This window comes from Meles meles, chromosome 8, assembly GCF_922984935.1.
Source record: "Meles meles chromosome 8, mMelMel3.1 paternal haplotype, whole genome shotgun sequence".
Lineage (NCBI taxonomy): Eukaryota > Metazoa > Chordata > Mammalia > Carnivora > Mustelidae > Meles > Meles meles.
Genome location: NC_060073.1, coordinates 105,011,566 through 105,077,869, shown reverse-complemented (window position 1 = coordinate 105,077,869; position 66,304 = coordinate 105,011,566). Strand labels below are relative to the sequence as shown.

The 66,304-nt window shown below is 51.0% G+C and overlaps 6 protein-coding genes across 9 annotated transcripts; 4 read left to right on the top strand and 2 right to left on the bottom strand.

Moving 5' to 3' along the window:
* Positions 1-20,848: 20,848 nt before the first annotated feature.
* On the top strand, positions 20,849-22,844 carry UPK2 (uroplakin 2). Its single transcript, XM_046017241.1, has 5 exons — positions 20,849-20,959; positions 21,432-21,563; positions 21,729-21,867; positions 22,113-22,183; positions 22,554-22,844. The coding sequence occupies exons 1-5, from the start codon at positions 20,884-20,886 to the stop codon at positions 22,688-22,690; spliced, it is 555 nt and encodes a 184-aa protein (XP_045873197.1). The 5' UTR covers positions 20,849-20,883; the 3' UTR covers positions 22,691-22,844.
* A 6,484-nt stretch (positions 22,845-29,328) lies between these two features.
* FOXR1 (forkhead box R1) lies at positions 29,329-39,960 on the top strand. Its single transcript, XM_046017844.1, has 6 exons — positions 29,329-29,404; positions 37,065-37,139; positions 37,224-37,492; positions 37,744-37,970; positions 39,243-39,481; positions 39,932-39,960. Exons 1-6 carry the CDS (start codon positions 29,344-29,346, stop codon positions 39,958-39,960), a joined length of 900 nt encoding a protein of 299 aa, XP_045873800.1. The 5' UTR covers positions 29,329-29,343.
* Positions 39,961-46,395: 6,435 nt separating this feature from the next.
* On the top strand, positions 46,396-53,686 carry CENATAC (centrosomal AT-AC splicing factor). Of its 2 annotated transcripts, XM_046014615.1 has the most exons (11): positions 46,396-46,557; positions 46,700-46,863; positions 47,435-47,533; positions 49,919-49,985; positions 50,057-50,119; positions 50,446-50,510; positions 50,658-50,763; positions 51,963-51,993; positions 53,089-53,178; positions 53,262-53,394; positions 53,477-53,686. In XM_046014615.1, exons 1-11 carry the CDS (start codon positions 46,438-46,440, stop codon positions 53,574-53,576), a joined length of 1,038 nt encoding a protein of 345 aa, XP_045870571.1. In that variant the 5' UTR covers positions 46,396-46,437; the 3' UTR covers positions 53,577-53,686. The 2 variants fall into 2 exon arrangements, with proteins under 2 accessions (XP_045870571.1, XP_045870570.1); XM_046014614.1 differs by having other exon boundaries at positions 49,919-49,973; positions 53,262-53,686.
* RPS25 (ribosomal protein S25) lies at positions 53,610-55,635 on the bottom strand. The gene is made up of 5 exons (XM_046014618.1): positions 55,499-55,635; positions 55,190-55,285; positions 54,464-54,647; positions 53,753-53,852; positions 53,610-53,655 (listed from the first exon to the last, which is right to left on the bottom strand). The coding sequence occupies exons 1-4, from the start codon at positions 55,499-55,501 to the stop codon at positions 53,758-53,760; spliced, it is 378 nt and encodes a 125-aa protein (XP_045870574.1). The 5' UTR covers positions 55,502-55,635; the 3' UTR covers positions 53,610-53,655; positions 53,753-53,757.
* Positions 55,636-55,681: 46 nt separating this feature from the next.
* On the top strand, positions 55,682-58,834 carry TRAPPC4 (trafficking protein particle complex subunit 4). The gene is made up of 5 exons (XM_046014616.1): positions 55,682-56,159; positions 56,332-56,506; positions 57,115-57,218; positions 57,841-57,967; positions 58,232-58,834. The coding sequence occupies exons 1-5, from the start codon at positions 55,985-55,987 to the stop codon at positions 58,308-58,310; spliced, it is 660 nt and encodes a 219-aa protein (XP_045870572.1). The 5' UTR covers positions 55,682-55,984; the 3' UTR covers positions 58,311-58,834.
* A 943-nt stretch (positions 58,835-59,777) lies between these two features.
* SLC37A4 (solute carrier family 37 member 4) lies at positions 59,778-66,083 on the bottom strand. 3 transcript variants are annotated; one of them, XM_046014612.1, is made up of 9 exons: positions 65,403-66,083; positions 64,579-64,921; positions 63,533-63,765; positions 62,980-63,223; positions 62,309-62,467; positions 61,992-62,077; positions 61,368-61,481; positions 60,621-60,759; positions 59,778-60,489 (listed from the first exon to the last, which is right to left on the bottom strand). In XM_046014612.1, the coding sequence occupies exons 2-9, from the start codon at positions 64,724-64,726 to the stop codon at positions 60,323-60,325; spliced, it is 1,290 nt and encodes a 429-aa protein (XP_045870568.1). In that variant the 5' UTR covers positions 64,727-64,921; positions 65,403-66,083; the 3' UTR covers positions 59,778-60,322. The 3 variants fall into 3 exon arrangements, with proteins under 3 accessions (XP_045870568.1, XP_045870567.1, XP_045870569.1); XM_046014611.1 differs by having other exon boundaries at positions 64,579-66,083; XM_046014613.1 differs by lacking the exon at positions 62,309-62,467 and having other exon boundaries at positions 64,579-66,083.
* Positions 66,084-66,304: the final 221 nt, after the last annotated feature.

Genomic DNA, 66,304 nt, shown 5'->3' with positions numbered 1-66,304 from the left:
CAAGACCCTGTAAGAGGGCAGATGCAACGAAAAAGAAATTGTAAAGCACTTTTTAAAAGCATTTCACAAATGTTATTTCGGTGTTTACCACTGACCTTTGAGAAAGAGGTTATGGCCCCATTACACTGATGGGGAAACTGAGCCTTACAGTAGTTAAGGACCTCCTCAGGGTTATACAGCTAGAAAGTGGTAAGCCCAGGAGAAGAATTTGGGACTCCTTATCCCAGGATGCTTTCCCTATATCCTATTGCTCCCACCCAAAATTAATACCAACCAGTAACAAGACTGCTTCAGAAATGAAGAAAACAAACAAGCCTCTTTGCTCCTGGTATTCAGTTCCACTGCCCTTTCCCCTGCCCCTCCTGGGTTCCCAGAGAGCCCTAACCCTTATAGACCACCCCCCCCTTCTGACTACCTATTACATCTATGCCACCCAACAGAGAACCTATTTATATGTTTTGTTATAAATATATATGTGTGTGTGTGTGTGTATTTGATTGCCCCCAAAGATCCTTTAGGGCCCAAACTCTGCTTCCTATGCCTCTGTATTCCCCACAGCACTCAAGCACTGGTTCATAGTAGTGGTTCCATTCACTTGCTGGGGAGGGGGCTCACTTGATGGGTTGAGAGTGCCAGCAGCTGGGCACTGGGCAAAGTCTGAAGAGGCACAGGTAGAGATGGGGGGCAAACCCTAAAAAAAGATCACAGTACTCCCTCCGCCCCATGTATCTAACATCAGTTTACAAAGCATCTTCATACACATTATCTCTAGATCATGTTTTGATCTGTTCAACGAAACTTCCTCAAATGCCTCCTAACTGCTGTACCAAACACCAAGATGGGTTAGGGATTGAATCATCACAATCTCATGAGTTAGGTATTCCCACGGAAAACTGAAGCCCAGAAAAGCTAAGCTATGGTATGAACGATCCTAGAGCCTAGAATAGTTCCTGACCCATGGAAGAAGGGTTTAATTTCTTCTCCTCTTTCCAGGGTCCAGTGGATATAATATAACCCACAAGGGAAAGGGGCCATTTCTCAAACAGAATGCTTGTTAGGAGGAAGGGTCCACCCCATTTATGTGGATCAGTTTCCCATTACATACATGACAAACCACACAGGCATGTTATGATCTGTTTGGCACAATGCCCGGTTCACAGGAGGTCCAGAAAACAATGTTTGCAGGAGTGAGTGATGGCTGTGTTTCAAAAGGTCTGTAAAATGCGGTACACTGTAAGTTCAAGTGTATGCGGCCTGTCCAGTGGAGCAGCCGTGTAGCGCGCTCCCCTGGGTGGGGCTGTGACTCATTCCCCCAGCGCAGGGTCCAGGTTGGGATGCGGAGCTGAGCTCCGGGCAGCCACGAGTTCTGGGTGGAACCCTGGAGTGAGCGAGGAGCGGAGAAGAGGGGCTGGCGGCCCACTGCTGGAATCGAGCGGCTCCCTCTACTGGCCAACTCGAGGAATCACGGGTGTTTCCATGCATCTGTGTGTCTCTGTGTCACGAAGAGTGTCACAGGTGTGCCAGCGACTGACGGTGGAAATGCCGGCGTGGGTATAGGTGTGTGAGGGTGCCTGTTCGTGGCGCAGTGTGGGTGTGCCAGTGCCAAGCGGGCCTGGCTCTGGAATCCCAGAGTGTACACACACAACCACATCCTGTAACACAATTAACTTTGGGACTGGAGGCGGGGGTAGGGGATGGGGGCGCGGCGATAGGGCTGCTGATTATCTGAGATTACTTCGTGAGGGGATTAGGATGCAAGGATCCTCCAGCTGCGACTCCTCACCTAACCTTTCGCAGGTGGGAGGGATTCAGGACTGGAGGAACAGTTCTTGGGAAGGGACTCTAATCCCCTAAAACAACTAAGGACCCAAGAAAGGGTTAACTTTGAGCCCTACAGTGACTTCAATCATTGGCTCAGAGCACTGTCAGTCAGAGTTCTGGGGCGGGGTTTTCGGGGCAGCCTTCAGACTGCCCAGGGCCCCTCACTTGCCCCTCGACCCCCACATCGTTTCACTTCTGGGCTGCGCCCACACCCCCATCTTGGTGGAGACACCTTCCCGGGCCTGGAGGAGGAGCGGATCCGGGCATCCTGGCTTCCCCACTCACTCCAGCTGCCTGGCTTCCTGATAGATGGTGATTATTATGTAATAGACCTGCTGGACAGAACCGTGCCAACGCTCGGAACACTCTGCCCCCTCCTCGAAGCGTGCCCCAAGGCCTGGCACCAGCAACCCAGAGTCCGCTGTCCAGCTCTGCCGGCGCCCCAGCACCACCTCCGTCCCGGGGCGGGAGACCCCTGGACCACCTTCCCCGGTGGACCTGGGCGCCAGCTGGCAGTCGGGCGGGCGCCCAGCAGGTCTCAGTGTTGGCCTGCGGAGTTTGGCTCTACCAGCGCCTCGCCAGGAATATGGGACCCACCTGGCCCCTCCAACCTGAACTTGGAACTTGGGAGCCAATAGAGGTGGGGATAGGGGGCGCAGGGGCCAGGATCGGAAAGGGAAAGAAGTTTGGGAAAGGTGCGGGGGCAGGAAAAAGGAGGCTGGGAGAGGGGGCCGGCAAGGGCAGTGGGGGAGGGACTCTTATCCTGACAGGGCTCCCGCCTTCCCCGACTGGAGGGTTTGGAAAAACTGAGCAGGCAGCCAAGGCTTGGCTGGAAATCCAGCAGCCCACCCTCCTGGGGACACAAAGCTGGAGGGCGGAGGCTGGGCGGGGGAAGAGAGCGCGACCCCGGGGAGGGCAGGGCCTCTTTTGGGGCTGGGGGCCCAGGGGCCAGGTCCCTGGGGAGGGGGTTCCTGGCGCTGTCTCCCTGCAGTCTGCTTCCCCCTTCTTCTCTCTCCCCCCTCCTCTCCCCCTCCTCCCCCTCCTCGGCTCCAGTCTTGCAGATTGCGGGCAGACTTAACTCCTTGTGTGCCAGCCTGGTGGACTCCGAGGTGGTGACGCTGGGAGGGACGGAAGGAGGGAGGGACTCCGGACCCCACTCCCACCACTGTTTAACACCTCGTGGCCCGGAATGTAGTCTCGGGATTTGGGCTGATCAGAGCCCTGGAAGGCTGGCTGCCCGATACTCGAGGGGATACGCACAAAACCGGGCACCTGAGAGCGGCGTGATCTGGCCCATTCTGCTGCCAAATCTTAATTGTCCTTACTCCCCCAACCCCAGTCCTCTGTGTGTCTCCCTCCAGTCTCTGACCACCCTCCCCCCAACACTAGTCATTACAAAGGTCCCTGACAGACGGAAGGCGGCGGAGAACCCGGAAGTCTGGCTCCTGCGGCTGCCCCAGCATTCTCTGCATCCCCTGTGAGGCCCAGCGCAGGTGACCACAACCCTTGCCTCTTTTGCCTTCGCCTTTCTGCGGAGATCGCTCCCCAACGGAGGCAGGGGATGCTAGCCTCCGCCAGCTCCGGCTAGGACGAGCGCCTGAGCAACTGGAAACGCTGATAACGCCTTCACCCCTGCCCCTTTCTCGGGCAGCACCCCCTACACCATCAGATTTGCCTTCCAGTACTCTGAATGACTCCGCCTGAGGGAAGTAACCCAGGCTGGGCAGGAAGGGGTTAACGGGGCTACCCGACTCCGTGTGAGAGCCAGGTGAGGCACCGCCTATCCTGGCCTTTAGGTGTAGGGGAGTGGGTTGGGGGAGTGGAGGGACACTGACCTAAGGGCTGCCTGTTTGGGGCCCCCTGGTGGCTAGAACTGGCTTAGCAGTTAAGGGCTCCAGCTCCGTTCAGGTGGGAATGGGTGAAGGACTTGGGAGACAGCTGGAGTACTCCTCCCGAAGGAATAGCGCTTCCGGAGGTAAAGAGAATCCTCTGGGAAGACTGGTGGAAGGAGGGAGCTCTCACAACGCCTGCTCTGCCACCCCCACTCAGTGGGCTGCCTCAGCTACTTCCAGATCTTTGCCTGAGGGGACTCTTACTTGCGGGTCCTGGTGCCCAGGATTCTGGATGGGGGGTGGGGGTAACAGAAGACATGGCCGTGTCCTCCCAGGGTCTCAACCTAACAGAGAGGGTCAGTTTAAGGAAGCTGCTCCTCACCTGTTTCTTTCTGTGCCCCCAGCCTTCCCAGAACGCCTGTTCCCTCCAGACCCCAGCATCAAATTCAAACCTACATTCAAAGCTCCCTCCAGCTAGCCTGCTGCACTCCAGCTTCCCTCTCCTCCAGCCCAGCTGCCCTCTGGGTTTCTCCTCATAAAAGTACCCCTCTTGAGGGATTTTAGGTGCTGGCAATCACTTCCCTTTCTCCCCCTCAGAGCTGAGACCCTTCCTCCCCTCCCCCTAGAAGCCCTCCCAGGTTACTGAAGGCCATGCCCTTGCAGACCTCCTTCCTTCCTTCTTTGTTTTTCCTTCCAGTTGCCTTACTTCCCACCCTCTCCCCATTTCCCTTTATCTAAGACTTCCTTCTTCTGTGGCCAGTTCACCCAAACAGGGACAATTCTGTCCTCCTTTCAGGCTGTGACACCTGCCTCAATATTTGCCTTTTCCTCCTGGACTCCTTCTCTGACCAACCCCATCTACTTATTCATTCAAAAACTATTTTTGAAGACTTACTATGCGCCGGACACCGGACCAGACGGTAGGTATATGTCGGTGAACAAGACAGATGTGGTCCTTGACCTCAGAGCCTGCAGTCTAGGTGTGGACAGACAAGCGAACAAGTGATCTCAGTTCAGTGTCATGAAGCCTTGGGGAGCACTTGAGAGAGACCCTTATCCTGGAGTTGGGAGTCTGGAAAGTTTCCTACAAACTCAGGGAGTAACATCTGAGCTGAGACTTATGGCCCCCTAAGGTGAGCCTAAGGTTCTGTCTGGGCAGACAGTACATCTCCCTGGAGGCCTAAAGACAGACCAGGATCCCAGCAAGAAATCTCACCAGATGTTACGAGGGAGGAGGGAGGGATCTCTAAGGCTGTCTTCCCAAACAATCCATTTCTTTTCTTTTTCTTTTTTAAAGATTTTTTAAAGTAATCTGTACACCCAACATGGGCTCAAACCCACAACCCCGAAATCAAGAGTCACATGTTCTGCTGACTGAGCCAGTCAGGTACCTCCCTCACCCCACCCAAAGCAATAATCCATTGCTAAGAAATTCCCAGAGACCTAAAGAAAGGCAGACCTGAGAGTCAAGAGTATGTGACCTTGGCCTAGTCACGTGTGACCCTGGCCTAGTCACACCCTGTCTCCTGGCCTTATTTTTTTCAAATGTAAACCAAAAGGATTAGCCGAGTTTATCTTCTGGGCTCTTTATCGGGAAGATAACAATTAAACCAGCAGGCTTGGTTAGTGGGTTGAGAAACACACACTCCGGGGCTCTGGTGGGCATGGGGATGGGGAGAGGAGGGTGGCTTTTAGAAGTCCTGGAGAGGCTACCAGAAGCTGGGGCCCAGAGAGAGCCACATGTCACCTACCCTTCACCGTGCACTTTGCCTGGCCGTTATGGGTCCTGGGGACATTTTAATTTCTGCCGTCAACTGAGGGGCAAGGGCCTTTCTGAGATTGTGCCGGGAGGGGCGAGCTTAAGCACTCAACCCGATATGTTCAGTGACTGCCTTGATTTGCTCTTATATGTTGCATTAGAGAGCTTTTTAAGAGAATATTCACAGGTGGGAGCACCTGGGTGACTCAGTCGGCTAAGCCTCCCCCTCTTGGTTTCGGGCTCAGGGCATGATCTCAGATTCCTGAGATGGAGCCCCGGGTCAGCTCCCTGTTCAGTGCGGTCTGCTGAAGATGCTCTCTTCCTCTCCCTCTGCCCCAGCCCCCCAATAAAATAATTCATTAATTAAAAAAATAGACGTAACAGGTGAGGAAACTGAGGCCCAGTGGTGATAGGATGGTGGCTGGTGGGTGATGGCTAGCGGTGGTGCACAGGCCTCCTGGTTCCCAGTCCAGACCCTTCCCACCACCCGACTGCAGTGCTTGCTTCCAACTTTCCGTTGGACTTCTTCCTGTGTCTGGCTCATTTTCCTGCGAGGCCATGGGATCTGGGAAGGCAGGCTTGGCCTCCTTATCTGGGCTCTGAACACACGGAGGGGGGCTCAGCTGCCCCAGGCTCCTGGGGCTCCCCCTTTTCTCTCTCATCAAGACTCTCTTCATAGGCAGGTGGCTCTCTGGCCCAGTTGAAGAATGCCATCCCTGGGTTGTGGACAAATCCCTGGGCCCAGCGTAGTCCCTGTCCCAGCCAGACCTCAGACCTGCTCTGTGGCTCCGAGCAAGCCGATGGACTTGCCTGGGGCTCATGTTCTCTGTCCAGACCCGTAACCGCTTCTAACTGCAGGCCATTTGGCACTTCTTGAAGCCCCAGATTAGGAGATGGTTTTCCAAGACAAACCTCCGAGGTAAGAAAAGAAGCCTAACATTCCAGTCTTGGCAGAATCTCATGGCCTCAGGACCACGTCCACTCCATCTGCTGGGACTGGGGTCCTGCATCATGGGGGTGCCCACGCCCTGGCACTCTGCTGGAACCCGGGAAAGAGGCAGAATATGAAACCCGAATATAGTCTGGGATCCCGCCACCCAAATAATTTGCCACCACCAAAAATCATTTCAAAAAGGAATCCCAAAGTTTACTCATATGTCCTGATGATCCAATTCGTAACCTATGGCTCCACTTGTTAAAATTCCCTTTCCCTCTTCTGTCTGCTACAGCTTGCGGCAGCTGACTCACTCTCCACCAGGTTCTGTCCTCTGTAGTCCATACGGACTGGCTTAGCCTGTCCGGCTTCATTATTTTCCTTTTCTTTCACCCATTACCCAGATTCTCCCTAACCCACAAGAAAGCTGCCTGGCTCCGGCCTCCTGTACCTCTCTCACCTGCTAGTCTCCCAGTTCTGCATCACAAAAGCTCTGGAACTGAGCAGGCCGAGACAAGATTTTCCCACAACAGGTGAGGGATAAAATTATCTTGGGGGTGCAGGGAGGGGAGATGAGGGAGGCTGAGAACAGTCAGTGATGAGTAAGTTTTGATCGACCAGGAGAACATTTGTGTGTTTTAGGGTTTTGTCTTCATCTCCGTCCTGTTAAATATTTTTATTATTATCTTATATGAAAATACAGTATCATGCTTCACTGCCCTCAAGGAGCTCATAAGGTAGTGACAGTTAAATACAGTGAAAGATGCTAAACAATGAAAAGATGTGGACTCGATGTAATCAGTGCAGGTGGCATCCTCGGAGCCCTGCGGAGGAAGAGGAGACTGACCTCAGGTCCAGGGGAGCACGAAGGTTTGGTGAGGGTACCAAAAGGACAAAAGCAGGAGGAATCACAGATCTTGGTGGGAAGGGGCCTCAAAAAAGACCAACTACCTGGTTCAGGTTCTTTTTGCTGCAACCCCACCATCCCCATCCAGGCCCTACCTACTGTCAACGCCCCTGATAAGCAGTGTGTCCCCATGATGTGAGTCTAATTCTTCCTCCCCTTCACAATTTGAGCTTTAATGAGTCCTGACTCCTCCCCTCCAGCCTAAACGTTCCCAGCTCACTAAACAGCCACTGACACCTTGCCAACTCAGAGTAAAGCAGGACTATCAATCCTCTCCTTTATTCCAAATACTATATCTCTATTAATATGGCCTAAAATTGAATTTACCTTTGGCAACCATATTATGCTGATGACTTAGAGTGAACTTACTAAATCCCTCGATTCTGTGATTCTGTTTCACCTGAATTGCTGTTGCTTTTTTTTTTTTTCCCCCACTGAACTGCTTTTTTTTTTTTTCCTCCACCTGAACTGCTTCTGAACCATGTCTGGTCCATTATACATTGCTGAGGTCTTACACAGACCTCTGATCATCTCCTCTTGTTAAGTTGGCCTGACATTCTATGGGTGGAGATGACTTGGGGATCCTTTTCTTGTTCAAAGTGTTTACTATCTCTCTAGGCTTATATGTGTGAAACATGATACTGTATTTTCATATAAGATAATAATAAAAATATTTAACAAGGCAGAGATGAAGGCAAAACCCTAAAACACACAAATGTTCTCCTGGTCGATACACATTGAGAGCCAAGAAGACACCTGGTTTTGTAGGTGGGGTAGTGTCATATCATCATGAGCCTCAAAAGCCTAAAGGAAGAATAAGAAAATTCAAAAGGTTTTTGAGTATAAGAGCCTTCTAGAAGCAGGCTGATATAGCAAAAAAAAAAAATAAAACAAAACACTGACTTTGGAACTCTACAGATCCAATTTTGAGTCCTAGCTCCGTCGCCTTCTAATTACAGAACTTTGAGCAAATTACTTTAACCAGGGGTGCCTGGGTGGCTCAGTGGGTTAAAGCCTCTGCCTTTGGCTCAGGTCATGATCCCAGGGTCCTGGGATTGAGTCCCACATCAGGCTCTCTGCTCCTCGGGGAGCCTACTTCCTCCTCTCTCTCTGCCTGCCTCTCTGCCTGCTTGTGATCTCTGTCTGTCAAATAAATAAATAAAATCTTTTTAAAAAAAATTACTTTAGCCACTTAGGATATCAGTTTCTTCTCCTGTAGAACAGGATAATACCTACTCTATAGATTATTGTGGCAATTAAATGAGATGATATATATGAAAAACCTCATATCTAATAGGCTTTCAATAAATTAAGAAGAAACAGCAGGAGAAGGAAGGAGAAGAGAAGAAAGTCATGTTTAGGATAGGTTTGGTTTCTGAGGGGAGACTACATTTATGAGAGACCTGAGTAAAAAGCCCAAGTGTGAAGTGAGCCTCTACTGAGGCCCAGATTGACTTGCTGGATGCTTGGTCCAGGGCAACATCTACAAAATGGTAGAGGGCTAGAAGCTGAGGTGAAGGATATTTCAGAAGGAGAAATTGATTCATCTTGGATGATGTGGAGAATGACAGAGAGAAGAGACAGCAACAGGGAAATACCCAGAGAGGTGATGGATTAGGGCAGAAGGCTCATGCTTAGAGTGGTAGAAGTAGGCAGGACAGTAGGACATCCCAGCAGATCTGACCGGTGAGCAGGTGGACAGATCTGAGTAGAACTGTGGGGAGCCCAAGTCTGAGAGATAGTTAGGTGTTTGGGAAGCACCCCGGTAGGGGTAGGTGTATAGGCCTTGGGTCTGGTCTCTGAGGATGAGGTGGGAAGCCAACTAATCATAGTACCCTCCAGGGCACCCTAGAGCCACCCTGATTTTGACTTAGGACTGGAAGAGAAAGTGCCCAAGAGGGCTTTCCCTCCCTACCACTCCAGGCCGCTTGGTCAGAGCAGAACAGATGAACATGAACTTACGTTCACCTTGACATCACAGGCCTCAGCCCCGCGCCCACTGGGACCCAAACCCTGTCCCTCCAGGACTCTCTGTTCCTGGGCCCTGATAACAGAAGGATGCAAGTGCCTGTCTAGCCAAGGGACTCTGGCTCATTGCTACAATCAGGGGCTTGAAAAGGGAGAAATGGGAGGGGAGGTGTAGAGAGATCTGGACAGAAGCGGGTGGGGACAATGGAGAGCCAGAGAAGAACAGAGAAGTGGGGGGCTGCCTTAAAGAGCAAAGTGACCTCCATGAGTATGTAGAAATGCAGGCTGATGGAGGAGAAAAAGAGAGACCGAAGGAGGGGGCAGAAAAAAAAGATTTGCCGAGAAACTGATGAAGTGCAACTGAGAAAACTGTTGCCATGGTGACGGGTCCAGAGGAGGGAGTAGGAATAGAAATCGGATTATGAGTTGGGGGAGTGGGGAGGGGGGTCGTTCAAGACCCAGAGGCAGTGTCCCCACACCGGGCCCCCCCCCAGCCCTCCCCTTGTCTTGAGGACCGCCTTTCCCAGAGGGCTCCCCAAGGCCAGTCCAAGGAGTGCGGAGAGAACAGAAGCCTGGGAGGGGCTGGGGCTCTGGCACTTTCTCAGCTCCTCTCCACCCTGGGCTGACACAGAACAGATCTGTACCCCACCCCCAGCGTGCCTTACTGGCTCCCAGACAGCTCTCTCCGTCCAGCCTAGTTTCTGTCCTCCAGCCTCTTCCTCAGAGCCCCCCTCCCCAACCCCAGTGAAGAGAGGGGAGGGGACTTGAGGTAAGAACCTACTGTGTGTCAGGCACAGTGCTGGGCACCTCAGGCCTGGACCCTTACAGCCTCACCACAGCCCCGGAGGCAGGATACCGCCTCCACCGGCAGCCAGGAAACTGAGGTCAGGGTCCCAACCCAAGCTGGAAAGTAGCAGCCCAAGCTGGCCTTCAAAGCCGTCTACTGCCCTCCTTGTCCCTGGCCTGCTACCTTCCACGGCCCCACTTCCCACGCCTAGCAGCCCAGAGGTCCTGCACTCTTGGGACAGGGTGGGCAGGATGGGAGGGCCTGGGAGACCCGTTCAAGGCTCCCGCTCTGCTCTTGGAGCTAAAGCACTGGGGACTCTGGAGGCAAATGCACCACAGCCCAACCGCCTGCAGAGCTCTAGGCGAAGTGGGAGGCGCAGGGGAGCGCTGAGCTCAGGGCTAGGGGAGTGGGGAGGAAGGGCTGAGGGGGAGAGGCTGGTCGGGGTGAGGGGAAGCTCTGAGGCAGGCGTTTCCGGCTGAGCTGAGGAGAAACTTCCAGCAAGGCCGAGTGGGGAGCGCTTGGGCTTGCAGCCTCTGAGCTGGTGAGCTAGTGTGACTGGGGGCAGGTCCCTGCAAGTGGGAGTGGCTGTGGGGGGGGACGCGGTCTCCCTCCCCCTCCCTCGGGCTTCTGTACAAATAACAGTTTTGTAAAGGGCACGGGATCTGATGTGCATATCAAACAGGGCCTAAGGAGATGGGAGAAGGCAGAGTTCAGGTCGAGGCTGCGACCTCGGTAGCTGTGCCAAGACCACCCCTCCCTGCCAGAGGGTGGGGTGGGATTCCGAAGGATTGGAGGGGGGGACCCTTCCCCTGTGCCCTGCTTTTCCTCCTAGCAACCACCTTGAGACACCTTCCTGTTCTCTCTGGAGACTGGCTCGAGCTCCAGCCACAGACCTTCAAAAGTGGAGAGGGGTCAGCAATGGCTGGATCCCAAGAGGGCCTGCAGGGCAGGATTCTGTTGGATCCCCTGTTTGCTGGGCTTGAGCTCCGGTCCCTGCCCCACACCCCTGTTGAGGGTGAGGAGGGGATAGAGCTCCTTCCTCCTTAGGCCTGAAGGGAAGGCTGCCCCAGACCAGCTCACTTCTGCTTCCGTTCACCCCTTCTCCACACTCCACCAATATCCCAGGACGCCCCTCCTGCCCTCCTTCCCTGAGCCCACCACAGGTTCCCACGGAGAACCGGGAAGGGCACCCAGCCTGAGGTACAAGGGATAAGGAATTGTGGGGGTGGAGGGAGTGGGGGGAAGGAGACTCTTCCTACCCTCCCCCTGCACACCTGCCCTCCCTAGGCTGTTGGTCTCTTAGCCCTTCATGGAATCCCAGACCCAGCTCCGCCCAGACCCAGACCATCAGTCCTTCAACACCCTGGTGCCTGGCCCAGGCACCCTCATTCACACACCTTCACTCCCAGAGGGAAGCAACCTCCGTGGCTCTTACCTGCCCAAGCCAAGGAGCACGTTTCAAATCTCTCCCATGCCTGTGAACCAGTTTGCTGTGGAGCATGGCCCCTAGGAGCATTCTTCTTCGGTACCTGGGATACCACGCCCTCCTGGCTCTTCTTCCTTTGAGGGGAGCTTCTCAGGCTCTCTCGCTGTCTCCTCTTTCCCTTTAACCATGATGGTGGCCCCCAGGCTCTGTCCTTGCTCTTGTCTTCTCACTCACTGGCGCTCCTCTCTCAGGCCGAAGCTGCCACAGGCTTCTTGAGCTCCAGCCGCACGTCCAGCCACCTTCCACACACCTCTCCTGGGTGTCCCTCAGGCACTTCAATTCCGCGAGTTTGGAAGTGACAGCTCTCCCCACAAATCCTGCCCCCCACCCCCCCAGCTAGTGACTGCCACCATTGGCCAGCTGCCCAAGCTGGGGCCCTGGATGCATCCTTCACTCTGCTCCGCACCCTGCCTCGTAGAACCTCCCAATCAAACCATCACCCCCAAATTCCCTCTTTGGTCATTTTTTGCCCAAAATCTTATCTCAGCAGTGTGTCAAGAGACATCTGAAATACCTCCCAGCTGTTCGTCCAACGCCATCTCTCCACTGCTGCAAAAACCATCTTTTTACGATACAAATTGAATCATGAAACTCTCCAGTTTAAAACCCTTCAACAGCTTCTTTTTATCCTCAGGATAAAAATTAAAATTCTTTTAAAAAAAATCAAAATTCTCTAAGGGGCTTACAAAGCTTTTCCTGGCTACTTCTCCAATGACTTCCCCAAATTCTACTCTAAACCTTCAGTACAAAAGAAAAGACCAAAGTCTCAACTTTGCAGCTCCCTCACCCTAGAACAACCTCTCCTCTCCCCCCTTCCCTCCCTCCACCTTCACCTTGGGAACTCCTACTCAACTTTCAGAGCTTCACTTAATTACTGCTTCCTCCAGGAAGCCCTCAGGACTGCCCAAGCCCTTGGAAGTTTCCCCTTCCATGAGGAGCCTCTTTGGTAGGTCATTTAATGTCTCTGACCTTAGTTTCCTCATTAATACAATGAGGATAGTAACAGTACCACCCACCCCCCTTCCAGAGGTTGCCATGAGGATTAAGCAAGGAAATAAATGAAAGACTTAGTGCAGTGCCTGACATGTGGTAAACACTCAGTAAGTAACTGTTAGCAATACTTTTTCTACGAAACTCCCGCCGCAATGTAGTAGAGCAGACTCCAGTATTTCCCATCATACCATAATTTCCAGGAGAGCAATTTTGTTCACCTCTGAATGCTCAGTACTTAGCGCAGTGACTGGTGCAAAGGCATTTAATAAACATTTATTGAATAAATTAATTCATGTTAATTCAGCCACCATTATTTCTTGGATGGATTAGCTCTCCTTCAGGCCTAAGGCTTAATTACCCCACAATCAAGCCTCCACCTTCTCCTGCAATAATCTTTCTCCAACCAAACTGCATTTTGCCACTTTCCTGCTTCAACCCTGTCAGAGGGTTTACCATCTCTGGAAAACCTGAGGGGCCAGGCCTTTGCGGGGCAGGTGGCTTCTCTGTGCCTGTTCCTTCTCTCCCTCCCCTTCCATCACAAGCCCTCCTTGCTGGGGCTCTGGCCAAGCCCCACTGAACTCCTGGGTACTTAACAGCCCTCCAGCCTCTAGTCCTTCAACCTCAGTCTTCCTCCTTGCTCTCTAGCAAAACACCTACTCCTGTTCTTTTTTTTTTTTTTAAGATTTTTAAAATTTATTCAAGAGAGAGAGATAGTGAGAGAGAGCATGAGCTGGGAACAGAGGGAGAAGCAGACTCCCCACTGAGCAGGGAGCCTAAGGTGGGGCTGGATCACAGGACTCCAGGATCACAACCTGAGCCGAAGGCAGATGCCCAACCAACTGAGCCACCCAGGCGCCTCCCCCAACTCCTGTTCTAACACTGGGTTCCGGATGACACGATCTGGGGGCCCCCCAGGGGTGAAGCTAGCCTCAAAGATGTTTATCATTTGGCTCACAAAGTACATTTTATAATATATGTTTGTTTAGAATTTGAAAATAAGACCATGTTACATACAAATTCAGAAGTCTGGCCTCTCTTGAAAAAAAAAAAAAGAGAAGGCACGACCACCTTAGGCCCCCCCTTTCCTCAAGACAACACTTCCCCTTGAACCAGAGCTTCTGCCCCTGTACTCTCTCCAGTTGGCCCCAATTTCACTCACCTTGTTTTACTGCTTTTGTTCTCTGCCTGGCTCCCGGAGACACTGGGGGCTGCAGATCCCGTTGGCCTCACATATTTGTGCTCCATCCAGCTGTGGTGAAGACCTTGGCTTTCTTCCCCCAGCGGCCACCTGGATGGCTGCCACTCCCTGTCCCGTCCCAGACCACACTCCCCTGTTCCTCCTCTCTTCTCACATCTTTATTCGACCTTGACCTCACTCTTCAGGATTCCTTCCCATCCCATCCTTTGCCCCTTTTCATAACTAGCCTGCATCTTGGTCTCCAGCCTTTTACTCTTCCCAGCACCCTATACCTCCTATGCCTTGGAAACCTGAACTCTGAGTCAGTCCACCCTGACAGTTGTATCATCTCTGCACTCAAGCTGTTGTGTCATTTGAAAAGCTCCCAAAATGTCAAGGTCAGTGTGATGGTTAGTATTATCTGTCAACTTGACTGGGCCAGGATGCTTGGATATTCTGTCAAACATCATTCTGGATGGCTCTGTGAAGATGGTTTTTAGATGAGGTGAACACTTCTATCAGTGAACTTTGGGTAAGGCAGATTACCCCCATGGTGTGGTGAGCCTCATCCAATCAGTTGAAGGCCCTAATAGAACAAAGACTGACCTCCTCACTCCCCTCCCCTAGAAAGAAGGAATTCAGCCAGCAGACCACCTTTGGACTCCAACAGCAACTCTTTCCTGGGTCTCCAGCCTGCCTGCCTCCCCCTTCAGATTGTGGATTTGCCAAGCCTCCACAATCGCATGAGCCAATTCCTTAAAATAAATCTCTCTCTCTGTACACATCCTGTCTGCTCTGTTTCTCCAGAGAACCCTGACTAATGCAGCCAGCGCCCCCGAAAATGAGCGGTCCCCAAGCTCAGCTGGGCTGCCACTATCAGACAGCCTTCTTCAAGGCCCTTGGTAGCCATGTCCTCCTCTCCCCATAAATAGCTACTCAAACTCTCATCCTTCCTCAGACCCCAAACCCTTCTCCCAACTGAGTTTTCTACTTCCCAGAGAGAGTAGAGGTCATCAGGAAGGAACTCCCTTAATTTGCTTCTTCCCTCCCCCTTTCTCTCCTACCCTCTCCCCCACAATTTCTCTGCGTTGTTGCCCAATCTTTTCTCTCTGTTGAGAGAGAGAAAGTCATTCCTATGGCTAAAGGCTAATGCCTCCACCTCTGATCTGAACACCATTTTTTCCCTCCTCCAGAAGTCTCTACATCAGTCACACCCCTTCCCCTTCTGCATCTTTACCTTTATTTTTTTTAAGATTTTTATTTATTTATTTGACAGACAGAGATCACAAGTAGGCAGAGAGGCAGGCAGAGAGGCAGGCAGAGAGAGAGGAGGAAGCAGGCTCCCTGCTGAGCAGAGAGCCTTACGTGGGGCTCGTGGGGCTCGATCCCAGGACCCCAGGATCCTGACCTGAGCCGAAGGCAGAGACTTTAACCCACTGAGCCACCCAGGTGTCCCCGCATCTTTACCTTTAAAAACACAACAGGTGGGGCATCTGGGTGACCCTATCAGTTAAGCATCCCCACTTGGTTTCTGGTTTCTGGCCAGATCATGATCTCAGGATCTTAGGATTATGGGATCAAGCCCCGTGTCCTGCTCTCTTGTGGTTTTCCTCCTTGTTCCCATTCCTCCTCCATCAGCTCCCCTCTGTCCATCTCTCTTTCAGATTCTGTGTGTCCTGGTATCCTATCCTTTTCTGCCTTCTCCTTCCCTTCTACTCATCTCTCCAAGGATAGTTTCCCACATCACAATTTTTTTAAAGATTTTTATTTATTTATTTATTTGACAGACAGAGATCACAACTAGGCAGAGAGGCAGACATAGAGAGGGGGAAGCAGGCTCCCCGCTGTGCAGAGAGCCTGATGCAGAGCTTGATCCCAGGACCCTGAGATCATGACCTGAGCCAAAGGCAGAGGCTTAACCCACTGAGCCACCCAGGTGCCCCCCAACATCATGATTTTAACCATTGCCCACTTTCCCTCTCTTTGTCATCTTCCCCCCATTCTGTGCCCCAGACTCATACACCCAACTATGAAAATGTCATTTTCATCGAATTTCCCAAGATATCTGTGTGAGTTGTCTATCGGCGGCTTGTAAAAACAAATATTATTCTGAGCATCTTGTGAAGTCACAGGGAAAGATGTCAGCCTGGGCCACAGTCATCTGAAGGCTCGACTGGGGCTGGAGGTCTGCTTCCAGGCTTGCTCATTCTCATGGCTATTGTCTGGAGACCTCAGTTCCATGCTGGATGTGGGCAGGAGGCCTCAATCCTTTGCCATATCGACCTCCCACGTCCTCCAGAGTGAGTTATCCAGGAGAGAGCAAGGGGGAGGGTGCATTCCTTCTCTGATCTAGCCTCAGAAGTGATCATTGCTTCTGCTGGATTCTGCTGGCCACACAGACTAACCCTGACCCAACGTGCTGATCTGTTACCGCTGCCAATCCCTTCCCACACGGTTCCCAAAATGTTCTTTCCACAATTAAAACTCTTTAAAGGCTGTCTGTTTTCTTCAGGGTAAAAATCAAACTCCTTGATAGGATACAATCAAACTCCTTAGCATAGGATACAAAGCCTCTGGTGACCCAGCTGGTGGCTGGAGGTCTTGTCCTGCTCATCTCTGCATCCCTCTTTCTAGCCAAGATATATTTGTTCATAGTTCCCTGAAGGTGTCAGGATAATTCACTTCTCTGAGCTTTTTCATATGCTGTTCCCTTTTTGGAATATCCCCTTCTGCTTATTTCAACTGGTTCATTCTCCAAAACTTAGCAACTTGAGAGCAGGAGTGGCTTCTTGTCCTCTTGGTGTCTCATCTATCATGGCACCCACCGCAGAGGACTTGTTCAACAAATGCCTCCTGAATGGAAACACAAGTGGGCAGGCAGTTCTTGTGTGCCTGGGGCCCCGGGGGCTTGCTTGGTGTACAAGGTACAGCTGGCCCATATCTCGTCACTTTCCTCCTCAGCCTACCTTTCCTGCCCAACCATTGCCCTCTGCTGTATCAATGACACAGTTGGAAATCCAAATTCTGGTGTCTGGGTTCCTATTCTTTTTTTTTTTTTTTAAGATTTTATTTATGTATTTGAGAGAAAGACAGACAGAGAACAAGGGGTGGGCAGACAGAGAGGGAGAAGCAGACTTCCTGCTGATCAGGGAGCCCAAAGCAGGGCTTGAGCCCATGACCCTGAGATCATGACCTGAGCCGAAGGCAGACACTTAAATGATTGAACCCCTGATTTCTGATTTTTTAAAAATTAATTACTGTATTTATTTTAAGAAGGCTCTACACACAATATGGGGCTTAAACTCATGACCCTGAGATCAAGAGTTGTATGCTCTACTGAGACAGCTAGATGCCCCCAAATTCTAATTTCTATCCCACCTCATTAACTACTAGTCTGGGACCTCAGGAATCTCATTTATTGCCTCTGAGCCTCTAGTTTCCATCTGCAGTAAGGGTTAAAGGAGAGGATAAGATGAATTACTTAAATTAATATTTATTGAACCAGATATCGTGCTATGTACTCTTAAATAAATTAGCTTGAGTGATGGTCATAATAGCTCAGTGAGACAGATTTTATACCCTTTCTACAGAAGAGGAAACTGCAGCTCGGAGTACCTAAATAGGTAACATGGCCAAGGTCACAAAGCTGGAAGAAGATCTGGGGTAAGTGGTTGCATCATAGGGAACATTAGAAAAAATAAAGGAGCATCCGGGTCTCTTCCAACCCTGCATGACACAAATTTTTTTTCTTTCAGCCTTTTCCTCAGATCTCAAGGATAGAGACTCTGCCACTTCCCATGAGACCAACATTTGGCACACTGCATCTTGCTTCTTGGTCCAAGTCCCCAGGATTCCCCCAGTCCGCTCCCGCCAATTGTGACAGTGATCTCCAGCATTCCTTCCACATCTTTATGTTAAAGCATTTTTACACCTGTCCCATCTCGCTAGATGACTGAAAAGGAACAAGTCTTCCCATTTTATAGGTGTGAAAACTGAGGTTCAAAATGACTCACCTAAAGTCACATGGTACCACTTATCAACAGGAAGACAATATTCCCCATCAGAGGCTCACAGGCCTATTGAGTCAAGTGGGCATGGTTCTTTTTTCTTTTTAAGATTATATTTACTTATTTTGAGAGAGAGAGAGAGAACTAGTGATGGGGAGGGGTAGAGGGAGAGAAAGAAGCAGGTTCACCACTAGCAGGGAGCCCAATGCGGGGGTAGGGGGAACTCCACCCCAGGAACCGGGATCATGACCTGAGCTGAAGGCAGATGCTTAACCAACTGAGCCACCCAGGCGCCCCAGTGGACATGTTTCTAACGGACTGGCAAGGCAGAAAATCTGCATTATAGAATAAGAACCGCCGAAATACCAGACAGACCTGGGTTCTGATCTGTGAGCCTCTGGCTATAGAACTACCACAGTTTGGGAACAGATACAGAGTACTATAATTCAGCAAGAGTAGGTCAGTTTTAGGAGCTGATCTTTTAGTCCAGGCAAAATAGAGAGATCAAGAACTCCCTGGAGGCAGAAACTAATTTTGCCTTTGTATTCCTGGTGCCTCGCACACTCCGCACACTCTGGGTACTTCATGAATGTTTGTTGACTTGGGTATGGGACGTAGAAGGAAGGGGGCAGAAGAGGAAACTTCAGTGAGCTTAGAATTAAGAGTCCGAGGGGGAGACAGCTTAGAAAGCGTGGGTCCAAGAGAGAGACCCCACAGGCATTTGTGGCCCTGGTTCCTTTCCTCCAAGCTGCGAGGACATCCCCTAGAGGCCCAGGGTGCTGTGGCTTTAAATGACTTCAGCGTGTCAATGAATCTGCTTTGCTAAAAGAGTTATCCTCTTGCTCCTGCGCTTGGCCTCCCCCTCCTTGCAGCTCCCCAAACCCTTCTCGGCCGCTGTGATGGGATAATTAGATGCGAGAGCTCAGCACAGATGATGCTCCAGTTGCTTAGCAACTAATGGTTTCCATGGAGACCGCAAAGCACAGCCTCCAGAGCAGCCAGTGAGCAGCTCGGCAGGGCAGGGAGAAGACGCAACTCTCAGTTCCTCCAGAAACCTGGGGAGGACTGGGGTGGGGAAGGGGGGCTGGAGGGAAAAAGGAGGGCTTAAAGGCACAGGGCCCTGTTAGTCCTTTAAAATCCGGGCAGAGCTCCGCCCTGCCCTACCCTACTCTGTCCCACTCCTAATTTCAGATGGGGTGTGGACCCCAAGACAACCCAGACTGCACTTACCCCGCCCCCCCTTTCTGCTTCCTGGTTTGGGACTGGAAGAGATACCTCCCCAGCCCCGGGTCCACATCCTTCCAGATCAGTGATGGGACTTCAAGAGCACCGAGAAGATCCCCTCACCCCTAGGATTCCAGCCCCTACTTTGTTCCCTCTCTCCAAAGTTCTCCTCAATGCTCAAAGGGTCCTCTTTCTTTCTTTCTTTTTTTTTTTAAGATTTTATTTATTTATTTGACAGATAGAGATCACAAGTAGGGAGAGAGGCAGGCAGAGAGAGAGAGAGAGGAGGAAGCAGGCTCCCTGCCAAGCAGAGAGCCCGATGCGGGGCTCGATCCCAGGACCCTGGGATCATGATCTGAGCCCAAGGCAGAGGCTTTAACCCACTGAGCCACCCAGGCGCCCCGGGTCCTCTTTCGGTTTGTAGGATGATGGTAGGAGCCCATTAGAAAGGGAACAAAAGCCAAGGCACAGAAAAAACAGAATTCAATTCCTCACCCCAAGGCAGCCTGTCCTGAGAGACTGGGGAAAACATACCTGTCCCTCATCTCCTCCAAAGAGGATCCGTTGTGTGCATGTGTGTGTGTGTGTGTGTGTGTGTGTGTGTAAGGGGCACAGCACAGAGCATGTGGTAATTCAAAGTCTGCGCCTCTCAGACGAGGCAGTCGAGGTTACCTGGAAGCTCATTACAAATGCAGACTTTGGGGCTTCACCTCAGACCCACTGAATCAGAACCTGCCTCTCAGTGAGATCCTTAGTGATACATCAGCCCCGGAAATGTGGACCAGCGCTGGTCTGAGAGCCTCCTACCCTCTGTTTGGGTCCATGAGTTCTAGCCTCACTGTCACCCCATCTTGCACTCCAGCTTTGAAGCCCCCCCAATCATGGGGGTAAGGACACAGCCCCCCACCCCCCACTTCCTTACAGGACCCTGGCCCTTCCCTGGGACTGGGGAAGAGAGAATGGTTCATGGCGTCCAGACATCCTTCAGGGATGTAGCTCTCGGCCCCTCCTAGCGAAGTCCCCCTCTGAGTCTGTTTCCACACCTACAAAAGGGAGCCAGTGACATGGACAGCCCACGGTGGCCAGCATGATAAGTATGGTGGCCCATGCCCTGTGCCCAGTGCGAGGACTTTCTCCTCATCTCTCCTCGCTTTCCACAACTCCTCTCTCACTTCTGTCTGGTTGAGCCCAGGGGTGGGGGATGCAGTCAGAGGGGTTGTGTGTCTTTTTAATCTTCTCCTACCAGGTCTCTCTCCTCCATTCTCCATCAGTTTGACAATGGTGCCAACTGAGGCTGACTGCCCGTCTCTACGGGACAGGGCTGGTGCCCCCCTCTCCCGTCTCTCAAAGTCTTCCCTAGCATCCCTTGGCCCCTCCAGAGGACTCTGACTCCCACACACTCCCTGGCACCGACACCCCTCTGCTTCTCCCCGTGAATTGGAACCCTTGGCTCTCTTGCCCCCATCCCCTATTACCAGCCTCAGTTTCCCTGCCATCCTTGCTCGTCCAAGGCCCTGTCTGGGGCCCCCCAGACAGGAGAGGGCCCCCCCTCCTCTTCTCGCACACCAGGATATTCTCAGAACTTGCTGCCCTTCTGGAAGGCTCCCCCCATCTGTGGGGAGCCATCCCCAACAGGCCACACTTCCAGAGGCACGTGCAGGCAGGAATGCTCAGGCCCTAACATGTGGGAGTTCTAGGGGAAGGGGTGATTTCCACCCCCACCTCAGTAACCCAGCCCCTCTACAGCTGACTAAGCCGTCAAGATCCAGCCAGGGCATCCCCACTTCTGGCCTGAGAGCTGGCTCCCCATCCTGAAAAACCTGTCTGGGGGGCCTGCCCTGAGGCTGTAGGGCCCAAAGGGCAGGTTGGACAGGATTCCCCTCCAGCCACTCCCACCCCAAGACAAAATCAGCCACCGCAGGGACCTGGCCTCACTTGCCTACCGAAGCCACAGCCAGCCAGCTCCTGTTCTAGCTCCCGGCCCAGCTATGGCATCCCTGCTGCCCGTCTGGACCTGGCCCTTGATCCTGATTCTGCTGACTGTCCTGGCCCTAGGGGCTGCAGGTCTCTGCCATCTCTGGTGGGGTGTGGGGAGGGACTCTGAGGCCCCCGCAGGAGGCACTGTGCCTTCCAGGGCCCTCGAAGAGGAGCTGGTCTGGCCAGTTGGGGGTGGAGGGCCGGTGATGGCAGTGACCAGGCATCAGTCACTGAGCCCAAGGCACACTCCTGGTCCTCTTCCAAACCCAGGAGGCAGAGAGGTGTGGGAAAGGGCCCCAGGCTAAGAATCCCGGTAAGGTTGGTGGCTGCCCCCTACTGGCATCCAGAGTCTGGCCGCTTGGTGGACGGCCCAGCTTCTGCAGCCCAAGCCTGCCACCTGGTGGTCAGATGAGCAAAGGCCTGTGTTCTGCCAAGGCGGGGTAGAGTGGAAGGGGAGGCGTCTGCATCCTTAGAAATGGCCCCCCAGGGGTCAGGGCCAGATCTGGTGGGGAAGGGAACTGGTTGCCCCAGCTCGAACTCCCTCTTGGCCCCCCAGCAGACTTCAACATCTCAAGCATCTCCGGTCTGCTGTCCCTGGCACTAACGGAGAGCCTGCTGGTTGCCTTGCCCCCTTGTCACCTCACAGGGGGCAATGCCACACTCATGGTCCGGAGAGCCAACGACAGCCAAGGTTTGCTACCCCCTCCCAGAGACCCTACCCAGGACACCATCCACACCCCTTCCCCAGCTCCTGCCTTCCGATAACCCTTTTCCTGGGCCACCCATATTTGGCTGCCCCTTCTCCTTGGGGCCTCCAGAAACGCACCCCTGACTTCACCCCCAACTTGCTGCCCAGTGGTGAAATCTAGCTTCGTGGTGCCTCCGTGCCGTGGGCGCAGGGAGCTGGTGAGTGTGGTGGACAGCGGGGCCGGCTTCACCGTCACCCGGCTCAGTGCGTACCAGGTGACAGACCTCGTGCCAGGAACCAAATACTAGTAGGTCCCAGATCCAGGGCACCTGTGGGAGGGGGTGCAGGGAGAGAAGATGGGTCCTGACATTTGCTGGTGGGGAGGGAGCTGGTCAGCTTGGGGTAAGAAAGTAAGGATATGGCTGAAGGGATCAAGAGCCTAGAGGAAGGCTCGGCTAGGAAGGGGGAGGCCTGGGCTCCCTCCCTCTTTTCCCAAGTCCCAGATAATCGCTGAGGAGTCTCTCCTCTCTCTCCCAAACCCCTCCACAAAAGCATTTCCTACCTAGTGACGAAGGGGACATCCACTGAGTCCAGTAGGGAGATCCCAATGTCCACACTTCCTCGTAAGTAAATCAGGGCCCCCCAAATCTTCTCTGGCCCTCCCACCCCATGCCCACCAGCTGGCCTTCCCCGGGCTCCCTTAGCTTCTTTGCGTACCTGTATCCTAGCCCTGAGCCCTTGGCCTTTTAACTGCCTGTCGACTCATCTCATAAACTAAAGGTTCTCTGTGGGTAGGGATCGTGTCCAATCAGTTTCGGCGTCCTCAGTGGCCAACATAGGAGATGCTTCATAAACGTTTACGTGATGAATGTGTGGCTCAGCTGACTGGTTGGTTGAATAAATGGATGAAGGAAATCTGAGTGAGCCAGAGAGCCTCGGGTCGGGACAGGGGCTCCCCCTGCCCACCAAGGCCTCCCCCGCCTCTTCTGACAGGAAGGAAGGTGGAATCCATTGGGCTGGGAATGGCCCGGACGGGGGGCATGGTGGTCATCACAGTGCTGCTGTCTGTCGCCATGTTCCTGCTGGTGGTGGGCTTCATCATCGCATTGGCCCTGGGCGCCCGGAAGTGAGGAGGCCAGCGCCAGGCAGCAGGCCTCCATGAGGTCCCGGACCCTGTCCGTTTCCCCAGCTTGTGCACCCGCCTCCTCTGCTGAAAAGGCTACCTGCTCCCAGTCCTCAACCGTGGCTTCTAAGGGGCCTTCACCTCTCCTCCCTGCCCCCTCTCACTGGAGCCTTTTCGTCCCTCTGCCCTCCCCTAGGTCCCTGGTGCCTCCCCTCCCCCACACTCCCTATAATCCCCTCAGCCCACTCCTGTCAGAACTGATGCTCCTCCCACTTCACCTCTTTAATCTCACCCCGCCCCCCAAATTCACCTCAATAAAGTCTGACACCACATCTGCCCTGTGTTTCCCTTCTATGGGCTCCACCTGGGGGGAAGAGAATCCTCCTCAGGCAGCAGGTGCTCCCCATCCCCTCCCTGCCCCACAACCCAGAGCGGCTTCTCTCAGGAGGCCGGAAGGGGCCCGGATGATTCGGATGATTCGGAGTCAGGAGTCAAAGGTTCTCAGAACACACCTGGGCTGTGGGTTTTGCCCCGCTTGGCTGCAGGCAACCCAGCCGGCTTGTGGTGCACTGTGTGGGCGGCTCTGGAGGCTGGAGGGTCTCGGGGTGTTGGCTGAGCAAAGGGAAGTGGTGGGGAAAGGAGTACAGGCTCTGACTGGGGACAAAGAGGGCCACCTGGGTGAGACCCTGGACAGGACGCTGGGGGGTGGGAGAAGTGGAGAATAGGGTGAGGGAGCCTAGGAAGAGGGAGCAGAAGTGGAAGAAAACTGGGTAGAGGACAAGAGAGGTACAGTCCGGTAACTGAGGGAAAAGAGCAGGAGTGGTCCCCTTTCCAATACATGTCCCTTGTAAGGATCAGTGACTTTTGTATTGATCTTAGAGGAAATACCAGGATCTTTAAGGTGATCTTCAAGACCAGCCCTACCTAGTCTTTCCCCTCACAGCTCCTCCATTCTCACCATGTTCCCTCCAATAGCCTGTGTTTCTTCTTGCCTCAGGACCTTTGCACAGATTATTCCATACGCCTGACTTGCTCTTATGACTGCCCCCAACCCCACCCCACACCTATTGCATAGGTAACCTACCTCCAGGGAAGCCTCTGACCTCCATCCCCTCGTTAGGTTCCCCTATCCTGTCTTTCATAGCATTACTCTGGTTTATAATTATGTTTATGTGGTTATTCGGTTGTCTCTCCCAGTAGACTGTGTGTTCCCCAAGAGCAATCATTTTGTTCCCAAGGACCTGCAGTACCCGTGCTCCACAATGCTGGGGGCATAGTAGGTACTCAGTAAATACTTGTTGAATAAGTGAACAAATGAATGAATGAAAGTACAGTCCCTTGAAAAAAAGGTGGGGACTGGGAAAGCTCCAAAAATTGTAAAAACAATAAAAAGCAACAAACATAGAAGATGCTGGAACAATGGTCTTAACGACCCCTTTCTAGAGCAACCCAAGAGCCTGGGAGATGAAGGCAATGGAAGAGAGGAACAACAGTATTTATTCATTCAACAAACATTAACTGAGCATTTATTATGTACCAGGCACTACTAGAAGGGCTAGGAATAAAATGTAGCAAGGCATTTTTCCTCCTTCATGGAGTTTATGTAGAACTCAATGCAAAAAACAGATTCCCAAAAATGTGAATGAGTAAATAAGTTAAATAAAAAATGTTCTAAGTGGGGTGCCTGGGTGGCTCAGTTGGTTAAATGTCTGCCTTTGGCTTAGATCATACCCCAGGATTCTGGGATCGAGTCCCACATCAGGCTCCCTGCTCTGTAGAGAGCTTACCTCTCCCTCTCCCACTCCCCCTGCTTGTGTTCCCTCTCTCACTGTGTCTCTGTCAAATAAATGAATAAAATCTTTAAAAACAAAAGACTTTATTTATTTGAGAGAGAGAGGGAACACAAGCAGGGGGAGTAGCAGGCAGATAAAACGTCAAGCAGGCAGATAAAATGGTAGACTGATTTGAAAAGGCCTATTAAAGAGTAGATGCATTACAATAACATTTTACTCAGTCTTTTATTATTTATTTATTTATTTGACAGAGAGAGAGAGAGAGATCACAAGTAGGCAGAAGCAGGCGGCGGGGGGGGGGGAGCAGGCTCCCCTCCAAGCAGAGAGCCTGATGCAGGGCTCGATCCCAGGACCCTGAGATCATGACCTGAGCCGAAGGCAGAGGCTTAACCCATTGAGCCACCCAGGCGCCCCTTATTCAATCTTTTAAAAAATATTTTATTTATTTATTTGACACAGAGAGAGAGAAAGAGCGAGTGAGCACAAGCTGGGAGAGCAGCAGACAGAGGAGGAGGGAGAAGCAGACTTCCCGCTGAGCACGGAGCCTGATGCGGGGCTTGATCCCAAGACCCTGGGATCATGACCTGAGCAGAAGGCAGCCACCCAGGCATCCCCCCAGGACCCTGGGATCTTGACCTGAGCTGAAGGCAGACGCTTCACCAACTGAGGAGCCACCCAGGTGCCTCCCCCTTATTTTATTTTTTTTAAGTAATCTCCACAACCAACATGAGGCTTGAACTCACAACCCCGAGATCAAGTGTCTCATGCTCTACCCTGAGCCAACCAGGCACACCGAACACAAATCATTTTTACAATTAGAGAAATTAGCATTAGAATTACTATTAGAGATAATAAGGGTAGAGTCCTAGCAAATTTTCAAAAGGGAAGCTCTTGTTTTCACTGTAGTTGAAACAACATTTATCAAGGGTCTACTATATGCTAGGTACTCAAAGTTTCTGGACCATTAGACAAGCCACAGGCAGCGTAGTACAGAGTGCATGGGCTCTAATAGGGAACCCAGGATGCACAGAGGAACCAAAGGGGGCTAGTTCACCCACTGGCCAAATCTGGGACAATTTTATAATTATAGAATTTTATAATAATTATAATAAGTTGTTATAATTTTTTAAAAGATTTTATTTATTTATTTGACAGAGATCACAAGTAGGCAGAGAGGCAGGCGGGGTGAGCGGGAAGCAGGCTCTCCACTGAGCAGAGAGCCCAATGTGGGGCTTGATCCCAGGACTCCGAGATCATGACCTGGGCTGAAGGCAGAGGCTTAATCCACTGAGTCACCCAGGCATCCCAATAAGTTGTTAAAATTAATAATTACAGGGGACACCTGGGTGGCTCAGAGGGTTAAAGCTTCTGCCTTCGGTTCAGGTCATGGCCTCAGGGTCCTGGGATTGAGCCCCGCATCGGGCTCTCTCCTTGGTGGGGAGCCTGCTTCCTCCTCTCTCTCTCTGCCTGCCTCTCTACCTACTTGTGATCTCTCTCTGTCGAATAAATAGATAAAATCTTTATAAAAAAAAATTGTGTGAAAAAAAATTAATAATTACAAATAATCCACTCTAAGAATCCTTTGGGTCCATACAGACAATAAACGAACAAGTATGAGATAAAGGGACGCCCGGCTGGCTCAGCTGGGAGAGCATGCAACTCTTGACCTCAAGGTTTTAAGTTCGAGCCTCATGTTGGGTGTAGAAGTTACTTAAAAATAAAATTTCGACCTCTTGGAGTTAAAAAATAAATAAATAGGGGTGCTGGGTGTTTCAGTTCATTAAGCATCTACCTTCAGCTCAGGTCATGGTCTTAGGGTCCTGGGACCGAGCCCTACACTAGTTGGCCCCTTGCTCAGCAGGGAGTCTGCTTCTCCCTCTCCCTCTCCCCCTCCTCCCAACTCACGCTCTCTCTCAAATAAATATTAAAAATAAATAAATAATAAAATAAAATAAAATCTTCTTAAAAAGTAGGGACACACAGGTGATAGAGTTGACTAAGCCTCCAACTCTTAGTTTCAGCTCAAGTCAGGATCTCATGGTCCTGGAATCAAGCTCTGTATCAGCCTCTTCGTTCAGTAGGGAATCTGCTTGGGATTCTCTCTCCTCCTCCTCTCCCACTTGTGATCTCTTTCTCTCTCTCAAAATAAATAAATAAATCTTAAAAAATATATATGAGATACAGAAAAGCTCTTCTTTACAATAGAATGTCAGTTAAATAAATGGGAAAGGAATGATAGATTTAGAGAAATCACGATTTTACACCCATCATAGTAATGATTGATTCAGGCAAGGATCATAAATGGATTCTAGAATTAATGGACCTAAGCTTGGTGAGGACTAGGGGTTTTTTTTGCTTTTTTTTAAAAAATTTTTAATTTTTTTTCAAGAGCAAGATTTTATTTTATTTTTTCTTTTTAAAGATTTTATTTATTTATTTGACAGAGAAAGCGGGAGAGCACAAGCAGGCAGAGCAGCAGTGGGAGAGAGAGAAGCAGGCTCCCCACTGAGCAGGGAGCCAGATGCGGGGCTTGATCCTAGGACTCTGGGATCATGACCTGAGCCGAAGGCAGACACTCAACAACTGAGCCACCCAGGCGCCCCTATTTTTTATTTTTTTTAAAGATGTTATTTATTTACCCAACAGAGCAAGAGAGCACAAGCAGGAAGAGCAGCAGAAGGAAGGGGAGAAGCAGGCTCCCCGCTGAGCAGGGAGCCCAACACAGGACTCCATCCCAGGACACTGGGATCATGACCTGAGCTGAAGGCAGACGCCCAGCCCTCTGAGCCAACCAGGTGCCCTTATTTACTTTTTTAAAATAAAATTTTATTTATTTAAGTAATCCCTCCACCCAAGGTGGGGCTCGAACTCACAACCCTGAGATCAAGAGTCACATACTCCACTGACTGAGCCAGCCAGGCGTCCTAAGGAACAGGATTCTAGATCAAAGTATCTCCCCATAAATTACTTACTAATTACGAGGGGGGGGGGAGAGAAAGAGAAGATAACTACCCTCAAGAAACCTGGTGGCTACCAATAAACCAAGTGGTTGAAGTTAACATCACTAGTAATGAGACACACTGACATCATGTGCCTCTTGGTGTGATTTACTGAGAAGGAGGCAACCTCTCTCGTGTGATATTCTTGCCCCAAACGCACAATTCTAATTATGAGCAGACATCAGACAAACCTAAACTAAGGGACATTCTACAAAATAAATGTCCTATACTCTTCCCAAAATGTCAATGTTATGAAATATTAAGAAGGCTGAGAAACTGCTTGGGATGAAAGGACAAAAGACTTGAAGATGAAATGCACTGCGTGAGACTGAACCAGATCCTAGACCAGGGAGCAAACTTATGTAAAGGACATCATTGGGACAATTAGTGAAATTTGAATAGCATCTGTATGTTAAATATAGTATTGATTCAATGTTAAGTTTTCTGATTTTGATAATGGTCTCATTTCTGGCTTTCTGGTTACATATGCCAATATCCCTGTTTTTAGGAAATAACTAAGTATTTACGGGTAAAGGGCATTATGACTGCAAATTACCCTTAGTTCAGAAAAATAACAATAAATGTCTTTTATACAGAGAGAAAAATTAAAATGTGATAAAATGTTAATACTTGGTGTCATTGGTGGATTATAGGATTCAGAGATACAAGAATTTTTATACTGTTCTTGGGATTTTTCTGTAAATTTGAAATGATTAAAAATCAAATTTTAGGGCACCTGGGTGGTTCAGTCAGTTAAGCAACTGCCTTCAGCTCAAGTCATGATCCCAGGCGTCCCATTTGGCATCCCAGTCAGGATCCTGGGATGGTGTCCTGCCTTGGGTTCCCTTCTCTGCAGGGAGTCTGCTTCTCCCTCTGCCCCTGTCCCCATACCCTGTGCTCTCTCTCTCTCAAATAAATAAAATCTTTTAAAACCAACAAAATAAAACAAAACACACTCCTGGGACTCCTGGGTGGCTCAGTCGGTCTTCAGCTCAGGTCGTGATCCCAGGCTCCTGGAATGGTGTCCCGCATGGGGCTCCTTGCTCAGCGGGGAGCCTGCTTCTTCCTCTGCCTGCCGCTCCCCCTGCTTGTGCTCTCTTTCTCTCTGACAAATAAATAAAATCTTTACTTTTTATTTATTTTTTAAAAGATCTTATTTATTTGAGAGAGAGAGAGAGAGAGCACGCGAGCCGGAGGTGGGGCAGGGAGGGGAGAACTAGAGGGAGAAATAGACTCTGGGCTGGTCAGGGAGCCCGTGGTCCCAGGACGCTGGGATCATGTCCCAAGCCAAAGGCACATCCTTTACCTCTAAGCCACCCCGGCACCCCTAAATAAAATCTCAACCCCCTCCCAAAAAACAAGAAAACCCCACCTTCCAATCCTATCTCCACCAAGTACTACGGGTGAGATCTTGGATAAGCCACAAAATCTATCAGAACCTCTGACAGTAACTATTGATACGATGCCGGGATGGCTCATCAGGGGTGGTGGTAGGGAAACTTACCAAACAGGAAGAGCTCGGTGCAAATGCAGAGCGGGAAGACGCCCGGGATCCCTCCCTTCGGGACCCCCAAGCCCCAAAACGAAAGTGTAGGGGGTTGAGGACAGAGGTCGCAGAGAGCAGCCGGTGCAGGCCAGAGGCGATTAAAGGCGTCAAATTGAGGACTCTCCGCACCTGAGCGGGCGCCAACAAACCGGATCCGAGCCCGGGCTTTGAGGAAGTGGGGCGAGGCCTCAGCCTCAGTGTCTCGAGTATCCCACCCCCTGCCGGGCGACCTCTCCTCTCTCTGAAGGTGGACCTGAAACTCCAACACCTCGACCTCTGGGCCAGCCTCCATGGCCAGGTCCCGGGCTTGCTGGACTGGGACATGGGCAACGAGTCCTTTCTGGCCTTCACCACCGCGCACCTGACCCCGGCCGAGCAGAACCGTGAGTGCGCCGGGCCGTGGGGGAGGGGCGCGGCGGGGGGCGTCCTCGCGGGGCGCTGGGGCGCTCGCCCCGGCACCCCCCCCCCCGCCCCAGGCCCCCTGCCCCCCACCTCGGGTCTCGTGGGCCAACCTGGAGCCTGCTGTGGTTTCGCCGGCCCGCGCCCCTCCGCCGAGCCCGCGCCCCCTCCCCGCCCCTTCCCCGCCCCACCCCGCCCGGGCAAGGCGGGCCTCGAAGGAGACCCCCCCTGCGGGCAGTGGGTCCCACCCGGGCATCCATTCGCCTGCCTGCCGCCTGCCACCTCCGCCCCACTGTCCGCGCAGTCCCAGAACCTTCTAGGCCTCGCCGCGGCCCTTTTCCCATGGCGCCTACCGCCATTTGGCACACCACACATTTCCCTCGTTGTTCTGTCTTTTTAAAAAGTTATCAGTTTTGTTCGAGGCTGTAGCCCCCCTCTTAGTACATTGGCTGACACCTACAGGCGCTCAATATTTGCTGAACGAGTGGTTGGCCGTCAGGGTCTTTAAAAAGAGGACTTTTCCTGGGACCTCAGGGGCAGAGAGCCGAGGTATCGCCTCCTAGTTTGTGGTACATTATTGCCATCTGTCCGGGCAAGGTGCTTGGATTAGCCCATTGTCCCCCTTCAGTGCACCCCCCACGCCCTCACCCCACCTTCCGTCACCTCCCACACTCCCCTGTATCTACCCTAATTGTTTTAATGTCTTTAGATGGGTGTATCTTTGAGAACGATTTAACGTTATTTTCTGTGTAGAGATGACCTTAATTTACTAAATGCTTGTTGCTTTTTGTTGTTGTTGTTTACTCGCACTATTTGTTGTTGGTTTTTGTTTTTTTGTTTGTTTGTTTTTAAGATTTTATTTATTTGAGAGAGAGAGAGAGAGCACTAGAGGGAGGAGGGTCACAGGGAGAAGCAGACTCTGTGCTGAGCAGGGTGCCTGACGTGGGACTTGATACCGGGACTCCAGGATCATGACCTGAGCTGAAGGCAGTCGCTTAACCACCTAAGCCATCCAGGCGCCCCTGCCTACTCGCATGTTTTTGAGAGCCATTCTGGTTGCTGAATGAAGATATGGTTCCTTATTTCTGAGGGCTGGGTGGTATTCTACCATCTGTGTATACTACCTTTTGCATTTTAGTTCTCCTTGCTAGTGAAGACTTACATTGTCTCCAGCTCTCTGCCTCCTTAAGTAATGCTAATGAGTTCCAAAGTTTTTGTTGAGTAAGAAATATTTAAAGATTTTTATTTATTTATTAGAGATGACAAGCAGGCAGAGAGGCAGGCGGCAGGGGGTGGAGGGAAAGCTGACTCCCTGTTGAGCAGAGAGCCCGATGCAGGGCTCGATCCCAGGGTCCTGGGATCATGACCTGAGCTGAAGGCAGAGGCATTAACCCACAGAGCCACCCAGGCGCCCCTGAGTAAGAAATATTTATTGAGCACCTCCAATTTGCCAGGCGATGTTCTAGACACTGGTAATACATAATGAGTGAAACAGACAAGTCCGAATGAAGCTTACACTCTACTGGGGGCAGACGGACAATCCACATAAAAAATATATAGTATGGTATAAGGTGACAACTAAGATGGGAAAAAAGGACACAGCAGGAGGGCTCGGAAATGGTGATGGCTGTGGGTTGAGGTGGTGGCAACCACAGTTCTAGGTAGGGTCATCCGGTTGGGCTCCCTTGGGAACACAGTATTGGAGCAGAGGGTTGAAGAAGGTGAGGCAGTGAGCCAAGAGGATATTTAGAGGAAAAGTTTCTCAGGCAGAAGAAATAGTCAGGACAAAAGTCCTAAGGAGGCAATATGCCTGGGGTGTTTGAGGCACAGGAGAGAGGCCAGTGAAGCTGGATCAAAGTCATACAGAGGGTAGTTCACAGGGTGTAGAACAGAGATCTGGAAGAGCCCATGTGCCACTTTAAGGACCGTAGGGTTGACTTTCAGTAAGTTGTGGCATGGTTGAAGGGTTCTGAGCAAAGGAGTGGCAGCGATTCCCGAGGGTGTGACCTGTGTAGCTGCATAGGGGGCTGGTACTTGGTTTGATGCTCTGCTTTCAGTGTCTTAAGATTTTTAAATTTTTTAATTCTTTTTTTTTAAAGATTTTATTCATTTATTTGACAGAGATCACAAGCAGGCAAGAGAGGCAGCAGCAGAGAGAGAGAGGGAAGCAGGCTCCCCGCTGAGCAGAGAGCCCGATGTGGGGCTCGATCCCAGGACCCCGGGACCACGACCTGAGCCAAAGGCAGAGGACTTAACCCACTGAGCCACCCAGGCGCCCCAGATTTTAAATTTTTGAACAAAGAACCCTTCGTTTTCATTTTGCCCTGGGCCCTGCAAATTATGTAACTGATCCTACATGATCTATATCACTGTGGCTGATGTGTTGAATGTGGAGATAAGAAGCCAGTAGACTAAGCTACTACTGTAATCCAGACAAGAGCTGGTGGTAGGCTGGAGGGCCAGGGTGGTAGCAGAGAAGGCAGAACCATCTGAGTTCATTGATGGGTTGGATGTGTAGTGTAAGAAAGAGAGATTAGAACATGATTCCTCCAAAGTTTTGGCTGGTTAAGTAAAAGGATGGAGTGGCCTCATGCTGAGACAGAGGAAACTTCTGGTAGGACAGATTTTTTTTTTTTAAAGATTTTATTTATTTATTTGACAGACAGAGATCACAAGTAGGCAGAGAGGCAGGCAGAAAGGAGGAAGCAGGCTCTCCGCCGAGCAGAGAGCCCGATGTGGGGCTCATCCCAGGACCCTGGCATCATGACTCGAGCCGAAGGCAGAGGCTTTAACCCACTGAGCCACCCAGGTGCCCCTAGTAGGACAGATTTAAGGAGGAAGATCAGGAATTCTGTTTGGGACATGCTGAGTTTGGCATACTTTTTAGATCTCCAATAAAAATGTTGAGTAAGGGGGCGCCTGGGTGGCTCAGTGGTTTAAGCCGCTGCCTTCGGCTCGGGTCATGATCTCAGGGTCCTGGGATCGAGTCCCACATCGGGCTCTCTGCTCGGCGGGGAGCCTGCTTCCCTCTCTCTCTCTGCCTGCCTCTCTGCCTACTTGTGATCTCTCTCTGTCAAATAAATGCATAAAAAAAAAATTGAAAAAAAAAATGTTGAGTAAGCAGGTGGATATAGAAGTCTGGAGTACTGGAGGGAGGTATATTTTGAGAGTCTTTCATATGTGGGTGGCATTTAAGGAGTGAGAAGAGAGAAGAACCAAGTGTGAGCCCTGGGGACATTGCATTGTAAAGATACTGGAGAAAAAAGAGATAACCAGCCAAAATTAAGGAAATGACCATTGAGAACCAAAACCAAGAGATCGTGGTCTCCTGGAAGCAAGTGAAGAAAGTGTGTCAAGGAAGAGGTCCTCGGATAAGAGGACTATCCCCTGTGAGGTCAGATGTGAGGTAGAGGGACAATTGGATTTAGCACAGCAGACATCATTAGCGACCATGATGATGGTGGTTTGCATAGGATGGTAGAGATGAAAGCCTGATGGCAAGGGTTCATGGGTGGAAGGAAGGGAAGTGGAGATAGAAAGAATAGGGGGTACTTTTTAGGAGTTCTGCCTTAAAGGAAAGCAAAAACATGGCACAGTGGCCTGGCACAGAAAATGAGAGCAAAAGAAGGTCTTTTCAGGGACGCCTGGGTGGCTCAGTGGGTTAAAGCCTCTGCCTTCGGCTCAGGTCGTGATCCCAGGGTCCTGGGATCAAGCCCCACATCGGGCTCTCTGCCCGGCAGGGAGCCTGCTTCCCTTCCTCTCTCTCTGCCTGCCTCTCTGCCTACTTGTGATCTCTGTCTGTCAAATAAATAAATTAAAAAATATATATTCCTTTAAAGCCTTTGCCTTTGGCTCAGGTCATGATCTCAGGATCCTGGGATCAAGCCCCACATCAGGCTCTCCGCTCAGTGGGAAGCCTGCTTCTCCCTCTCTCTCTGCCTGCCTCTCTGCCTACTTGTGATCTCTGTCTGTCAAATAAATAAAATCTTTTAAAAAAAAAGGTCTTTTCAATAAGATGAGAGAATTAACATCATACTTGAATGCTGATGAGCATGATCCAACGACACACACACAAATACTAGTAAGTAGAGGAGTGGTTAGTTGGAACGTTGTCCTTGAGAAGGCACAAGAGCATCTCTGCCAGGGAGGGAGGGAGGAAGGCAGACAGCAGCACTATCCTTTGATCCCACTGAGATCACCAACGAAGCTGTTGACCCTGTCTCCCTTTCACTGTTCTCAATTCCTGGATGATCTCCCCTCTTCAACCAACGTGGAATCCCATGGTCGAACATGTTCTCTCTCTTGCATACATCATTAATTCCTTTGACCCTCTCTGGCTTTGGAGCACTTGCTGGGCCAAACCACAACCCTGATTAAATCCAGCCCTCCCAAAGAGCACCCCAAAACCACGGATCAATGGATTGGTGATTTTATGGTACCAAAGATAGTTGGGAGGGAGTTAGTTGGAAAGATAAGTGAAGTATTGTTTTTAAGTTTGTTCGTTTGTTTGTTGAAATTGATCAATCAATCTCTGCACCTAACTGATCCTAACAAGGAAGATTAGCATATAAATTCCTGAACTGATTTGAATAGACACAGGCAAGGGTACACTGGTGGGTGTGGCCATCAGCCCTTCGAATGGCAGCACCAGTGCTGTTCAGATCTGCAACGTGAGGAAGGATTCTATTTCCCGACATCTTTGCCAACACTTGATGTTCCCTGTTTTTACAATTCTTGTCAGTTTGGTGAAAAGTGTCATCTCGTTATTTTATTGTGTTCTTTTTTTTTTAAGATTTTATTTATTTATTTGACAGATAGAGATCACAACTAGGCAGAGAGGCAGACAGAGAGAGAGGGGGAAGCAGGCTCCCTGCTGAGCAGAGAGCCTGATGCTGGGCTCGATCCCAGAACCCTGGGATCATGACCTGAGCTGAAGGCTGAGGCTTTAACCCACTGAGCCACCCAGGCGCCCCTCATGTCTTCATTTATTCAGAACTCTTGTGTCCTTAAATAGTGATTGCATCTTTCCCATGAAGGTCTAGTTCATTCTTTGATGGGTTAACTCCTAGATACTTTATAATTTTGATCGTTACTGCAACCAAATAATATAATTTTTATTATTTATTACTATTATATTTTCCAGTTTCTTCATACTGCTATGGAGGAACAGTGTTTATTAGTGTGTTGTTCTTATTACCAGCAAACTTGCTGGGCCCTTATTGGTTCTAATAATTTGTATATTGATTTTGTATAGTTTCTATCTTAACATTCTTTTTTTTTTTTAAGATTTTATTTATTTATTTGACAGGCAGAGATCACAATTAGGCAGAGATGCAGGCAGAGAGAGAGGAAGGGAACCAGGTTCCCTGCTGAGCAGAGAGCCCGATGTGGGGCTCGATCCCAGGACCCTGGGATCATGACCTGAGCCAAAGGCAGAGGCTTAACCCACTGAGTCACCCAGGCGCCCCTTAACATTCTTTTTTCTATAAATAATAATAGTTTTGTCTTTTTCTTTCTTTCTCTTTCTACTTTTTCCTCTTTTCAGGATGCCTAGGTGGCTCAGTTGGTTAAGCTTCTGTCTTTGGCTCAGGTCATAAACCCAGGGTCCTGGGATCGAGTTACCCGTTGAGCTCCTTGCTCAGTAGGGAGCCTGCTCCTCCCTCTGCCTGTTGCTCCCTTGCTTGTACTCACTCTCTTTCTCTCTCCCTCTCTCTCTTTTTTTTTAAAAGATTTTATTTATCTATTTGATAGAGAGAGATTACAAGTAGGTAGAGAGGCAGGCAGAGAGAAAGGGAGAAGCAGGCTCCCTGCTGAGCAGAGAGCCCGATGCGGGGCTCCATCCCAGGACCCTGGATCATGACCTGAGCTGAAGGCAGAGGCTTTAACCCACTGAGCCACCAAGGTGCCCCACTCACTCTCTTTCTCACTCTCACAATGAATAAAAATCTTAAAAAAAAAAAAAAAAGAAACACCTATACTTTTTCCTCTTTTCAGAAACTATGTTGAACATCATTAGTAACACAATGGGAATCCTTTCTAATTATTGAGCTCTTCAATAAGTATAACCTCATTTTCCAGATAAAAACCTAGATTCAACTGCCATATGATGACACTCATTGGGTCTGGGGCGGGGCGGGGGGAGGTGGAAATAGTTCCCCCTAATGCCGAGGAGCCAGCATAGTGCCGAGCCCATAGCTCTAATACACACTTGATGTGCTCCTAGCCGGCCTTGTATTCATCCATCCAGTTAAACTGAGCTCCTCCCATGTGCCGGGCAGTGAAGAAGACAGACGTGGAGATAGGCCTTAAGCAAAGTAATTATGATAAAATGTGTGTTATGAGTGTTTGGACAGGTGGTCAGAGAAGGCCTGCTTTAGAAAAATGTTTAAACAGAAACAGGATGGGGGCACCTGGATGGTTCAGTCGGGGGAGCATCCAAATTGTGATTTTGGCTCAGATCATGATCTCATGGGTCAAGGGAAGGAGGCCCACATCAGGCTCGGCTCGGTGCTCAGCGGGGGTCTGCTTGAGGTTCTCTTCCTTCCCCCTCTGGCCCTCCCCCCACTCACTCATACTCCCTCTCTCTCAAATAAATAAATCTTATAAAAAACCAGAAACCTGATGGGTGACTAGCCATTAACTAGGGCAGGAGGAAGAGGAAAGAGTGTTTCTGGCAAAGATAACAGCTTGTGGGAAGGCCTGGGATCTCAAGTACGGTGTGTTGGAGATGAGGAGAGAGCCTGGGAGGAATGACCACACTGATGAAGAGCTAGGGCTTTGCAGACTATCTCAGGGAACTTCAATTTGGACTGGGTGGCTCAGTGGGTTAAAGCCTCTGCCTTCGGCTCAGGTCATGATCTCAGGGTCCTGGGATCGAGCCCAGCATCGGGCTCTTTGCTCGGCAGGGAGCCTGCTTCCTCCTCTCTCTCTCTGCCTGCCTCTCTGCCAACTTGTGATCTCTCTCTCTGTCAAATAAATAAATAAAATCTTTAAAAAAAAAAAAAAAGGAACTTCAATTTGGCCCTCATGGAAAGCCATCAGAAAGTTTTTAAGCAGAAGGGCGACAAGATTGGATTGATATTTTAGGAAGATGCGCCAGCTGCCATGGGAATAAAGTTAGAGAGCCGCAGAGAAACATAAACACCATTCAGGTGCTCTCGGACTTGGGGATTGCCTGGGTGTGGCTAGACCGAGACCGGAAGTCAAGAACATTTGCACGGTTCTGGCCTGAAGGGCTGGGTAGGAGGCAGTGCCACCTGCTGAGACGAGGTGCACAGGAGAAAGAGCAGGAAGATGGAGTTTGGTTTTAGAAATGTTGAGTTTGAAGTGCCTGCAGGTTGTTCAGATGAAGACCTCCCATAGGCAGTTCTGTTTACGGGCAAGCAGAGCCGTCTGGCAGAGGTAAAGATTGGGAAGCCCTGATTTGAGAGATGGTGGCTGAAGTCACAGGCATTCATGAGCTCTCTCGGGGCACAGGTATGTGGAGTGAGGAGCATGAGAAGGTCAGAGAGGTCAAATTTGGTGTCCTCACGCCCTGGGGAGAGCCCACAGCCATCTCCCAGAGAAACTTCCAGGCCCAGGATCCTGGGGCCACAGTGGAAATCCTAGGACATTTCGACCTTCTTCTATCTTTCTTTTTGTCAGTTGCCAGATACAGACTCCGAATAGTTGAGCCACCAAAAGAACCCGTGGACAAAACAGCCAGCCCTGATAACAATGGTGAGTAGCGGGGAGCGGGTTCTGCTCGGGCCGGCCCCCAGAGCCAGCGAGCTGTGGCGCACAACCTCCTTTCTCTCCACACAGGCCCAGCCCTTGAGCCCAACCTGTGGATGTGGGTAAACCCCAACATCGTGTTTCCCCCTGGAAAGCTGGAGGTCCCAGAACCTCGCCAGTGGGAGCATCTGCCAAGCACACTCCCCTCCCCGCCGCTGCCCCGCAAAGAGCAAGACTTCGCCAACGCCAGCTGCTTCTCGGAGGCCGCAGCCGTGGAGTCAGAGTCGCTGCCTTCTTCCAGCGAGCAGTCTCCCCCTCGGAAGCGGAAGCGGTTTGCCTCTTCCCCCAGCACCTGGGAGGTAGGAATTTCTGGGCCCGTGAGCCGGACTTGGGGCTGTAGGCAGGGCGGCTTCGGGATGATACAATGGAGAGGTGTTTGCTTAGGGATAATCAAGGGTCGATGGGTTCAGAAATCAGCCATCCCCCCTTGGGTTGGGGAGAAGCCCAGACAGGTGGCCCTAGACCACCCCCCTCCCTGCCACTGCACCCCCTACCCCCCCGGAGCAGAGGCCGTGGAGTTAGGACCAGTTCCTACTCTGTGCTCCTCTAGCTCACAGAAGAGGAGGAGGCTGAGGACCAGGATGACCGCTCCTCTGTGGCTCTCCCGCCCCCTCACAAAAGGGTCCCCCTCCAGAGTCGGAGGCTCCGGCAAGCCAACAGCCAGGAGGGGAGGCTCTGGTCCCGGCCCCCCCTCAATTACTTCCACCTAATTGCACTGGCATTAAGAAACAGTTCCCCCTGTGGCCTCAACGTGCAACAGATCTACAGTTTCACTCGGTATGTGCCCCGGGGGGGCCCTGTGAGGGGGGAGGGCAGGGACCCTGGCCTGATACTTTCCGATCTGCCCGTGGTCCTGGGCTGCTGCCTTGACTTCCCTTGTGGGTCTGAAAGGATACGTGTGTTCCCAGGCCTCCTTTCCCAGGCACTGCTTCGGGTTGTCCCCAGGTGTGTGTCCACGTATCCTGTGTATGGGAAGAGATCCACGTCCACTCTCTTTCACACCTAAAAAATCCAACTGGTTTTTTTTGTTTGTTTTTGTTTTTAAAGATTTTATTTATTTATTTGAGACAGGGATCACAAGAAGGCGGTGGGGGGAAGCAGGCTCCCTGCCGAGCAGAGAGCCCGATGCGGGGCTCGATCCGAAGACTCTGGGATCATGACCTGAGCCAAAGGCAGAGGCTTTAATTCACTGAGCCACCCAGGCGCCCCCAACTGTCTTATACCTTAGTTTTGTTTTGTTTTGTTTTTTAAGATTTTATTTATGTATTTATTTGAGAGGGAGAGGGAGCACAAGTAGGGGGAACAGCAGAGGGAAAGGGAGAAGCAGGGAGCCTGACACCGGGCTCAATCCCAGGACTCTGGGATCATGACCTGAGCCAGAGGCAGACGCTTACCAGCCACCCAGGTACCCCTATACCTTAGTTCTTTAAAATATAAATTCACCTGGGTCAGAAGTTCTCCCATCCTTCCTGTCAGCAATTTTCCAGTAGAAAGTCTGGTTTCCCCAACAGCGTCTCGCAAGCTTTCCCTTTGGGCTGGCCTGCCGGCCACCGTCCCCCACACCCTCAGGGGAGCTCGGTTGAATTACATTTAGCCTTGAGAGTTGTGTACACATGAGTGTGAGGAGCTTCCCCGACTTTTCCCTCTAGCGGGCAAGTCTCAGACTATTAATCCGCCAGTGGTGTCCTTCCTTGACCTGGGTTCCTCTCACAGGAGCTGATGGGCCTGATTCTGTTCTGTTCGCGTTGCAAGTCTCAGTCCTGAGCCCTCAGAGGGAAGGAGGAAAATGAGCCTGGGAATGCGAGCAATAAGCTGGGTTTAAAAGATGAGGGTTTGGACAAGCAACACACCAGGTCGGATTTTGCCACGTGTTCCGTCAGCAAAGAGCTGTTCTTCGAGGCCGGCTTGTCGTTGGTTCTCCGCCCCCCCCCCCCCACCGCCCGAGAGAGGGGCTGGGGCTCCTGGCCCCTGGGGGAGAACAGGAGTCTCAAGACAGGGGCCTCTCTCCCAGGAACTGGACCCTTCCTGACCATTCCTCCCTGTCCACAGACAACATTTCCCCTTTTTCCGGACGGCTCCGGAAGGCTGGAAGAATACCGTCCGTCACAACCTCTGTTTCCGAGACAGCTTTGAGAAAGTGCCGGTCAGCATGCAGGTCGGAGCCAGCACGCGGCCCCGCTCCTGCCTCTGGAAGCTGACCGAGGAGGGACACCGCCGCTTTGTTGAGGAGGCCCGCGCCCTGGTCTCCACGCGCCTGGAGAGTATCCAGCAGTGCATGAGCCAGCCAGGTGAGAGGCCCTGTCGCAGGAGGGGCCCAGGGCAGGGGACCCGACCATCCGGATGCGAAGCTGAGTGTGCAGGGAGGGAGCCTGGGTCACACTATGGGGGGCACTCCCTGTGGGAAGGGGAGAGGATGCCGGTGGCCTGAGACCCTGGGGTAGTGCCTGCCCGAGATGGGACCCCACCCAGACAGGCGTGTCCTGGCGGTCCAGGGGGAGGACAGAGAAACAACTGAGCTGCAGTTGACCTCACAGCCCGTGGAAATGGTGGCCACACAGTGAGAGAAGCGGGCTATGAGCAGTTATGTGCTAAGGAGGCTTTTTCTTTTTCTGGAGACCTGGTGGCCTTTGGGCCTTGAGGGAGAAGGAGTAGATTGTCTGCTCGGACATGCTCTGGGCTGAGGGAACAGCAGTTGCAAAGGGCGGATAGATTCTGTTGACTCTCTTTTTTTCTTACAGATGTGATGCCCTTCCTCTTTGACCTTTAACTCCAAGAAGCAGGAGTCAGCCCATCCCGTATTAAAGTTACCTGCAGCAGCCTGGTGTGTGTGTGTTTGTGTGTGTGTATGTGTGTGGTCTCTGGGGCTGGGGACAGGGTGGAGGTGGAGGTCAGCTCTGAGTCTGGAACTGGACACCATCGGCCTGGCGTCCCGCAGAGGGAGCCCACGTCCTGCTTTCCCCAAAGGAAGAAAATATTCAACCCCCTTCAGGATCCTGGAGCTGTTCCTGTTTTTCTGGATTATGAGGACAGTCTTGGGAGATGCCAGCTCAGAGCAGCCCGCCACTCACAGGAGGGGTTGTAATCAACTGGAAACAGTAGAAAGAAGCCTAAGGAAAGACATCACTGTGGGGCACTGGAAGGAAAGACAGACCCTCCTAGCAGACCAAGAAGGAGCAGTGAGAAGGGCAAATCTTTCAAGATTTAATTTATTTATTTGACAGAGAGAGCACACAAGCAGGAGGGAGTGGCAGGCAGAGGGAAAAGTAGGCTCCCCGGACCCCGAGGAGTAGAGAGCCTGACATGAGGCTCCATCCCAGGCCCCTGGGATCACGCCTGGAACTGAAGGCACCCGTTTAACCACTTTGAGCAAGGGGTGGGAACTTGGAGCCAAGATGTGGGCCCATCCCCCTTGCTGTTCATCACCACGCCCTGCAGAAGCCCTAGCACCTATGGATTAAGAGTTCTCAGCGGCTTCAGATCCCAGCTGGGCTGCTGTGGCTTTCCTGGTGGCAGGAGCCGGCGTCCAGGGCAGGGCCAGGTGCTAGCCTCGGGTCGGAGGGGAATACAGAGAAGCCTCGTGGGCTGAGTGAGAAAGAAACAAGGGTATTTTGTCGTTGTTTGTTTTGGTTTTGTTTTTTTTTTTAAAGATGTTATTTATTAGAGGAGAGTGATATAGAGCACACAAGCCAGGAGGAAGGAGGAGGAGAGAGAGAGAGAGAGGGTGAGGCAGACTCCCCGCTAAGTAGGGAGCATGACATGGTGCTTGATCCCAGGACCTTGGGATCACGCCCTGAGCCAAGGCAGATGCTCGATGGACTGAGCCACCCAGGCACCCCAGGAACAAAAGTTTAAAGCTGTATCCCAATGCCCCAGACATTCAGACAGTGCTTGAAGACAATACTGAATTTGGATGACCTTGCTCATTCCTTCTCCTGCTCTTCCCTCGCCTCCCAGGGGCAGCCTTTGACCTTGAATGGACCCTTATACCTGAGGCTGTAGACAAGAAGGAGTTCAGCCAGGAAACTAACTTGGTATTACAGCTAAGCAGAAAGTATTTGTTGCATCATTTTAAGATATACTGAAATTTTCAGGAATGCAACTATTCCGTAAAATGAAGGATAATTGTGGGTTTTTTTTGTTTTGTTTTGTTTTGGTTTTTTTTGGTTTGGAAGTTTACCAAGAGTTGTTTGCCATTTCAGAAAATCACTTCACTGACAGCAAAGCTGCTCTGATATTTAAGTTACCGACGCCACATGCCTATATGAGTCTGTGTTTGTGTCTGCTGTTCTCACGGGAGTCTACATGTACAAACAAATAGTTAGTTGTTCTTTTTTTTTTTTTTAAGATTTTTATTTATTTATTTGACAGAGAGAGATCACAAGTAGACAGAGAGGCAGGCAGAGAGAGAGAGAGAGGGAAGCAGGCTCCTGCTGAGCAGAGAGCCCGATGCGGGACTCGATCCCAGGACCCTGAGATCATGACCTGAGCCGAAGGCAGCGGCTTAACCCACTGAGCCACCCAGGCGCCCCATAGTTAGTTGTTCTATCAAGGCAGCCAATATAAAGAAAAATTATTTTCAATAGTCATTTGAATATCCTTTCTTAAATCTAAACTCTTCTCACCTTAGGTATGTGCAAATTTCCAACTATCTCATATTTTCAAATCTTGTTTATCTATTGAAATACTTTTTTCCCATTAATTTCTCTACCTTTATTTTTGTTAGATTACAAGTTAAAGTGTTATATCAACCTTTTTAAAATTACATGTGTTAGTAAATTATTTTATCAGTAAGATTCAAGAGGTAAAAACAGTCTTTTTTAAAAGGTTATTTATTTATTTATTTGACACAGAGAGAGAGGGAACACAAGCAGGGGGGAGAGAGAGAGGGAGAAGCAGGCTTCCCACTGAGCAGGGAGCCCAATATGGACCTCGATCCCAGGATCCTGGGATCATGACCTGAGCTGAAGGGAGCCGCTTAACAACTGAGCCACCCAGATGCCAAAATAGTCTTTTTTTTTTTTTTTAAGATTTATGTATTTATTTGAGAGAGAGAAGTGTGGAGGGGAGGGGCAGAGGGAGAGGGAGAGAGAATCTCAAGCAGACACATGCTGAGCACAGAGCCTGTCACGGCTGGATCCCACACCCTGAGACCACGACCTGTGCGGAAACCAAGTCAGACGCTCAACCAACTGTATCACCCAAACACCCCAAGATGGTAAAAACAGTCTTACAAATCGTTTGCTCTGTTTCTAGGGTGTTAAGGCTGGTGGGGTAGAGAACCAGTGAACCAAGCAACAGATAAAATATAGTCCCTGCCCAGACGTGCTCACGCACAGTGACATCAGCAACCAGTGAGGACAACGCGTGTTTATGTCCAGCTTCCCAGAGCCTAGTGTAGGGCTTATCAGGTAGTAGGGTCGTGCTGTTTGTTATGACTCGTCACTAGTAACTTCTCTAAGAGGCACATTCCATATTCTCTGGAAGCAGGGAGAAGAGAACAATCAGCTCTGTCTGGAGGAGTTAGGGAAGGCTTCTCACAGGAGGAGTTAGCACTGGGTCTTCCCAGGTCTAGAAAACAACAGCCCCTACTTGTCCAGAAGTGCCCAAAGCCAGCAGGGCTCTGTGGAGCACTGCTGATGCTCCTAGGAGTCAGGGGGCAGGCTGAGGAGGTGTGTAAGAGTAGCGACAGGATGGGAAGGAAAAGTGACCAGTTCCAAGGAAAAGACAGGACAGACCCGGGCAGGTGCCTGGTTGGAGCAATGGCCTTTCCATAATGCACTTGGAAGTGCTTTGTGATTCTCTCCTCCCAGACCATGTGCGTGCTAGTCTCTGTGTGATAGCCACTGGGGAGTGGGTGGAAGGACCATGTTCATGTCCTTCCCTCTGGACCCACCCAGAGCTGTGCAGCCAGAGCGCATCCCCCCAACACCAGGTGCTAAAGATACAGTGAAACCCAAAATGGTCCTTCTCTCAGAGTTTTCAGTCTAGATAGAAAGATATTAAACAGGGTGCCTGGGTGGTTCAGTGGGTTAAAGCCTCTACCTTCGGCTCAGGTCATGGTCTCAGGGTCCTGGGATCAAGTCCCGCAATGGGCTCTCTGCTCAGCAGGGAGCCTGCTTCTCCCTCTCTCTGTGCCTACCTCTCTGCCTACTTGTGATCTCTAGCTCTCTGTCAAATAAATAAATAAAATCTAAAAAAAAAAAGATTTTATTATTTTAGGGCTCCTGGGTGGCTCAGTAGGTTAAGCATCTGCCTTTGGCTCAGGTCATGACACCAGAGTCCTGGGATTGAGCCCCTCATTGGGCTCCTTGCTTTTCAGGAGCCTGCTTCTCCCTCTGCCTGCCATTCCCCCTGCTTGTGCATTCTCTATCTCTCTCTGACAAATAAATAAATAAGATCTTTATTTTTTAAAAAGATTTTATTTTTTTCAAGGAGCGAGAACCAGAGTAAGTGAGAGAGAGCATGAGCAGTGGAAAGGATCAGTGAGAGAAGCAGACTCCCCACCTAGCAGGGAGGCTGATGTGGGGTTCGATCCCAGGACTCCCAGACCATGATCTGAGCAAACGGCAGATGCCTAACCCACTGAGCCACCCAGGTGCCCTAAATAAGATCTCTAAAAAAAAAAAAAAAAAATCTGCAGGCCACCCTAGAAGGCTTCACAAAAGGGATGACATTTCATTTATTCAATGATACATTGATACAGGAGCCTCTGAATGATTGAGAGCTTACCATGTGCCAGACAAAGCCACCAGCCACATGGAGATTCCATTCATTCGTATTTCAGATCCTATATCATAGAATTTACTAGGCAGGGCTGGAAAGAAGTAAATTTTAGGCAGAGGGAACCCAGGGCTGGAAGATGCTGAAGTGCACAGTACTCCAGAACATTGTCTGGAGGAGGTGGTGGAGGAGGTCAGGGAAGTGATGGGCGAGAAGACAAAAAGAATTTGGGAAACATGCTGTAAAAGGCTTTGAAAGTCATCCTGGGAAATTTAAATTTTTTTCCTGATGCTAATTTAGGGCATTAAATTAATCCAGAAAGTCACTTGGAGACTCTCCTAAATCCAGAGTCTGAAGGATAAATGGAGCCGACTTAGACCACACAGTTGGAAACCCGTTAGAAAAATTTTACATGAATCTAAGCAAAAGAACAAGGGAGTTGAAACAAGGTTTTCTCTAGGAGTATAAAGAGTAGAGAACAGACTTAAACATCTTAGAAATCCAGTAAGACAACTTGAACACAGTGGAATATGGGGAGTGAGTGAAAGCCAGTATCAAAGATAACTCTCCCCAAAACTCCAGGCTTTAGCTTGGTAGTGTTCCCTGGGAGGATGAAAATAGGGGATGTTCTCAAGTGGAAGATGTTGAATTCCATTTCACACAATCACGTTCAGTTGCAACTGACTGGACACTCCATGGTGCAGAACTTTAGGGAAACACTTTCAAAAGCAAAACTGCAGAGGGTTAATAAGTTAGTAGAAGTCGAAGCAGTGTAGACTACACTAGGCACCTGGGAACAAATGAGGAAAACAGATGGCTGGGTTGATCTGCTTTTGGGGTTTGACGAAGTGAGAGGTCTGGGACGGTCAAGGGAAGTAATAGATTGCCATGAGAGTGTGGTGGGAACAGTCGTGGGATCCAGTGAGTAAAGTGAAGCCAGGAAGACCTAAAACCTAGACCACTAATTATCAAATTTGATTGAGCATTAGAATCCCCTGAAGGACTCATTAAACTATAGATGGCTGGTCCCCACTCTAGAGTTTCTGATTCAGTAGGTCTGTGTTGGGGCCCAAGAATTTGCACTTCTAACAAGCTTCCAGACGCTGATGCCGCTGACCTGGAGGCCACACTCTGAGAATCTAGAGCAAAGCAGCTGGTAGATGCCGAAAGTTTTCTGAGTGAATGAATAAGAGTACTCATCTTCAGGAATGGAAATCTTCCTGCAGTTAAAGGCAAGGTGGAAACTAAGGCCATATGGGAGGATGGAAGATGGTGGTCAGAATACAACTTCAGAGTTTGAATTCAGAGGAGCAATTTTAAGGTCCAGGACTGACCCTTCCGGGCAAATGATGGGAGGTCAAGGCATTGAGCATTGCGGGGTCTCCAAAATGAGTCACATATGACAGAGGCCTGAGTCTACTGGGAAGCTCCAAGAGGAGGTCAAGATCTGAAGGGGGGTCTGGCTACTTTCTGGGCCTGAATTAGGTATATTTGACTGTATGTACACCCACAGACATTGTAGCCCATCCAGGTTAATGCACCAGTACTGGTAACAAATCCAAGTGAAGTTTGGACTCTGTTAGTTCTGTCCGGCACCTCCTATAAGTAAGGTCTGGGCTGGGTCCCAGGCTTTTTGGGGGGTACTCTAGGATAGAGATCACAGCCTGGAGATTTCAGCCCTGTAGGGAGCAATTTACCTTACGCCCTAAGGCTTAGGGGAGCAGGACAGATGGAAGGCTGTTCATTCTAGGAAAAGTAGCTTGTAAAGAATGAAAATTCCACTGGGTGAGCATGTTTACAGAATAAAAATGTCTGTTAGCCCTCAGCAATGACTCTGCACCCTTCTCATAGCTTCCCTTTTACAGTTTTATAGTAACAGCTGCTCAGAACACACCCCTCCCCCCGGGGTATATGGCTGTGATTAGGTCTTAGATGAAGGCCACCTCCAGCATGCTTCCTTACCACCATCTGGTACCGTAGAACAGCAAAGGTGCTGCCTCTGATGCTTCGCACCTGTGCAACCTTCCACACAGTTACTTTCTCCCGGTGCCTCAGTTTTCCCATCTGTAAAATGTCGGTAATAATAGTACGCCACGTAGGGCTATGGTGAGGATTAAGTGCCTCGTGAATGTAAAGCTCTGGCCACAAAGTGAGCACCCTGTAATACTAGTTACAATGTGTTCCATTGTCTAATGCGGGTCCTTGTCAATGCCCCGACATGCGTGCGGCCTGCGGTCCTGCAGTGGCACCTAACTGTCGCGCGCGCTCTTTCCCGGGCATCTGCACAGCGGTGCCGCCACTTTTTCTGGGTCGATAGCATCTGGGAATATCGATGTCGGCTGGGTGCACCCGACCGCAGGAGAGCCCGGTGCCGGACTCGCGCAGCCGCAGGTGGGTCTGCAGTGGCGCCAGCCTGCCGCTGGGGGTCGCGGGGAAGCGCTGTGCTCGCCCCGCCCCCGAGGGGTCAGGGGTCACCGGAGAGCGAAAGAGCTGCTACGCGTCGCAGATACCGGCTCTTGGGCCCATGGCGCCGGCGCAGCGGTGCCCCCTGTGCCGCCAGACCTTCTTCTGTGGTCGCGGACACGTCTACAGTCGCAAGCACCAGCGGACGCTGAAGGCAGCTTTGGAGCGGCTCCTGCCCCAGGTGAGGACGGGAGGCGGGAAGTGGCCGCGGACGGCCTGGGTGGGGGATGCGGGCAGTACAGGGAGGGCGCGTGGGGGTGGGACGTGGGGGTTCCACTGGGGTCCTGGTTGACCTCTCCCGTCCTCTCCCCTCTCCGCCGCAGGTAGAGGCCGCCCGCAAGGCCGTCCGCGCAGCCCAGGTGGAGCGCTACGTGCCGGAGCACGAGCGGCGCTGCTGGTGCCTTTGCTGCGGCTGTGAGGTGCGGAAACACCTAAGCCACGGAAACTTGACCGTGCTGCACGGGGGACTGCTGGAGCATCTGGCCAGGTGAGATCTGGCCTGGGAGCCGCATCCAGCACATTCACATCCTGGTGGGGCGGGATGCGTGAGAGAAGGAACGCTTTTGTGGTTGGATTGGGGTGGGTCCAGTCTGCTTATAGCCTCGCATCTTTGATGCGTGGAGGGCTTATGGCTGCCATGGTCGTAGTGGTAGAGGGTTACCTCCATCATCTCCTCCCAGATTCTCCTTATTATTTTTTTTTTAAGATTATATTTATTTGACAGAGAGAGAGACAGCGAGAGAGGGAACACAAGCAGGGGGAATGGGAGAGGGAGAACCAGGCTTCTGGCAGAGCAGGGAGTCCGATGTGGGGCTGGATCCCAGGACCCTGGGATCATGACCTGAGCCAAAGGCAAACACCCAACCGGCTGAGCCACCCAGGTTCCTCTCTCCCATTTTTATTGGAAGAGGGGAGACTGGACATCTGGAAGATGTAACATTCTGTCATCCTTGTCCAGAGGCAGAAACCCAGATATCAGTGTGCATTACTTAATATAATGCCTAGTTGTCTGAGTAATATTCTATAATCTATCATTGAGATTATCCATTCATTCTCAGCCCAGAGCACAAGAAAGCAACCAACAGATTCTGGTGGGAGAACAAGGCTGAGTTCCAAATGAAAGAGAAGTTTCTGATCTCCCCCCAGGACTATGCCAGGTAAGTCACTGATTATGAAAGGTGAAATAACAGAATGGGACTTCTCTGGGTCTGTGTCAGGTACTGGAGCTTTCTCTGTTAATTGGAAAGTTCAGCAGGGCCTTTGTAAGTATCTGTTGTCTTCATAGCACTCATTATTGTAGTCACTATACTGGACACAAAAGAAGTATGATAGAGTCCTTGAAAAGTTATACTCTAGTTGGGGAATGGGGTTTACAATCCATTGAGCAAGTAGAGAATAGTATGTGATAAAAGTTCACTATAGGGGCACCTGGGTGGCTCAGTGGGTTAAAGCCTCTGCCTTCGGCTCAGGTCATGATCCCAGGGTCCTGGGATCGAGCCCTGCATCGGGCTCTCTGCTCAGCAGGGAGCCTGCTTCCTCCTCTCTGCCTGCCTCTCTGCCTACTTGTGATCTCTGTCAACTAAATAAATAAAACCTTTAAAAAAAATAAAAGTTCACTATAATCGATTATTTAAATGTGTGGTACAGAGAATATTAAGGTCCCTTAGGAATAGAAGAGGTTTTTTAATAGTGTGTGCAAGCAACTGGTACTCACTCAGTGCCCACTTCGAATAGTTTTAGACTCTATTTTAACTGGCCCCTAAAGGACCCTGAGAAACTGGAGTATAGTCAGCTGGCCAGCGCAGAGCAGGTGTGAGTGCTGCTTCAGGAAAAGGACACAGATGGCCTTGCACCACTTTTATTAGGACAATATTGAGATTATGGGGAATGGGACCCAAGGGGATCCTGGAACCAAAGTTACAGAAAAACTCATGACTTCTATTATTGTTTCCTATTCAGTGTGGAGAATAATGAGGGAATGGTGAGAAATACCTAAATCCTACTACCTTGCCTTCAAATCTGTAGTTCAAACTGGGCAGGAGATGGAGAACTGAGGCCAAAAAGCACTAACTCCTTACATCCTGGCCCAGCTCCAAATGGTGTTTGGTGGGAATAAAGAATAGTTGAACAGAAAAAGTTGTAATTGAGAATATGAGAATGGACTCCTTGATTTCTTTAATTTTTTTTTTTAAGATTTTATTTATTTGACAGATCACAAGTAGGCAGAGAGGCAGGCAGAGAAAGAGGGGGAAGCAGGCTCCCCACTAAGCAGAGAGCCCGATGCGGGGCTCGATCCCAGAACCCTGAGATCATGACCTGAGCCAGATGCAGAGGCTTTAACCCACTGAGCCACCCAGGTGCCCTTGGACTCTTTGAATTTTTTATTAGTTTCCTTTTTTTTTTTTTTTTTAGGATTTTGTTTATTTAGAGAAAGTGTAAGAGTTAGCATGAACAGGGGGAGTGGGAGAGGGAGAAGCAGACCATCTGCTGAGCAAGGAGCCTGGCACTGGGCTCGCTGGAATCGTGACCTGAGCTGAAGGCAGATGCTTAACCAGCTGAGCTACCTAGGCACCCCAGTTTTGAGTTTTGAACCTTATACATTTAACGTGCACACGCACAAGGCAAAGCCAAGTCTGACTGCTTTGACTGGTAAAGATACCACAAGCCACTTTTAGATTTAGACAGGTTATCACTTAAATACTGAAGAAAATAAACCCGGAGTGCCAGCTTCCCAGGTCCTTGCCCACCCACCAAAAAGGGCCACTCTGAAACAAAAAGGGCTAGGTAACTATAGTGTGATCTGTGGGACACTATCTATAAAAATAAATTACAAAATAAAATCAGGCCAGAAAGCAAATCCTAAAACTCATTGCAAACAATGACAGATTATCATAGCTATATATCAAATTGATAACAGTTATAAGAGTAAGAATTCAAGTAACTTCAACACAAAATTCTGACTGTATAGCCTTGGGATATTTACTAAGGACTAAAGAACAGGAGAAATCCTGAGCTTTGGTTAGTAGTTGTTGATACTGATATTGGTACTTTTCTGAAAGCTTTCTGTGTGTATTGTAGGATAACAACAACTGTAAGTCTCATGATGTTCTAAAGCCCTTTTTTAAATTTTTATTTTATTTATTTGACAGACAGAGATCAGAAGTAGGCAGAGAGGCAGACAGAGAGAGAGGAAGGGAAGCTGGCTCCCCACTGAGCAGAAAGCCCAATGCGGGGCTTGATCCCAGGACCCTGGGATCATGACCTGAGCCGAAGGCAGAGGCTTTAACCCACTGAGCCACCCAGGCACCCCTAAAGCCCATTTTTGATTTCACAGAAAGGAAATATGTGCTAGAAAAGAAGTGGAGCCAGTATGGCAAAATGTTTACAGTGAAGCTGGGTGAAAGGTCCATGGGTGTTAATTGTTCTATTTTGTTTTTGTGATTTTGAAATTATCCAAAATTTGAAGAAAAAATGATCTACTGAGGATCTTTTTGTAACATGCAGAGACAGGTTCTTGGCTGACTTGCCCTTTTTCTTTTCAGATTCAAGAAATCCATGGTGAAAGGTCTGGATACCTATGAGGAAAAGGAGGATGAGGTGATCAAAGAAGTGAGTTAAAAGGCCACTGAAGGACACAGCCTCATGGCCTTGTACCGAGCTAAGCAGCCTCTCTCCCACAGATGGCAGCTCAGATTCGTGAAGTGGAGCACAGCCGGCAGGAGCTGGTTCGATCTGTCTTAGAGGTTGGTGTCCCTCGGAGGAGCCAGAGCAGTATCCAAATCCATCTAATCCCTGGTTCTCCCAGGTCCGGCATTTCACCTACCGGCTCTTCTAGAACTCACGGACTCCGTGCTTCATCTGCTCGGCGTGAATTCCCTTACCTGTCCGCCAGGGGGCAGGCTTGTCAGTGGCGATGTGGGCAAGCTGGGAGGGGAAAAAAGGCATTTTTGCAAAATGGGCTGGACCATTTGCCAGTATGCTAATTTGTTTCCTACTGGAGGGTGGGAGCATGGCCTAGGCAGACTCTTAAGCATCCAAGACACATTTATTTTTCCTGAATCAAACTCAGCCTCAGCCAGTGCCAGACCCAGAAGAAGGCTCTTCAGCACTTGGAAGCTGGAAAGGGACCAACAGGTAAAATTGCTGAGGAATCTCATTGAGTTTGGATTCCGTTAGAGCATTCTGTAACTTTTTGGTTGGAAAATGGCAAGAGTTCACCTCTGCTATCCTTATGGCTTAAGGACCTCCTCTGCCAGCCTGGCTCCTGCTTGTCTTTTTCAGTCTAGTGGCCTCCACCTCACAACAGCCCTCCTACTTGGACCTGCCACCTGCCCCAGAGCTTGACTGGATGGAGACAGGACAACCTTTGACATTCATCGGCCATCAGGTACCATGGATAAGCGAGTCAGGAAGGGCCAGTGCTCCCTCAATTCCCAGGACATCCATCTCTCACGTGTTTTGTACCTATTCTGGCCATCCAGATCTTGTCTCTTGGCTGTACTGCTCCATAGTGTGTTGGGTTTTTTTTTTAAAGATTTTATTTGACAGAGACATAATGTGTTCTTAGACCTCTTTCCTCACCGTCTAGTGATCTCATCCACACCTCTTGCCCCCACTGCCACTGAGGAGTGCCAACTCCTAGTCATCCTCTGTAGAACCCCGTTTCTGCTCAACTTAGGACATGTGTAAACATTCCACAGGCACCTGAAACTAGCCCCTACTGTCCCTAGATTACCAGAACTGTAGCCAAGTTATTTCCTCTTCTTTCATCTCCTACATCCTGTCTAGGAGTAGGCCTGTTTTACCTCCTGGCTAGATGTCCTGTGTTACACTTTTCTGCAAGTTTCTATGCCCCCTATAATCCTGTTCTGAACACAGAAAGCCACTGGCTCACCTGATGTCCTGTACACGCCAACCATACTGTGCATCTTGTGGTTTTTGCACATGTCATTGCCATTGCCTTAAATGATAGGCCTACCTTTCTTCAGCCTAGCTCAAAGGTCACCTTTTCATGGAAGGCTTATGTGAACAGGTTGCCTGTTACAAATGTACATGGGATCATGTAAAAAAGCTGTAAATGTCACCTGTGTAATTTATGCTTCAATCTCTCCCCCCAAAATACATACTGTCCTGTGAGGAAAGAGTTCTGCTAATGTAGCACCTAGTAGGCACTCTATTTTTGGACATCTTCACTAAGACCGTAAGTCTTTTGAGGGACAGGACTCTTTCAGTTATCTGTGGTTTTATTTATTTATTTTTAAAGATTTATTTATTCATTTGACAGAGATCACAAGTACGCAGAGAGAGGAGAAAGCAGGCTCCCTGCTGAGCAGAAAGCCCGATGCAGAGCTCGATCCTAGGACTCTGGGATCATGACCTTAGCTGAAGGCAGAGGCTTTAACCCACTGAGCCACCCAGACGCCCCTTATCTGTGCTTTTAAAATTTAACACCAACCAGGGGACAGAAGTAGCACTGTGGCCCTTCCACCCCCAACCCCCCGCCGCTTTGTCCTTTTTCTAGTTGGGAATATACTATCCGTTTCTTATCTGGGATTCCCCACCCCCCCCCCCCATTTCCAACTACAGGATACACCAGGAATTGGTAACATCCACTCAGGTAAGGCCCAGAGCAGTGTTTCTCAAATGGTAAGAGGCAATTATTTTATTACTTTTTTAAAGTTAATTATCTTGGGGGCACCTGGGTGATGCAGTCAGTTCAGCATCCGACTCTTGGTTTCAGCTCAGGTCTGATCTTGGGGTCATGAGACTGAGCTACACCTCAGGCTTCAGGCTCAGCACCAAGTGTGCTTGAAATTCTCTCCCTCTTCTCCCCACCACCCCCCCTACCCCGTGCTCGATCACTTACTGAAATCTTTTTTAAAGGTGGACACTGAACTGACTGTGCCCCCCAATTACTTTTTTAAAGAATAAGGTTGATTATGAAGTGCTATCTGATGAAGGACTTGAATCTTAAATATATGGAGAACTCTCAAAACTCAGTAAAAGCATGTAGAAAGATGGTTCATCAGAGTGGCTAAAATTAAAGACTCTGTATGTGAAGAAACATTCATAAACTGCTGGTGGGAATGTAAAATGGCACAACCAACTGGAGAAACAGTTCAGGGATTTAAGAAGTTAAACATACACCCACCATTATGATCCAGACATTGCAGGAGAAAAGCAAACATGTCTGCACAAAGGCTTACACACCAGATGGTCACAGCTTTAGTTGCAATACCCCAAAACTAAAGCTGAAAAGAATCCAAATGTGTCTCAATGAAGGAACAGAGCAGTGCTCAACAAAGAAGATACTGTTAAGTGCAGCATAGATGAATCCCAATTATTAGAAGCCAGGTTGAAAAAAGGTACATAACTAGTAAACGCAAATTAGATTAACAGAAGCATATTCATAGTTTCCTGGGGTTGGGAAAAGGTACAGAAGAGAAAGTCCTTTAAAGGGGCAGAACAATACATCGTGGTGATATTTTGTATCTTGACTGTGATGGTTTCACTCAGTTTTTCAAACTGTTTATTTTCCATTGGGCAGTTGTAGATCTGTTATGCCTCAACAAAGCTGTTAAATACCAGCCCATGGCCTAAAATTCCTGGGATTTCCTTTTGAGCATTAAGTAAGAGTTTATAGCGAGGGCATGTTTCACAGTAGTCTGAAACTTAAGACTGCCTTCATTCCTGCTTAATGGGTCTTTGCCAGGTGCTACACCTCCTTGGATGGTCCAGGATGAAGAATACAGCTCTGGAAACCAACAAATAGGACCATCCTATGAAGAATTCCTTAAAGAAAGTAAGTTAACAAATTCAAGAATGGGCTGTCTAAATTTTCCTACTCAGAGCAAAACCGTTTAAAAACTGTTTACTTCTTCTTAGAGGAAAAACAGAAATTGAAGAAACTCCCCCCAGACAGAGTTGGGGCCAACTTTGATCATAGCTCCAGCACCAGCATAGGCTGGCTGCCCTCTTTCGGCCGGGTCTGGAATAATGGACGCCGCTGGCAATCCAGGTGTGATCCAGTGTCAGGACCCCAACCCACTATCCCTCTGGAGATGTCAGCCTTTATCCCACTAACCTTCATTTCTTTTCAGACATCAGTTCAAAACGGAAGCTGCAGCAAGGAACAAACAGTCACATAAAAAAAGCCAGTCGTTAACGGATACTTTTTCAAGTCAACAAACCCATACCTAAATCCTTTTCTCAGGAAAGAGACATACCCACTTATTTGATTTAATAAAGTTTTATTTCCCAAAATGTACAGTTGGTGGATCTGTAAAAAATAAAAAATCAAAGAATCAGAACTCTAGAGCCTAATACAAAAGTGGGGTGTATACGTTTCTACACGACAAGCCCGCGCGCTTTCTTACCTTGTTCATGCATCTTCACCAGCAGCTGGGGCATCTCCACCCTTGGTGTTTCTGGTGTAAATTACTTGAGCTCTGTGCTTTGAAACCAGTTTAATAAGTCCTAGAGAGAAAAAAATAAGGGTAGGGTTTTTATGCAGTACTATGAAATATTTAATAGACACTAAAAATACTGATTTTTGAGCATTAGTTTAATAACAAAGGCAAACATCCCTCATGTCTTGGTGATGATCTAATTTTATTTTTTCTTCCTAAATGAAGGGCCCATTACCTGCTATTGGGATGCTTACCCTCATAGCGCTCTAACTTAAAAATTACTGTTTCCATGTTAGACACTACAGATGCCTTAAAACATTTACATTCATATGAAATGGTAATTAAATCACCACTAAACTTTAAGAGTAAGTAAAAAATGCTTTCCTACCAAAGCTTTTACTATTTTCACAACCATATTTCAATACTGGGTTTCTTTTGTAACTCTTTAAATAAATTTATTTGAAAACAAGGGATCCTGAAGCTTCACCAACAGGACACAGGGGTCCACGGGACAAAAGTGGCCATAAACCCTGCTCTGGGGTCTACATAAGAGGGTAACATGTTAGAACGTCAGCCTGTGCCTCCTTTACAAAATTCCAGTACAAACATTTAAGATGGCTAATACAGGCAGGTCAATTTAACGTGTAAAAGCACAGCAGTACAACACACCCCTCTCACCTTTACTAAGGAGCTCCTGAAGGGCTGCCCTGGCCAGGGAACCTCGAATCTTCAGTCTCTCAGAGACAACAGCTGGAGTTATAAGCTTATAGTTGGGAACTTCTTTACAGAGTTTGTCATATGTCGCTTTGTCAAACAAGACCAAATTATTCAGCTTGTCCCGAACTTTGCCTTTGGACCACTTCTGCTCACCGAAAGAGAAAGTCAGTCAGTGCTTCTGGAAGAAACCATTCCCCCTCCCCCAACAACCGGTGTCAGAGAACTCTTCCATGGCCGTCCTGCTATGCTGCAAGGGTGGATGTTCCTTGGCCTATACATACGAAATTCAGATTTTACATGAGTTCTACAAACTAAGCCTCAAATAACTTGAAACCAGGACACAAAACAGAAGGAACCCTAGCGGCTACTAACAGCACCAAAGATGCTTTAGGCTAGGGGGAAAAATAAAAATGCGAGTTTCGGATATAGGCTGAACCCCACGATACCAGTTAAAAATACGATAGGCTAAACCTCAGAATACTTTACACACTGTTAACTTCTAAGTAGCGTGTACCACCCTATTCATTCAAAACAAAACGGTGATGAAGAGTACAAGCTCTAATAATCGGACTCTAGACCGCACAACCTTAAAAGCCATTTGCCTCACACGTCACTTATTACCAAGCCACATGGGTCCGGCATCCCCGATATCTCCCACTCCTGGGTGGGGGGGGAGCTCACGCCTACCTTCTTTTTGGCCTTGCCCCCAGATTTGTTCACTGGGTCTTTGTCTTTTTTGGCCGATTTTCCGGCATCTTTCTTCTTCTTGTCATCCTTGGGCGGCTGTAGAGAAAAAAGGGGGAATGCAGGCAGGTCACAAGGCAGCCCCGCACCATCCTAACCCCACTGCCGGAGCACATGGATGAACGAATCCCCCCGCCCACCTGAATAAGCGGCCCGGCGGATCTGAGGCTCTCCGTCCGGTGTCGCCCCAACTGCGCCCCAGCACCGCCTGGCTCTCAGAACAGCACCGGCCCACCATTCCCGAGAGCTCACCATAGCGAAGCTGGGAGAGCAGCGTCCACCCCTGCAGCCTCACTAAGATGTCGGACAAAAAGGAAGCGCTTCTCCCCGACCGGCCCAGAAACCTCCACCCGCAACGAGCGCTTCCGGGGCAAGGGGCGGAGCCCGCAGAGAAAGGCCGGAAGTCCGGCCCCCTCGTGCAGCAGGGAGTGGGCCGAAGTGAGGGGATGGTCGTTCCCGAGGGTCGCGTCCTGAGAGCTGCCGCGACTTGCTGGGTTTTGCCGTTAGGTGTGAGGCAGCCACACTTTGCTTTCCCTGTCCCTGGAAACGAATAAAGACAGAAAAGAGTCTGCCGGGACCCGAAAGGACCCCCGGCGACCCCGCTAAGAGTGGTGCTCCAAGTGCGCCGGCGCGCGCCGTGCAGGGAGCAGGGGGCGGCGGCGGGTCCCGCGACTGCGGTTCCGGGGCGGGGCCGTCAGGAACAAGCCGAATAGGCGTCTCCGAGCCGCGGCGGCCGCAATGGCGATTTTTAGCGTGTATGTGGTGAACAAAGCTGGCGGCCTGATCTACCAGTTGGACAGCTACGCGCCACGGGCCGAGGCTGAGAAAACTTTCAGTTACCCCCTTGACCTGCTGCTGAAGCTGCACGACGAGCGTGTGCTGGTTGCCTTCGGCCAGCGCGACGGCATCCGGGGTGGGCTAGGCTTGCGTCCGATGGGCGGGCCGGGTCCTGCGGAGTGGGCTGGTGTCTCTGCGGGGCGCGGAAGGGCGCGGAGGAAAAGGGGACGGGGTGAGGCCGGGTCGCCAGTCCCTTTAGCGGAATCCCCGCACTGGGGCTTCGTTGACCCTTAGCCTCACCTCCGCAGTGGGCCACGCAGTGCTGGCCATCAATGGCGTGGACGTGAACGGCAAGTACACGGCCGATGGGAAAGAGGTGCTGGAGTACTTGGGCAACCCTGCCAATTACCCGGTGTCCATTCGATTCGGCCGACCGCGCCTCACCTCCAATGAGAAGCTCATGCTGGCCTCCATGTTCCACTCGTAAGTCCCCCAGCCCTTCCTAGGGCCTGTGGTCCTGCACTTGGCCCTTAGGCCGGCTGGATGAGTGTGGTTCTTCCGGAAGTGTCCTGAGCGGCCGTGCTTACCTTTCTAAGTCTCCTTTTAAATCGTCAGTTCTTGTGTTGTGAAAGAAAAAGAACTCATCCAGGATGACTAGGTTTTAGGTAATACCGGCAGTGGTGTGACCTTGCACAAGTCCACTTCTCTTCCCTCAGCTTTAGTTTCTAAAGTCAGGTAACTGAATTAAATGATCGTTAAGACCTTTTTCTCATTCTCAACCATAGTAGTTGTGCTGGGTAATCATAGCCATGGGGTAAGTAACCATGACACATATGCCCAGTGGTACTTTTACTCTCAGTTTTCAATGTAAAATGTTTTACACCGAAGTATGAGTGTAAAAAATGTGCAGAGCGCCAATGACTTTTAAAGAAATTTTGGTGCTGCTGTTAGGCAGTTGACATGGCCTCTTCCGACTTCTTGGTGTAATGTGGACTCCTCAGCTGATAGGGTCACTTCAGGGGACAAGTTTGAGAAGCACCCCTCCCTTATACAGCCGGCTGCATTCCCAACCTTACCTCCTTTGCAAATAGGCTGTTTGCAATCGGTTCCCAGCTGTCTCCAGAACAGGGCAGCTCAGGCATTGAGATGCTGGAGACGGACACCTTCAAACTGCACTGCTTCCAGACACTGACAGGTAGGCGTCTCCAGATAGGCCAGAGGGATGGGGGAAGGGACTGACCAAAGAAATTTTGGTAAGCAAGGGGGTGGTGGTTAACTTTTTTCCTGGGACAGTTGCACAGACACATAGGTCTATTTGTTTTGTGAATCCAAAGCCAATATTTAATCTGATGCCAATTTTGTCAACTCCGCCCAGAATGCTCAGCCGTGGTTATCCTGTGTGCAGATAAAACTCACCATAATGGTATCTCATGTTGCACACGTTTCGGAAGGTGTGTTTCAAAATGAAACTTGAATGCCAAATGGAAATGACCTTTGGATCGTGTCATTGCCTCACACCCTTAATGGGGATAATTGAAAACTGCCTGAGTCTGTCCCCTGCCTGGCACTTGCTGCTGAGGGACCACAAGACTAGGAGTTAAGTGGCAGAGCTTAGAGGTCAAAACGTGATCTCAGTCAGTTGGGTGATGTGATAAAGTCACTTCCCTGTTCTGGTCTTAGAGATTCACAGTCTTGCCTTTTCTGCTTTATGGAGCAATAAGGATACAAACAAAAATGGGCTTATGAAAATGCCATCTGCACACAGGATATTCGCTGCATTCTCTACCGTTCTGTAACTATTCTTGGTCCTTCTCCAGGGATCAAGTTTGTGGTCCTGGCAGATCCTAGGCAAGCTGGAATAGATTCTCTTCTCCGAAAGATTTATGAGATCTACTCAGACTTTGCTCTCAAGAATCCATTCTACTCCCTGGAAATGCCCATCAGGTAGGCGGTCCCCCTCCCCAGATACTGGTCGAAGAGTCCTTGCCCCTCCCTTTGTGCTCTTCCCCAGGTCATTTTTCAAAAGGATAAGAAGAGTTACTTTTAAATAAAACGAAAACGGACTAGTCTTTTTTTCCTATTTTGAGAAACCAAAGACTTCTCTTGCCATTTATGTCCTTTAAGCAAGAGTACTTTGGCACCCAAAGTGGGAGGAGAGTCTGAGACCTCACACTTTGTCATCATTTGTGCCTCTTGGGTCTGGCCTAGGTGTGAGCTGTTTGACCAGAACCTGAAGTTAGCCCTGGAGGTGGCAGAGAAGGCTGGAACATTTGGACCTGGGTCATAGGCTGAGCCTGCCACGGATCCCCCAAATTTTGAGAGATCCTATAGCAGGGATCCTGCTGTATCCACTCCAGTGGAGATTCCCACAGCCTCGTTAGTGCAAGACGGGAGGGTGCTGAGCCTGATGACATGTACTGATCCCTGAGCCTTAATGCCATGCTCTCCGCCATCCTATATGTATCATGAGCCTGATTCCCAACTCTGTACAGGGTTATTTATGGAGGGAGTAGGCCCATAAATGCTAAATAAACATTCCTTTGATTCTAATTGATGGTTTGCGGGGGTGGGGGGGTGGGAGTGGGGGAAGGCTCTGGAGGGGAGATGGGAATGATAAGGAAATTCTGGGAAGATGAGCTATGTTCTGGTAGAAAACAAGTAATTGTTTGCTTGGTTTTGTTTTGTTTTTGTTTTTTTTGTTTTATATTTTAGATATAGGTGACAAATGTATTTCTTTTTATCGTTATTAAAGTTGACAAGTGACAGATGTATTCTTTTTATTGTTATTAAAGTTTTCCCCAATGTAGTTCAGTAAATGAAGCATTTATTTTATTCCACTGTTGATCATAGTTTGAGCCCTACACACTCCCTCCCCTTTCACCTCAAAGGGGCCTCCTTTGTATGTAGCCACACACTCATCACTGGTAAAAGGTCAGGCTGGGTCTGCTCTCAAATCTTCTTAGGATTCAGCTCCTTGTCAGACTCTCCAGGAAAAGCACCAAAAACTGAGAACAGGGCTTTGAGTCAGGAGCCTTGGGTCTAGTTTCAGTATAGCTGACGTCTAGGGCGGTGGCAGCAGTGGTGGTCACAGTGGGGTATTACCAGGTGTTTGCACCAGGCTTTACTGCTTTTACCCTAATCTCAGGGTGCATTCTATTACGGACAACAGATTTAGCAAGGTACAGACTCTCCGCCTTAGAGTCTCAAAGCTAGTTACTAAGCACCTGAGTTTGAACCCAGGCTTTCTGACTACACCATCCATGAGCCACTATTAATATTGCCTTCCTCCATTCAATGGTTTCGCCTGCCTGAAACCCAGAAGCTTCATCTGTAAAATGATCATTGAATTAGTGAAGCTGAAAGCAGAGGACCTGTAAGCTTAAAGAAGTCCCTGTCAGGTTGCCCATTCCAAGGGGATGAAGTCCGCCCCTTTTGGGGTGGAAAGAGCAGGTACCAAGAGAATATTTCCCAAAGAAAGTGGTCTCTGGGGGCGCCTGGGTGGCTCAGTGGGTTAAGCCGCTGCCTTCGGCTCAGGTCATGGTCTCAGGGTCCTGGGATCGAGTCCCACGTCGGGCTCTCTGCTTGGCGGGGAGCCTGCTTCCCTCTCTCTCTCTCTGCCTGCCTCTCTGCCTACTTGTGATCTCTCTCTCTCTGTCAAATAAATAAATAAAATCTTAAAAAAAAAAAAAAAAAAAAAAAGAAAGTGGTCTCTGGCTTGTAGTACCCCTTTGGAAAGAATGACTCAGTGATAGTGTTTAGTATCAAATCTAGTTTTAATCTGTGTCAAGTTCCCCTCCCTCCCACCCCCGCCTGCCATCTTCGCAGGGTACCCGTGAGCGTGATGGGCCTCCTCCTCCCCAGGAATCGGAGGTATTGGCAATAGCAGTTGCCCGGTGCTAAGAGAACTTAGGGCAGAAATCATGGGCCACTGGTACCCTGCAGCTGCAGGAGGAGCCTCACCTCTCCTGGGGACAGCGTGGGAGGGCCCAGAAGGGGAAAGAGGGTCTAGGGGACTCCCTGACGGCAGGGGTTTCCTGTTTGAAGGCAGGAAATAGGAGCTAATGGAGTCTGAGAAAAAAGTTGCCTTTTAAATAGAACAGAGGATGGGGAGCTGGGACCTCATTAGCCACTGATAACTTCCAGCGCCACCTGAGCAAGGGAAAAGGCGCACAAGAGGAAATCAAAGGTTCAGTGCTAGTCGGAGCAGCCCCCCTTTCTCTCTCTGCCCCACTCGGCCCCCAGCCCCGTGCAGGGGGAAGACCACAGGTGGGAGAGGACGCACTGGAGCCTGTACGCTCTTCACTCAGCCTTCTTGGGCACATGGCCCATCTTGGTGCGGATGTTTCGGAGGAGAAAGAAGGCAGCTGTGCTGGCCGCACAGATCACTTCGGCCACCCAGAAGGCTGTGCTCCAGCTGTAGTGCTTGGCAATGGTGCTGAAGGGCAGCCCAGCCAGAAAGCCGCCCACTGCAGGGAGGGGGGGAAGAGCCTGGGTCACTTGTGAGGCTAGAGTCGGTGGGGCTGGCCCCAGCCTCCAGCTAGCCTATGTGCAAGGCCACAGCGGGGATCAGGTAGACGCTCTGGAGAGCGCCGCTTACCGTTGGCCATGAGTCCCACAATGGCGTGGGAGGTGCCGCACAAGTTGGGAGGGGCGCTCTCGTTGGCTATAACTCCGAACAAGGCAATGGGACCGTAAGAACAGAAACCAAACACAGCTCCCAGCACCAGGATCCAGAGCTGCAAGGACAATGCAGGGTGGCATTTAGAGTCTGAGAAACCCTACCTACCTACCCCTGCCAGGGGAGAGAAAGATGCTTGGCCCCAGGAACACATGATTGTAGTAAGGAGGTAGTAAGTGGCCTCCCTCTCCCCACTTCCCGATACAACCGACAGGGCCGAGCTAGAGGCGTGGGGCCACGCTGAGCCAACCTGAGGGCCTGAGTGGGTAGGTGAAGGGGACGCAGAAGCCATCCCTCCCAGTCTCTCAGAACTGATGCTAGCGGCAAGGCAGACAGGGTAGGACAAGAGGGAGACAAACCAGGAGGAAAGCCACAGATAAGGCACCTCATGCTCCGTAAAGCCTGTGAGCTCAGCGAGAGGGTGAAGAGCTGGAGTCCAGAAAGCAACATCCTAGAGGAGCACAGGGAAGAGAAGAAAACCAGGCCCCAAGTCCAGGAGGAGCACCAGAGTACAGAGGGCACGAGGTAAACCAGAACTGGAAAGGGAAATCTGAGAGGCAGAGAAAGGCCCGGGCCAGGGTAGAACCAGGGACAGGGAACCTAACAGTTACTGGCCCTTGCTCTCTCATCCTTGTGCCAGTGGCAGGCCTGGCGCTCCTCATTTACCTTGGGGGAGTCACTGGTCACAGTTACCCGGAAGAGGTACATTGACACAGTCATGCCAGCCATCATGAACAGCAACAGGCCGTGGCGAGGGTTCCCGTAGATGGACAGCCCCGCCTGTGGATACAGGCCCAGCAGCGTCAGGCCCCAGAAGCAGCAGGCAACATCCGCCCCTGGACTCTGACACGGCAGGGCTTCTGCTGACAGGTCTTTGGCAATCCCACCACGGTTCTTGGCCCGGGGCAGCTCTGGGAGGCCCTGGGACCTGCTCACTATATCCCGAGGCCAAACTCCACCACATCCCCTCCTCCACCTTGGGGACACGTGCTAGCAAGCTGTACCTAGTCTCTCTTCAACCCCAGCTTCCCTCGGCCTGTAGAGAACCCTGCTGGTAAACTGAGAGAAATTCTGGCCCTCCTTGACATCCGTTAAAACCCTTTCCCCAAGAGCCTTACCTTGCCACCACACCCTCAGCAGTTAAGAGTAGCATGGAATCATTCCAGCCTCCCCCCACCCATATGCCAGTCTGCCTGTGCCCTAGGGCTCCAGCCTCTCTGGTGCCTGTCCCAGTCATGCTGGGAAGATTTAGAGGGACCCTCCTCCTTCCTGTCCCCTCTGCCCACTCACCTTTGCCATGGCCCGGTCGGACAGGTAGCCAGCTGCGATGCTGCCTACAAGGCCCCCAACCTCCAGGGCACTCATGTAGGAGCTACCTGGAGTAGGGAGTTGTGGTGGGAAGAAGGAAAGAAGGAGTGGAAGGGGGTTAAACACACTGGGGTTGTCCCAGACTGGAACCCAGAGAGGTACAGGGTCCCCAAGGGTGACTGGCCGCAGCTTTCTGGGTGGTGCCTGGCCTCGGATAAAGAGAAGTTGGGCCCGAGTTTCCCATCCCCTTCATTGATTCCTGCTGCCTAGGCCCACCCCTGCTCCAACACTCATCTTACCCACGAGGACTGACTGTCCTTTCTCCTGGATAAGGAAGAACTGGCCCCAGTCAGTGCAGCAGGTCTTTACTCCAAATACCACAAGGTAGCCAGTGGAGAGCACCCACAGGTAGGGGGACAGCAGCAGGTCCTGTAAGGTGCTCTCCTCCTTCGAGGAGCCTGGGGGCAGGAGGAGGCCAGGCCTCAGGCTCTGCTCTTGCTGCTCTGCCCTGACCGAGCCCCCACCACTCATTAACCAGTCACAGGGCCAGAGTCCATCCCCATAGCCAGGGTCCAGCAGGAGGGCACCCCTTCGCCCACTGCTCTGCCCTGTCCCCTCCACTGCAAGCCTCAGCAAATGAGAGAGAAACTGAGGACCAAGGCACATGGCGGAAGGCATCCGAGCCACTTAAGCTTGGGATGCTGTCCAGGACAGGGAAGTCTGGCTCTGCTGTGAGGAAGGACCCAGATATAACGTGAGTCACAGCATTTGTTGGCTCTGCCACTTGTCTGGTACTTAAGTGTCTCTTGGAACGAAGTTTTATTTACTCCCCACCAACTCGCCATCACCATCTCTCCCCCTGCCGCCACTGGCTAGCCCGGGGCCAGGCATACAGCCAGTCCTCAATGAAAGTCTGCCAAATGAATGATGAATGAAGATGCCCCAATCACCGGCTTGGGTGGGTGCTCACCCTTCTTGCCCTTGGAGGGGGTGGGGTCCAAGTTTCGGAGTCCGACGTCTGCAGGTTCATTGTGGATGAGCAGGAGGCAGAGGAAGGAGACCACCACACAGAGAGCCCCCGACAGGGCCAGCGTGCTGCGCCAGCTATAGCTCTGGGCCAGGATGGTGGCCAGGATAGGGCCCAGCCCTCCAGCCAGGTTCATGCTGGCGGACAGGATGGCCCACCAAGTGCCAAACTGCGATGGCTCGAACCACTGTGGGACAGAGGGGACGAACGAGGTGCCCACATTCAACACGCTGAAGGTGCAGGTCAGGTGGGGCAGACCTAGGAGCTCACATTACAGGGATGAGGAAGAGGGCGCTTCTACTTGGCAGGGCCAATTCCCTCATCTGCCACCCGATCCCACCATGTTTAGCTCCTAAAATATCTTGACGAGCAATAGGAGCTGGACTGGAACTCCCAGGGAACCTGCTGCCCCGGGATAGGGGTGCCAGTGCTCCCACTTGCTCCTTCAGCATCCTCCGTGCCAGTCTAAAGAAGCTCCCCGGAAGCAGGCACGCACCTTCCGCAGGATCTTCCCACAAGGAGGCCAGCCCAGCCCCTGTGCCAGGCCGTTGAGGAACCACAGAGCAGCAAAGACAGGTACCATGGAGCTCCAGGAAAACGCTATATTGACCAAGCCCACCAGGAGCAGCCCCGAAGAGAAGAGCCAGCGAGCACTCATCTGGTCAGACAGGACCCCGCTCACAAACTTGCTGATGGCATAGGCTGCCGCCTGGCTGCTGGTGATGAGCCCTGCAGGGGGGGAGAGCAGGACGCGGGACGCCTGGGAGTTAGGGGCTGGGGCAGAGGCGGAGGAGGGCTGGAGGAAGGCATGGGGTCAGGTGTGGCGAGGTGCTAGGCAGGGTGAGACAGGTCCCCTCCCAGACGGCTCGGAAGAACCTGTGCTGGGTTCCCGGGGCCCCGCTCCTCGCCACCAGCGCTAGCCCCAGGCTGACCCATGCCTTTGCAGCCTCCTGTAGAGTTCCAGCTGCAGCTGGCAGGAGGCAAGAAGGGAGAAGCCTGCAGCGCCCCTCCCTGGGATTTACAAAGGCCTGATGAGTTTCCCCCTCACACTGGCTCCAACCAAGGGCTTCTGGAAGTTCTGTTGCCCCACCTCAGGAGCTTAGAAGTAGAGTCAAGGACCTTCCTCCTCCTGAAATGTCACCTGGTGGGCCATGTGAAGTCATTTGGCCAACTCCCCAGTTCCCGTTGCTCACAGCGTCAATGGCCAGCAGGCACCCCGTGGTCTTAGCATACCCCCATGCAGTGTGGAAACTGTGCAGGGTGACCCTCAACACACTCAGAATAAGCCATGTCTCTGGGGGCATTCGTGAGCCACAGGCACACAAGGACACATCAGATGAGCAGCACTCCTCAGGCACGCGGAGAGCACACGCCTAGTTCCTCGCCCATACCCAGGTACATGGTCAGAGTCCCCTCAGTCGGCACCTGCAGGCTGCCCCCCGTCCTCTGCTGCGCACGGACCCTCCACACAGTCACAAACACCCAACTTGTCCTACTAGTGCTGGGTCCCAGGGCCCACCCCCTTGCCCTGCCAGGGCTCACCCAAGTCATCCTTGTCCAGAGGGATCTCCTCCACCAACGATGGCATGACAAAGGAGAAGGTCTTGCGGTTGAAGTAATACAGGCTGTAGCCTCCGAACATGGCTGAGAAGATCACAGTGCGGTAATAGCCGTAGCCTTGGGCCGCCATGGTGGAAGGGAGCAGGCCCCACTGCGCGGGACCGGGAGCCTCTGACCACAGCTCCTGCCGGTGGCTCTCTCCGTGCCCAGATCTGCTGAGTTAGGCTTTTTCTGCTCCCTCCTCCACCCAGCCTCCCAGGCTCCCTTTATAGCCACCTTCTGGACAATCATTAAGCCTGGGGCGGCTTGTAGGGAACCCAGTGTCCTGAGGGCGACAAGAAAACAGCAGATTACTGACGGGGAAGAGGTGGGGGCTGGAGGGGGTCGCGGAGGTAGGCACTGCCAGTGAGCCAGCACCAACCAGCATGCTGTGCCCCAGAACTTCGGCGTTCCTCTGCTTTTCCTTGTCTGCCCGCCTGTGAAACCAGCTGTGATTAAAGGCTCAACCTAATTACTTTTGTCTGCAGGAGCCCAGGGGAGGCAGGGGTGAGATAAGCAGAGATACCCTCACTAGCCCCGCTTCCTCAGTCACCTACCTTCTCATTCATCCAACCAAGAAGTTTAGGGAGGGCTTACTGGTTGCCTAGAACCGCCCTAGGTGCTGGGGTAGTTTCCACACACACACTCAATGAGACATAAACCCTCAACAACCCGACTCCCAAGTCTTCCTAGGACTGACTCAAGTGACTTCCAGGGCTCAGCACACATTCATATTCGGGTGTAACTGTTTATGGATAGTTGCAGACCTGTAAGCAAGAGAAACTTCCCTTTGCAGGCCCTGTGTTGCACTGAAAGCTGCCCTGAAGGCTGGGGTCGTGGCGGGGCCACTCAGCGGTCTCTGGTCCCTTTACCCTGGAACGTCAGGATGGGGTGCCCTCTGGCCAGCTGGGGACTGCAGGGTCCGTGACAGCACGGCCCATGGGCGGGAAGGTGCACCCCGCGGACTTCAGGCGGCAGCGGCGAACCAGCCGGCTTCGCAGGGCCCCAGCAACACGCCCCCGGCTTCTCCGCTCAGTTGGGAAAGCAATCCGAGCAGAAGGCGTAGGCGCGAGCAAGGCAGGCGACCGCAAGTAGTCTCCGGGAGGCTCCTCGCTTCGGGCTCCGAATGGCTCAGCCCGGCAGGAAGGGGCCAGGCGCAGGCTCTCGGCACCTGCCCAGCCCCGTGTCCTCAAGCTACCCGGGACACCCGACTCGGGCTGGAAGCCCACGGGCCCGGGTACGGGAGCTGGAGAGGTGCGGAGACACCGGAATGGTGCGACGAAAAGCAGCAGGTGCGTGCTGGTCACGGGCAGCGCCCCCGGAAGCCCCCAGACCCAGGAACTACCCCCCGCCCGGGAAGGGGCAGCTGCAGGAACAGCTCCGGTTCGTATCGGAAGTTAGGGCAACCTTTGCTGGGGCTCTAACAAAGGAGCCCAAAGACCCGAGACTCCCCCTCCAGCCCCGCCTTCACGCAGCGCCCCTCCCCCGCGTTCAGCCCGCTACCTGGACGCGGGCGGGAGCCGGAGTAGAATAGAGCGGGGCGGCAGGGCCCGCGGGCGCATGCGCATGCGCCGGGGGCGGGCCCTCCGCCTGCGCCTTGCTGGCTGAGAGCCAAGTCCACCCTTCAGCGTTTAGTTCTGCTCTTGCGGGAGGTACAGGTCCTTGGGCG

Coding starts and splice junctions, on each gene's coding strand:
- UPK2 (XM_046017241.1), top strand. CDS start 20,884: ATGGCATCCCTGCTGCCCGTCTGGACCTGGCCCTTGATCCTGATTCTG. Junction 20,960..21,431: donor CCTGGCCCTAGGGGCTGCAG/GTCTCTGCCATC, acceptor GCCCCCCAGCAG/ACTTCAACATCTCAAGCATC. Junction 22,184..22,553: donor CCCAATGTCCACACTTCCTC/GTAAGTAAATCA, acceptor CTCTTCTGACAG/GAAGGAAGGTGGAATCCATT.
- FOXR1 (XM_046017844.1), top strand. CDS start 29,344: ATGGGCAACGAGTCCTTTCTGGCCTTCACCACCGCGCACCTGACCCCG. Junction 29,405..37,064: donor GACCCCGGCCGAGCAGAACC/GTGAGTGCGCCG, acceptor TCTTTTTGTCAG/TTGCCAGATACAGACTCCGA. Junction 37,140..37,223: donor AGCCAGCCCTGATAACAATG/GTGAGTAGCGGG, acceptor CTCTCCACACAG/GCCCAGCCCTTGAGCCCAAC.
- CENATAC (XM_046014614.1), top strand. CDS start 46,438: ATGGCGCCGGCGCAGCGGTGCCCCCTGTGCCGCCAGACCTTCTTCTGT. Junction 46,864..47,434: donor CTGCTGGAGCATCTGGCCAG/GTGAGATCTGGC, acceptor ATTCATTCTCAG/CCCAGAGCACAAGAAAGCAA. Junction 51,994..53,088: donor AATTGGTAACATCCACTCAG/GTAAGGCCCAGA, acceptor GGTCTTTGCCAG/GTGCTACACCTCCTTGGATG.
- RPS25 (XM_046014618.1), bottom strand. Junction 54,648..55,189: donor GGGGCAAGGCCAAAAAGAAG/GTAGGCGTGAGC, acceptor TTCGGTGAGCAG/AAGTGGTCCAAAGGCAAAGT. Junction 53,853..54,463: donor TCAGGAGCTCCTTAGTAAAG/GTGAGAGGGGTG, acceptor TTTTCTCTCTAG/GACTTATTAAACTGGTTTCA.
- TRAPPC4 (XM_046014616.1), top strand. CDS start 55,985: ATGGCGATTTTTAGCGTGTATGTGGTGAACAAAGCTGGCGGCCTGATC. Junction 56,160..56,331: donor CCAGCGCGACGGCATCCGGG/GTGGGCTAGGCT, acceptor TCACCTCCGCAG/TGGGCCACGCAGTGCTGGCC. Junction 57,219..57,840: donor CTGCTTCCAGACACTGACAG/GTAGGCGTCTCC, acceptor GTCCTTCTCCAG/GGATCAAGTTTGTGGTCCTG.
- SLC37A4 (XM_046014611.1), bottom strand. CDS start 64,726: ATGGCGGCCCAAGGCTACGGCTATTACCGCACTGTGATCTTCTCAGCC. Junction 62,468..62,979: donor CCCCTCCAAGGGCAAGAAGG/GTGAGCACCCAC, acceptor TCCTGCCCCCAG/GCTCCTCGAAGGAGGAGAGC. Junction 60,760..61,367: donor TGACCAGTGACTCCCCCAAG/GTAAATGAGGAG, acceptor TTGTCCTTGCAG/CTCTGGATCCTGGTGCTGGG.